Source organism: Bombina bombina, chromosome 9, assembly GCF_027579735.1.
Source record: "Bombina bombina isolate aBomBom1 chromosome 9, aBomBom1.pri, whole genome shotgun sequence".
Taxonomy (NCBI): Eukaryota; Metazoa; Chordata; class Amphibia; order Anura; family Bombinatoridae; genus Bombina; species Bombina bombina.
Window position 1 is genome coordinate 41,819,081 of NC_069507.1, and position 72,089 is coordinate 41,891,169.

General features: G+C 39.6%; 1 protein-coding gene and 1 long non-coding RNA gene across 2 annotated transcripts in view; one reads left to right on the forward strand and one right to left on the reverse strand.

Annotated features, from left to right (window-relative positions):
- LOC128639496 (uncharacterized) overlaps positions 1-324 on the forward strand; it is a 4,478-nt gene extending 4,154 nt beyond the window's left edge. The window contains exon 3 of the long non-coding RNA XR_008399210.1: positions 1-324. This exon is cut by the window's left edge and continues 257 nt beyond it. This is a non-coding gene — a long non-coding RNA (uncharacterized LOC128639496).
- A 25,659-nt stretch (positions 325-25,983) lies between these two features.
- LOC128639847 (glutamate dehydrogenase, mitochondrial) lies at positions 25,984-46,722 on the reverse strand. Its single transcript, XM_053692058.1, has 13 exons — positions 46,208-46,722; positions 39,147-39,227; positions 38,854-38,909; positions 37,970-38,033; positions 37,191-37,285; positions 36,507-36,686; positions 36,248-36,385; positions 30,901-31,038; positions 30,744-30,824; positions 29,601-29,724; positions 29,423-29,514; positions 27,383-27,445; positions 25,984-27,254 (listed from the first exon to the last, which is right to left on the reverse strand). Exons 1-13 carry the CDS (start codon positions 46,596-46,598, stop codon positions 27,135-27,137), a joined length of 1,623 nt encoding a protein of 540 aa, XP_053548033.1. The 5' UTR covers positions 46,599-46,722; the 3' UTR covers positions 25,984-27,134.
- Positions 46,723-72,089: the final 25,367 nt, after the last annotated feature.

Consider the following 72,089-nt stretch of genomic DNA (forward strand, 5'->3'; position numbering starts at 1 on the left):
CCTAAGTTCTAGCTGCTGATTGGTGGCTGAATATATATGCCTATTTTCATTGTCTCACCCATGTGTTCAGTTAGAAACCAGTAGTGCATTGCTGCTACTTCAACAAATGATACCAAGAGAATGAAACACATTTGATAATAGAAGTAAACTTGTATGTTCTATCTAAATCATGAACGAAAAATTGCTGTGTATTTGTTGAGTGTTTCTTAACTACTTGTTAAATATAAATGAATGTATTGATAAAAACAGAAAAACAACCAGCTTTTCTCTTTATGTAGATCAATGTAGTGTGTCACTGAGTAATAAAATGATGCCGTAAATAAACTGTCTAATTAGCTTTATTTTTTTAAAGGACCAGTAACTACATTAAATTTGCATATTCAACAAATGCATGATAAAAAAGACAATACAATAGCACTTAGGGCTCGATTTATCAAGCTGGATTGGACAGGGGAGTACATATGTCCCTGTCCGCCCCAGCTCGCCTCTGGCGTTCAGCGATCTGCTGCCGTAATTTAAGATTGCATGCGAGCGCTATTTTGCTCTTGTGTGCAATCCTGCCCCCTGCCCCCTTACACCACCAATCACATGCAGGCAGGAGCTGTCAATCTCCCTGTCGGATGAGACCGGGGAGATTAAAATTCTCCGCCTAAGAGGTGGAGAAGAGTCAATGAGTCTTATGACTGCTGCTTGATAAATACTGACTGCAGGTTCTCTGCAGTCGTAGGAAGGCGAAGGGCTTGATAAAAACAGACAATTTTCAGTTTTCCACTCGTCCTGTATCATGTTACAGCCATCAGCCAATCACAAATGCATACAGTGGCGTCACTAGGGGGTGCGGGCTGCACCCAGGTGACACCCTCCAGGGGGTGACACCTCCAGAATAAAAAATATATTTTCTTAAATTTTATTGAAACTCAAAGAAATACAATGTAGAGATGCATAGATTTTTTTATTAGAGGGGCCAGCATTTGTGAACATTAGTGGGACTGGGGAAGTTGTAGACACTTAATTTTTTTGCCCCTTGAGCCAGCGCTGCAATTTCTTGCGAAAAGTTGCGCTGCTAGCCTAAACCTGCCTGCCTATCGGTGCTCACTGCTCAGTGACGTGTGGAGCAGTGGAGTCACTCACTGCTGTGCTGTCTCTCTAAACGGAACTGTGAAATCGTGAGGGGGATGCCTGGCATCTGACCGCATGACTGTCTGACACTGTCCCTAAAGTGAAGGAGCACTTATGATGCCCACCAGACCGGTACGGTTACGGTACACTAAGTGCACACTGAAGAGGTAGGAGGGGAGGGCGGGCGGGGGTCTGGGGGTGGGCAGAGTGCAGAGGTGATTGGCCATAAGAAGCGGTAGGCACGCAGCCCGGGGCTGTGCACTGACAGACTTGGAACAGAGTCAGAGAGCAGAATTTTCATAGTTTGCGCGCCTAAACCTTTTCTTCAGTGATTTATTTTTAGAGTGCTCTGTTTATCTTTCATTTGATGCTCTGCTGAGCCAGAGAGCAGCTCTAGGCATGAGCTTTATAATTAATGCAGTGCAGTTTACATATAGTGAGTGTGTGTGTGTGTGTCAGTGTTTTTGTGTGTGTGTCTGAATGTTTTTGTGTGTGTTTCTGAGTGTTTGTGTGTGCATCTGAGTGTGTTTTTAAGTGTGTCTGAGTGTTTGTATGTGTGTGTGCCTGTGTTTTTGTGTTTGTGTGTGTCTGCTTTCTGGGGGGAGGGGGGGTGACACCATAACTTACCGAACCGGGTGACACCAACCCTAGTGACGCCACTGAATGCATATATGTATATTCCGTGAATTCTTGCACATGCTCAGTAGGAGCTGGTGACTCAAAGTATGAATATAAAAAGACTGAGCATTTTGTTACTGGAAGTAAATTGGAAAGTTGTTTAAAATTGCTGCTCTATCTGAATAATGAAAGTTTAATTTTGACTTGAGTGTCCCTTTAAATGCTTACAGGTTATGGGAAGACGGATGTTAAAATAGTTTACTCATCACTTAGTCATCACATACAAATATAATAACAAGGATGGATGTGGCAGTTGGGCAAACAGAGCAATGTGGACCCTACTCAAAAAAGAGTTTGTATTCTACTGAGAAACATTATCTGCACTTCTAGATAAGATAATGTAGCTGGTAGCAGGAAGAAAAAACATAGGTATGAGTATATGTTGTGTTCTTTTCACTTTATCATTTTGAGTTTAAGTGAACAAATAATTTCAAGGAGTGATGAGTTTTAATTTGTAGTAATGGGGATGGTGTTCAATGGATGTTCCAGTAGGAGACATAAGAAGAATCTTGTATGCAGCCAGAGCGCAGCAAATATATTGTATATGATATCATAGGAGTATAAGGAAAAAGATAGTTGTTAAAGGAAAAGGAGCACACACTTTGGTTTTATAGGAGAGAATGAGTTATTGGAGTAATATGTAAGTTATATAAATAAAGGTAATACAATACAAAAAAATCCTTTATTCACTTCGTATGTAAAATTATTTAGGTGCAATGGTGCTGTAGGATTGTCAACATAACCATCTGACGTGTTTTAGCCTTGTGCCGTAATCTTAGCTTGAGTACTGCTTGCAGTCATATGCTAATTGCAGGACTACATATGTGTCATATATTTGATTTGGAGCACACAATGTAAAAAACAATACGTCGGGTGTACCGCATGTGAAGTTAGAGCATATCAGAGAACATTTGTCAGACACAAATTGTACCGATAAGTGCTCTGAGATAGCTAAGCATTTCAGAATTGAGGGGAACACTGCAATATTTAAGGTGGACTAACTTAATAGGTATAAAGTAACAGTTGTATCCTCATTGGATCCTTAAACTACTTATGGGAATATTAGGACACAATTTTTATTCCAAAAATATTAGTATGTGTCATATGACTTTCCAGATTATTTTCATATTTTGCTGCAATATAATGAAGGATTAAATGCTATAAAGGCACAATCAAGAACAGCATGTCTGTTTAATTTTAAGGTGGATTAAACATCAGCAATCCGAATTACTGTACTAAACATTATTCCTAAAAGTTATTTATGTCATATGCTAAGTTGAAACCTAATGGCTTCCTAGTTCGCAGAGTAAAAATCCAATGTCTCCCTTTTAAAACTATTTTTTTTCATATCTCCCCCTCTCTTAAGCAGCCTTATTTTCTCAATTACCATTTATTTAAAGGGACATAAACCCACATTTTTTCTTTCATGATTTAGAAAGAGAATGCAATTTTAAACATCTTTCTAATTTACTTCTATTATCGAATTTGTTTTATTCTCTTGATATTCTTTGCTGAAAAGCATATCTAGATATGCTCAGTGGCTGCTGATTGGTTGCTGCACATAGAAGCCTCATGTGATTGACTCACCCATGTGCATTGCTTTTTCTTCAAATAAGGATACCTAAAAAATGAAGCAAAATAAATAATAGAAGTAAATTGTAATGTTGTTTAAATTTGTATGTTCTATCTGAATCATGAAAGAAATATTTTGGGTTTAGTGGCCCTTTAAGTCTTGTAACATTATAGTCACACGTGAAAGATTCAAACAATGGGGATTAATGTCCAATTTTAAATTCTGTGTGTTTTTTTAGGTGGGGTCACCTTTAGGATTAAGGCCCCAAGACGAAACATGTAAGGATCGACATAGCCTCTTGGTTTCTAATTCATGTGAAATAAAATGTTGTGCTTTTATGAAATAGTAGTGCCGGCTGTTCTCTTACAGTTATATGTGAGGGCACATGTTTTATAACTACATACAATTATCATCTTGCTAGCAAACTTTACATTCTTTTGCAGTCCATAGATACACCCCTTAAAAAGCCACTTACTTGGGTATAGTTTATCTTATCTCTAAATAGGAACATATAAATAAGCTACCAAAAGCAATTAATGTATTGTATGTTGCAGGGTCATGGTTCAGACTCCTGCACAATGCACTTTTGACTCCCTGGGGAAGTGGAAGACAACAGAGAAAGAAGTTACATTAATTAATGAAGTAACACAATTTTTTTTTGGTTATTGGTGAAGAATGGGCACGTCTTGGTGATGCTCTGCTAATGTAAGTGGATTGTACAGTAAATATAACTAGGAAGATGTTTGGAGTAACCTGGATATAAGGAAGAGGTTAGATAAATGTAGTACTGTAACCTTTAACACGCATAAAGTAGGAGATTGAAGAGTGAAAGGTAAGATGGGAGTATTTTATACATCATTAGCAAAAAGACAATGCTTCCTCTGAGTGAGGATGCCACACCATGGCCCCTGATGCTTCCATTGACTGGCATTTGTCATCCCATATTGTCTATTGTGTGTCCACTGCCCCCAACCTTCCCTCTTGGGGTTCCTAGGCAATACTTCTGTCTATATAAGGGATCACCATCATTCCCTATGTGCTTGGTTGATTTGCTACTAGTTGCTCCTCATTCTATAGACTTTTGTCTTGACCTGCAATACCACATCTTGCTGTCCCTGCTGTGCTAAACTGACTACTAGACACCATTCTACTTATCCGAACACACTAGCCATTACTTAAACAGAACACTGGGAATTACTCTACAAATCTGACCACTGGACATTATTCTAATAATCTTGATCTGCTGGCCTTTACTCTGCCAAATCTGACCACTGGACATTATTCTAATAATCTTTATCTGCTGGCCTTTACTCTGCCAAATCTGACCACTGGACAATATTCTAATAATCTTGATCTGCTGGCCTTTACTCTGCCAAATCTGACCACTGGACATTATTCTAATAATCTTTATCTGCTGGCCTTTACTCTGCCAAATCTGACCACTGGACATTATTCTAATAATCTTTATCTGCTGGCCTTTACTCTGCCAAATCTGACCACTGGACATTATTCTAATAATCTTGATCTGCTGGCCTTTACTCTGCTAAACATGACCACTAGCTTTCTAAATTAACATGCTGCCTATTACTCTATTACATCTGATCATTGGTCACAATACAGCAATATTTGACCAGCTACCCTGTTCTATGCTAAGCCTGATAAGATGACCACTGGACATTACGCTACTAAACCTGACCACTATTAAAGGGACATTAAACACTTGACTGTTAAACATACTAAAAACTAACTTCTAAAACTGAGCCCAGTTCTCTTTTCTGGAAGTTCAGCTTACCCCAAACATTTCAAGAACAGTGTTTTCTTATAGTGTACTGATCCAGTGTTTAGTGTGGCTATGTATGGCACCATATTGTAACAGGAGTCATGTGATACACACAGCATATTTACCTATAATGTATGCTAAGAGGATGCGCAGTTGCAGCACTTGCTCACTGTTATGCAGTGCTTGAGCTGCAGTTTATGTGGAGAATCTTTTAATTAATTACAATATTTTATAAACATAATTTTCTATGTAAAGTTTATTGCTCAGTCTTTACCACACTTTTTAAGGTTCATAATCTGTGTCAGTGCATGGCTCCAGGCAGGGTTATACATGAATTCAACAAACTCCGGTCTGAAGAGGGAAAGAGGAAGAGGGAGGGGGGAAAGGGAGGGAGAGAGAGGCTCCATGGAAGAAAACAGGCTGAATAACTCATGCTAAGGCAGCAATTTCTCAAGCTGAGGCAGACAGGGGCCCACATACACGCCCCTGTCCACCGCAGCCCGCCTCTGGCGGGCTGAATTCCCCTGGTGGAATTCAGCATTGCACACAAGCGCTATTTTGTGCTCGCGTGCAATCCCACCCCCCTGCCCCCGCACAGCCAACCACGTGCAGGCAGGAGCTGTCAATCTCCTCAGTAGACCGCAGAGATTGTTTTTCGCTACTTTAGACTGCTGCTTGTTAAATACGGCGTTCAGGTTCTTGTGAGAACCTTCAGCCGTAGGGGCTCAAAGGCTGGCAAAAGCTTTTGATAAATTGACTCCTAAATATATGCAGCATGAGTTCTTCAGCCTGCTCTTCCACAGAACCTTTCTCCCCCCCTCCCTCTACCGGAGATTGCTTAGATTTATAAACCTGCCTGGAGCCGTGCACTGACACAGATTAGAAACCTTAAAACGTCTTGTAAAGACTGAGCAATACACTTTTTACATAGAAAACAATGTTTATAAAATATGGTATTTAAGTAAAAGATTCTCAACATACACTGCAGCACAAGCTCTGCATCTGTGATAAGCATACACTATAGGGAAATATGCCAAGTGTGTCACGTGACTGCATCAAGAGTCATGTGACTGCTGTGCCCCAGTGTAACGTACGTTACAATATGGCACCATGCAGAGGAGACTCAAGCACCTTATTAACACTCTGCTTCCAAACAATTGATTTCAACACTTCGGCGTAAGATGAACAGATAAAATAAGCAGCAGTAATTACCTGACTTTTATTAATAAGAAAAAGATAGTTTTAACATTTTTTTTTCAGGTGTTAAGTGTCCCTTTAACTACACTGCAATATCAGATCTATGCATTAACTCTTTTCAGCTCATATATTTGAAAACCTCCAGTTATACCTCACCTACCAGCTAGACCCTACAATCCTGACCAGCAGCCAAATCTGCTATACCGCGCCCAGCAATCCTGACCAGGAGCCATCTCTACTATACCTCACCTACCAACTAGACCCTACAATCCTGACCAGCAGCAATCGCTGCACTACCTCACCTACCAACTAGACCCTACAATCCTGACCAGGAGCCATCTCTGCTATACCTCACCTACCAGCTAGACCCTACAATCCTGACCAGCAGCAATCGCTGCAATACCTCACCTACCAACTAGACCCTACAATCCTGACCAGCCGCAATCTCTGCTATACCTCACCTACCAACTGGACCATACAATCCTGACCAGCAGCCATCTGTGCTATGCCTCACCTACCATCTAGACCATACAATCCTGACTAGCAGCAATCTCTGCTATACCTTGCCTACCAGCTAGACCCTACAATCCTGACCAGCCGCCGTCTCTGCTATATCTCACCTACCAACTAGACCCTACAATCCTGACCAGTAGCCATCTCTGCTATAGCTCACCTACAAGCAAGACCCTACAATCCTGACCAGCAGCAATATCTGTTATACCTCACCTACCAATTAGACCATACAGTCCTGACCAGCAGCCATCTCTGCTATACCTCACCTACCAGCTAGACCCTACAATCCTCACCAGCAGCCATCTCTGTTATACCTCACCTACCAGCTAGACCCTACAATCATGACAAGCAGCCATCTCTGCTATAGCTCACCCACCAGCTAGACCCTAAAATCCTTATCAGCAGCCATCTGTGCTGTACCATACCTACCAACTAGACCCTACAATCCTGACTAGCAGCCATCTCTGCTATACCTCACCTACCAGCTAAACCCTACAGTCCTGACCAGCAGCCATCTCTGCTATACCTCACCTACCAATTAGACCCTACAGTCCTGACCAGCAGCCATCTCTGCTATACCTCACCTACCAGCTAGACCCTACAATCCTCACCAGCAGCCATCTGTTATACCTCACCTACCAGCTAGACCCTACAATCATGACCAGCAGCAGTCTCTGCAATACCTCACCTATCAGCTAAAACCTACAATCCTAACCAGCAGCCATATGTGTTATACCTCACCTACCAATTAGACCCTACAGTCCTGACCAGAAGCCATCTCTGCTATACCTCAGAAACCAGCTAGACCCTACAATCCTGACCAGCAGCCATCTCTGCTATACCTCACCTACCAGCTAGACCCTAAAATCCTAACCAGCAGCCATATGTGCTATACCTCACCTACCAATTAGACCCTACAGTCCTGACCAGCAGCCGCCATCTCTGCTATACCTCCCCTACCAGCTAGACCCTACAATCCTCACCAGCAGCAGTCTCTGCAATACCTCACCTATCAGCTAGACCCTACAATCCTGACCAGCAGCCATTTCTGCTATACCTCACCTTCCAGCTAGACCCTACAATCCTGACCAGCAGCCATCTCTTCTATACCCAACTACCAGCTAGACCCTACAATCCTGACCAGCAGCCATCTCTGCTATGCCTCACCTACCATCTAGACCATGCAATCCTTACCTACCATCTAGACCCTACAATCCTGACCAGCAGCAATCTCTGCTATACCTCGCCTACCAGCTAGACCCTACAATCCTGACCAGCAGCCATCTGTGCTATAACTCACCTACCAGCTAGACCCTAAAATCCTGATCAGCAGCCATCTCTGCTATACCTCACCTACCAGCTAGACCCTACAATCATGACTAGCAACCATCTCTGCTATGCCTCACCTACCATCTAGACCCTACAATCCTGACCAGCAGCCATCTCTGAAATACCTCACCTAGCAGCTAGACCCAGCAATCCTGACCAGGAGCCATCTCTGCTATACCTCACCTACCAGCTAGACCCTATAATCCTGACCAGCCGCCATCTCTGCTATAGCTCACCTACCAACTAGATCCTATGATTAAGTGCTGCATAGCACAAAACATGTTAGGACTCCGCTTCCCCCTCCGTTTGTGATACTTGCATTGTGTGTTTTACTGTTGCTGTTTACTGCTTTTAAATTGATGGAATACATTTTTTATTTTATCGACAACGATTCTGGAGTGCTGCTTTTTCTCACCACCTACCAACTAGACCCTACAATCCTGACCAGCAGCAATCTCTGCTATACCTAACCTACCAACTAGACCCTACAAACCTGACCAGCAACCTTCTCTACTATACCTCACCTACCAGTTAGACCCTACAATCCTGACCTGCAGCCATCTGTGCTATACCTCACCTACCAGCTAGACCCTACAATCCTGACCAGCAGCAATCTCTCAAAATACACACAAACGAAAGTCCAAGCACCAAAAGACTATCTTTTCCTGCTTTCCAATAAACCTGTGGTCAAGGATATTCCCAATATTTTAGTAATACTCAAATGTGCCTGTGTTAGTTTGCAGCACAATCTTCAATGGAATGCTTGTTATTAGCATCAGACTCAAAAGTGTCAATTTGTTGTGGCATAGAATACAGTCATTAGATGTAAATTACAATCTCTTACCCGCTCTTTGCGGAATGGTTACTGCTTGTGCTGAGTGTTGCGTCCTGTCTGTGTGTCGGTCCACAGGAGCCTCCTCTCCAATTTCGGTTTGTGTACCTTTCACTCTGTATAGGCTATGGGCAAGATTTATCAAAGTGAGAATAAGAAAATTCTCACATTTGTCGTCAAAAAAACCTCACAAATTATATCACCATATTTATGAAAGGTTATGCGCCAATAAAGTCTCAACTTTTCATATGTGCGAACAAATTGACTCATAACATTCGCAAGTCTTAAGTATATGCGAATAAATTGTCTGGAAATGCCTAATTCTTGAATTATTCTCTATTGGCATTTTAAAATGCCTGTATATATTCGCAGTTCTCATATATTTATGAAAAGTGGTGCATGTAATATTCACTGCTTTTAATCTCGCCAATTTGTAGGTTGCGAGGAGTGAAAAATAAAGAGCAATATTGTTGTTTGTCTGGAGGGAAAATGGAAATATTTCTTTTACTTGCTTTATCTAGGGTTAGAAATTGCCCACAACAAGGCGCAGATCCTGAATAATAATAAATATATTATAAAAAAGTAAAATAATTTAAGTGCAATTGAAATAAGTGTATTAAAAAGAACGAAGATGAGCTCCAAAAAACGGGCAACCTTCCTTAATGAAAGAGAGCCAAAGAAGGGGCAAAATAAAACTAACTTTAATATATAAGAAATAGCATTCTTTTAAACAATCACTTGATTAAAACAATAAACCATTTATTGGTGTCTAAAATTAAGATTGATAAATAAAGTGAAAATGACATTTTCGCAAGAAAACTAGGATCAGCCATTCGCTTGACATCGCAAAAAAGTTTTGCCCCAAAAATGTCTCTAGAATTTTGATAAATACTGGCGACATTTTTGAATTCACACATTGCGAACTATAGCGAAAATAATCGCGACTTTTTCGGCGCATTTTTTCGGGGCTTGATAAATTTTGCCCTATGTATAGCCCAGGCTCCCTCCTCGATCACTCCAGTGACGGTTATTTCCGCTTCAGCTCTTTCACCTTGTCCGGTCCATTTCTGCTTGTGCCACAGTGCTTTATGGGAAATCCTGCTTTATACCCAGGATCCGTCGGTATATTCCTTGGTGCCTGTGCTCACTCCAAATCCCCAAATGGTAAACACTATTGCAACAATCTCACGATCAAAAGAGGAGCACTAGGCAGGTTCCGGTAGAATAAAACAACTTTTATTAGCGTTCCAGCTTTCATTAAAAACTTAACAATTGAACATACAACATTGTGACAGTGTAGCACTCTCTTGGTGCTACGCTATCTGTCACAATGTTGTATGTTCAATTGTTAAGTTTTTAATGAAAGCTGGAACGCTAATAAAAGTTGTTTTATTCTACCGGAACCTGCCTAGTGCTCCTCTTTTGATCGTGAGATTGTTGCAATAGTGTTTACCATTTGGGGATTTGGAGTGAGCACAGGCACCAAGGAATATACCGACGGATCCTGGGTATAAAGCAGGATTTCCCATAAAGCACTGTGGCACAAGCAGAAATGTTGTTCAATTGTTAAGTTTTTAATGAAAGCTGGAACGCTAATAAAAGTTATGTTTTATTCTACCGGAACCTGCCTAGTACTCCTCTTTTGATCGTGAGATTGTTGCAATAGTGTTCATCAGCAATCTCTGCAATACCTCACCTACCAGCTAGACCCTACAATCCTGACCAGCAGCCATCTGTGCTTTACCTCACCTACCAGCTAGACCCTACAGTCCTGACCAGCAACCATCTCTGCTATACCTCACCTACCAGCTAGACCCTACAATCCTGACCCTGCAGCCATCTGTGCTATACCTTACCTACCAACAAGACCCTACAATCCTGACCAGCAGCCATCTGTGCTATACCTCACCCACCAGCTAGACCCTACAATCCTGATCAGCAGCCATCTCTGTTATACCTCACCTACCAGCTAAGTCCTACAATCCTGAACAGAAGCCTTCTCTGCTATACCTCACCTATCAATTAGACACTATAATTCTCACCAGCAGCTATCTGTGCTATACCTCACCTATCAACTAGACCCTACAATCCTGAAAAGCAGCCTTCTCTGCTATACTTCACCTACCAATTAGACACTACAATTCTGACCAGCAGCCATCTGTGCTATATCTCACCTACCAGATAGACCGTAAAATCCTGACCAGCAGCCTTCTCGGCTATACGTCACCTACCAGCTAAACCCTACAATCCTGACGAGCAGCCATCTGTGCTATATCTCACCTACCAACTAGACCCTACAATCCTGACCAGTAGCCATCTCTGCTACAGCTCACCTACAAGCAAGACCCTACAATCCTGACGAGCAGCCATCTGTGCTATACCCTGCAATCCTGACCTGGGAGGATGGGGGGGGGAGGAAACAAATTCATCAGGCTACACAGCTCTGACCAACAGCCATCTGCTATACCTCACCTACCAGCTAGACCCTACAATACTAACCAGAAGCCTTCTCTGCTATACCTCCCCAACCAATTAGCCCCTACAATCCTGATCCGCAGCCATCTCTGCTATAGCTCACCTACCAGCTAGACCTACAATCCTGACCAGTAGCCATCTCTGCTATACCTCACCTACAAGCTAGACCCTACAATCTTGACCAGCAGCCATCTGTGCTATACCTCACCTACAACCCTGACCAGCAGCCATTTCTGAAATACCTCACCTAGCAGATAGACCCAGCAATCCTGACCAGGAGCCATCTCTAGTATACCTCACCTACCAGCTAGACCCTATAATCCTGACCAGCAGCAATCTCTGCTATACCTCACCTACCAGCTAGGCCCTACAATACTGACCAGCAGCAATCTCTACTATACCTCACCTACCAGCTAGGCCCTATAATCCTGACCAGCAGCCATCTCTACTATACCTCACCTACCAACTATACCTTACAATCCTGACCAGCAGCCATCTCTACTATACCTCACCTACCAGCTAGACCCTATAATCCTCACCAGCAGCCATCTCTGTTATACTTCACCTACCAGCTAGACCCTACAATCCTGAACAGCAGCCTTCTCTGCTATACCTCACCTACCAATTAGACACTACAATTCTGACCAGCAGCCATCTCTGCTATGCCTCACCTATCGGTTAGACCCTACAATCCTGACCAGCAGCCATCTCTGTTATACTTCACCTACCAGCTAGGCCCTATAATCCTGACCAGCAGCCATCTCTACTATACCTCACCTACCAACTATACCTTACAATCCTGACCAGCAGCCATCTCTACTATACCTCACCTACCAACTATACCTTACAATCCTGAACAGCAGCCTTCTCTGCTATACCTCACCTACCAATTAGACACTACAATTCTGACCAGCAGCCATCTCTGCTATGCCTCACCTATCGGTTAGACCCTACAATCCTGACCAGCAGCCATCTCTGCTATGCCTCACCTATCAGTTAGACCCTACAATCCTGACCAGCAGCAAGCTCTGCTATAGCTAGACCCTACAATCCTGACCAGCCGCCATCTCTGCTATAGCTCACCTACCAGCTAGACCCTACAATCCTGACCAGCAGCAATCTATGCTATACCTCACCTACCAGCTAGATCATACACTCCTGTCCAGCAACCTTCTCTACTATACCTCACCTACCAACAAGACCCTACAATCCTGGCCAGCAGCCATCTGTGCTAGAACTCACCTACCAGCTAGACCCTAAAACCCTGACCAGCAGCCATCTCTGCTATACCTCACCTACCAACTAGACCCTACAATCCTGATCAGTAGCCATCTAAGCTATAGCTCACCTACCAGCTAGACCCTACAATCCTGACCAGTAGCCATCTAAGCTATACCTCACCTACTAGCTAGACCCTACAATCCTGACTAGCAGCCATCTCTGCTATAGGTCACAAACCAAACAGACCCTACAATCCTGACCAGCAGCCACCTGTGCTATACCTCACATGCCAGCTAGACCCTAAAATCTTGACCAGCAGCCTTCTCAGCTATACCTCACCTACCAGCTAGACCTAACAATCCTGACCAGCAGCCATCTGTGCTATACCCTGCAAATCAATCCTGACCTGGGAGGGAAAAATCCATCAGGCTACACTGCTATTTTGGTTGTATGTGGTATAGAGGCGCAGGTATTTTCTTATGCAATGTTCCAGAGTTGCCTGAGAATGAAAGGGCTTTATTTCTATGTGTGTAGATCAACACCACATAATTGATGCAGTATACTTACTCTGAAAAAGTTCAGAGTCTGGCTCCCTCTTATGAGTTAATCTGTGTGATATGTTGAGAATAGAGATTTCCCAAATCCAATGTGGCTGTGGATACAGAATAACGTACTCAAAATACGGTGTGATACTGATGTAAAATGTGCAGTATACTTACTCCGATAAAATCGGAATCCGGCTCCTTGTGCAGCGCTCCCACTGATATGGTAGAAAGAATCCAAAGGACAGCAAACTAAATTCGTAAAACATGTCACTATAGACAAATGGATAAAAGCTCATAATAAAAAGCTCTACGCGTTTCAACGATATTACGTCTTTCTCAAGAGCATCTCATTATTTTACTGCTCTTGAGAAAGACCCTACAATCCTGGCCAGCATCTATTTGTCTATAGTGACATGTTTTAAATAAATTTGTATTTTATACGAATTTTGTTTGCTGTCCTTTGGATTCTTTCTACCATATCAGCGTTTTTATCGGAGTAAGTATACTGCACATTTTACATCAGTATCACACCGTATTTTGAGTACGTTATTCTGTATCCACAGCCACATTGGATTTGGGAAATCTCTATTCTCAACATATCACACAGATTAACTCATAAGAGGGAGCCGGACTCTGCACTTTTTCAAAGTATACTGCATCAATTATGTGGTGTTGATCTACACACATAGAAATAAAGCCCTTTCATTCTCAGGCAACTCTGGAATATTGCATAAGAAAATACCTGCGCCTCTATACATACAACCACAATTTTAAGCAGTCTCATTTTGGGAGAGACTGATAGAAGGCAGCGGTACACACAGAGGGGAGTATTTGTACATAGATATTGTTTGGTAACATCTAGCATATTGTGTATAATTGTTTTTTGTGTACACTGCTATTTTGCAGAACCTTAGCAACTGTAACAAAATTACAGTAGAGAACAAAGAAGCTATAAATACCTACATTATTTGTCATTTGTATAAATTTGAATTCTGTTAAAGAATGAAACAACTTTATGAGGACAATTATGCATTATCTGAGGTATAAAAAAAAAATTGAATGCACAGATTTTCTTTATTACAAGAGTTAACCTTTCAGACACAAAACCTTTAGGATTTGCCGACGTTGACTATTGATTAAAAATAAAAAGGCTCTCAGCATCTGTCCCTTGCCACACCTTGACAATTCTAAAAACACAACATCATTAGTGGCAACACAAAAACAGGGTGGAAAAAAAACAATTAGATCTGACCAAGATTTCAAGGTGTGTCATGAGAACATGTTCAAACAAAACTGCAGGCAAATTAATTAATAAACTTTAGAGAATGTAAATGTTATGAGAGAATACACTGTGCATTCCTAATACTTAGATTAACATGAGTTATTCCATTGCATATTTTGTGCCCACATACTACAGATACCAGGGTGCAGCTGGCATGGGATTTCAGAATATGGACATACATGTTAGAACAACCAGAACATACAAGTGCTATTATGTAATAAACCAAATTCACATTTTAAGGTGGAACATGCCAGACTTGCATTTTTTTCCCTAAAATTATAAAATGTATTAAGAGTGTACTTTATAGGGCTTTTTGTTGTTTGGGTAAAAAGGGAGAGATATTCGTTTCAGTTTTATATTTTTTATTTAATTAGATAAAATTGCACAGGCATGTGTGATAAATGGTCAAATGCTCAAATTAATTATGAGAGTTAAAGATTTAATATTGACATGTATTGGCAAAAGATATGTATTTATTTGTAAAAGATTTTTTACTTCCCCCCCCTTTTCGATGCTGTAATATTATAGATGCATTCTTGTTGTTGAACAATAAAAATACATTTTAAAAAAAAAAAAGTGTACTTTATGCTTAGATTCATAAGAGGAACTCCTAATACTCACTATACATTAGACACATTAACCAGTTGTCTACTATTCATTATAGCGGGGGGGGAATGTATCAAGGTTATCCCCAAATCTGATTCGAGATACTTAAATCATGACTAGTCCTTGTTTACGGTTTCATAAATCAGTTATGGCTTTTTACAAGTTGACTTACATCAAAAACAGACTTAGTGTGGCTATAACAGTGATCAAACCTCTGATGAAGGGTGTGTGCGTATAAATGAAATATCTCAGATTGAGTTAGTGATGCTACATTGTAACACAAGAGTATTGTGCATGCAAATTAAAATGTAACGATAGGCTACAAATTGTGTGCTTAGACCTTTTTTTATCCAATAAGAATCAAATAAGTATCATATTCTGCAGTGCTACGCTGGTGCACCCTTTGTAGCTTGTTGCCAGCTGTTTGCCAGTGACACAATGGTATTTTTCCCTCTTTGGCAGCTAGTAACATGTTAACAGAAGTGATTTGACACCCTTTATTGCTCAGGTCTCCTTTGTTTTATATTTGTACGGCATTTGCTTTAGGAATATGAGTTTCATATTCCGAAAACAGTCAGGGACATAAAAAAAAATCTGCATACTGTCCAGTATTTTTGTTAAGATTTTATGGGACAGCTTGCTAAAATACTAGACACCTGGCAACCTTAGTTGTTAGTACTAGGAGTGGATTTAGATCTGGCTCTGATTAACCAAAGGAACAGATTGCTATATGAGAATTTTCACAAGTGCCTCAGGAGTGTTTATAAACTGCAAAATCCTTCCAATGTTAAAAACAAGATTATAAATTGGTGTATTCATGTACTTTGTTTTGAATGTAGCAATATTAGTCTAATGCCTGTGACAGATGTGTGGAGCATCAGTGCGTTTGTGAAAATGCTCTGATAAAGAATCAGATTGTATTGCACCCTGACACTCTGTGTTGGTGGAAATGTGGAGTGCACGTTTGCGGTGTTTATTGAAAAAGTTGTCTCTATTCAGCCCCTCTAAATGCAAAGCTTTAATGTTATAGGAGAGCAAACAAAAAAATTATAAGTGCCACTACGTGTGACCAGATAATAAAAAATAAAAAAAATGCAGAGTGGCTGCTAACCATATCTGATTATATATGGAGTTTGAGGAAGATATCTATATCGTGTGAAGAAGAAAACAACCTATTTTGTCACAGGAAGCATTCATACTGGATTTCTCTTTTGTTTCGCTTCATCCAACACAAGGCCAGTAGCCCAGGCAAACCCCACTTTAAGCCACATTAACATACGGAATTAAATTGTAAGCGATTTCCCTTCTGTTCTGGCATCTCACGCCTACTCTGATGGCAATGGTTTAAATACACCTAAATGAACTAAAGTCTTGTAGTCATCTCCAGTGAAATTACTGTTTATCTAAATAACAGAATTTATGCTTACCTGATGAATTACTTTCTCCAACGGTGTGTCCGGTCCACGGCATCATCCATTACTTGTGGGAATATTCTCTTCCCCAACAGGAAATGGCAAAGAGCACAGCAAAAGCTGCCCATATAGCCCCTCCTCAGGCTCCGCCCCCCAGTCATTCGACCGACGGTTAGGAGAAAAAAAGGAGAAACTATAGGGTGCAGTGGTGACTGTAGTGTATAGAGAAAGAAATTTTTCAAACCTGATTAAAAAACCAGGGCGGGCCGTGGACCGGACACACCGTTGGAGAAAGTAATTTATCAGGTAAGCATAAATTCTGTTTTCTCCAACATTGGTGTGTCCGGTCCACGGCGTCATCCATTACTTGTGGGAACCAATACCAAAGCTTTAGGACACGGATGAAGGGAGGGAGCAAATCAGGTTACCTAAACGGAAGGCACCACGGCTTGCAAAACCTTTCTCCCAAAAACAGCCTCCGAAGAAGCAAAAGTATCAAATTTGTAGAATTTGGCAAAAGTGGGCAGAGAAGACCAAGTCGCTGCCTTACATATCTGATCAACAGAAGCCTCGTTCTTGAAGGCCCATGTGGAAGCCACAGCCCTAGTGGAGTGAGCTGTGATTCGTTCAGGAGGCTGCCGTCCGGCAGTCTCATAAGCCAATCGGATAATGCTTTTCAGCCAGAAAGAGGTAGCAGTAGCTTTTTGTCCTCTCCTCTTACCAGAGTAAACGACAAACAAAGATGAGGTTTGTCTAAAATCCTTAGTTGCTTCTAAATAGAACTTTAAAGCACGAACTACATCTAAATTGTGCAACAAACGTTCCTTCTTTGAAACTGGATTCGGACACAGAGAAGGAACAACTATTTCCTGGTTAATATTCCTGTTGGAAACAACTTTCGGAAGAAAACCAGGCTTAGTACGCAAAACGACCTTATCTGAATGGAACACCAGATAGGGTGGCTTACACTGCAACACAGATAATTCAGAAACTCTTCTAGCAGAAGAAATAGCAACCAAAAACAGAACTTTCCAAGATAGTAACTTGAGATCTATGGAATGCAAAGGTTCAAACGGAACCCCTTGAAGAACTGAAAGAACTAAATTTAGACTCCAAGGAGGAGTCATGGGTCTGTAAACAGGCTTGATTCTGACCAAAGCCTGTACAAAAGCTTGTACATCTGGCACAGCTGCCAGTCGTTTGTGTAACAAGACAGATAAAGCAGAAATCTGTCCTTTTAGAGAACTCGCTGACAATCTCTTATCCAAACCTTCTTGGAGAAAGGAGAGGATCTTAGGAATTTTAATCTTACTCCAGGAGAATCCCTTGGATTCACACAAACAGATATATTTTTTCCATATTTTATGGTAAATCTTTCTAGTCACAGGTTTTCTGGCTTGGACCAGGAGTATTTATCACTGAATTTGAAAACCCACGCTTGGATAAAATCAAGCGTTCAATTTCCAAGCAGTCAGCTGCAGAGAGACTAGATTTGGATGTTCGAATGGACCTTGTACTAGAAGATCCTGTCTCAAAGGTAGCTTCCATGGTGGAGCCGATGACATATTCACCAGGTCTGCATACCAAGTCCTGCGTGGCCACGCAGGAGCTATCAGAATCACCAAGGCCTGCTCCTGTTTGATCCTGGCTACGAGCCAGGGAAGGAGAGGGAACGGTGGAAACACATAAGCTAGGTTGAACGACCAAGGCGCCACTAATGCATCCACTAGAATCGCCTTGGGATCCCTGGATCTGGACCCATAGCAAGGAACCTTGAAGTTCTGACGAGAGGCCATCAGATCCATGTCTGGAATGCCCCATAATTGAGTCTACTGGGCAAATTCCTCCGGGTGGAGTTCCCACTCCCCCGGATGGAAAGTCTGACGACTCAGATAATCCGCCTCCCAGTTGTCTACCCCTGGGATGTGAATTGCAGATAGATGGCAGGAGTGATCCTCCGCCCATTTGATGATCTTGGATACCTCTCTCATCACCAAGGAACTCTTTGTTCCTCCCTGATGGTTGATGTAAGCTACAGTCGTCATGTTGTCTGACTGGAATCTTATGAATCCGGCCTTCGCTAATTGAGGCCAAGCCCGGAGAGCATTGAATATCGCTCTCAGTTCCAGGATGTTTATCGGGAGAAGAGACTCTTCCCGAGACCATAGACCCTGAGCTTTCAGGGAATCCCAGACCGCGCCCCAGCCTAATAGACTGGCGTCGGTCGTGACAATGACCCACTCTGGTCTGCGGAAACTCATTCCCTGAGACAGGTGATCCTGGGTCAACCACCAACGGAGTGAGTCTCTGGTCATCTGGTCTACTTGAATCTTTGGAGACAAGTCTGCATAGTCCCCATTCCACTGATTGAGCATGCACAGTTGTAATGGTCTTAGATGAATTCAAGCAAAAGGAACTATGTCCATTGCTGCAACGATCAACCCTACTACTTCCATGCACTGAGCTATGGAAGGCTGCAGAATAGAGTGAAGAACTTGACAAGCGTTTAGAAGCTTTGACTTTCTGACTTCTGTCAGGAAGATCTTAATTTCTAAAGAATCTATTATTGTTCCCAAAAAGGGAACTCTTGTTGACGGAGACAGGGAACTCTTTTCTACGTTCACCTTCCACCCGTGAGATCTGAGAAAGGCTAGAACAAATGTCTGTATGAGCCTTTGCCTTGGAAAGAGACGACGCTTGAATTAGAATGTCGCTTAGATAAGGTGCCACTGCAATGCCCCTCGGTCTTAGAACCGCCAGAAGGGACCCTAGCACCTTTGTGAAAATTCTGGGAGCAGTGGCTAAACCGAATGGAAGAGCCACGAACTGATAATGTTTGTCCAGAAAGGCGAACCTTAGGAACTGATGATGATGATGATGATGATCATCTTTGTGGATAGGAATATTTAGGTACGCATCCTTTAAATCCACGGTAGTCATATTGACCCTCCTGGATTGTAGGTAAAATTGTTCGAATGGTTTCCATTTTGAACGATGGAACTCTGAGAAATTTTTAAATCCAGAATTGGTCTGAAAGTTCCCTCTTTTTTGGGAACTACAAACAGGTTTGAGTAAAACCCCTGACCTTATTCCACAGCTGGAACTGAGTGTATCACTCCCATCTTTAACAGGTCTTCTACACAATGTAAGAATGCCTGTCTCTTTATTTGGTTTGAATATAAGTGAGACATGTGGAACCTTCCCCTTGGGGGTAGTTCCTTGAATTCTAGAAGATAACCCTGAGAGACTATTTCTAGTGCCCAGGGATCCGGAACATCTCTTGCCCAAGCCTGAGCAAAGAGAGAGAGTCTGCCCCCTACTAGATCCGGTCCCGGATCGGGGGCTACCCCTTCATGCTGTCTTGGTAGCAGCAGCAGGCTTCTTGGCCTGTTTACCCTTGTTCCAGCCTTGCATTGGTTTCCAAGCTGGTTTAGTCTGGGAAGCATTACCCTCTTGTCTAGAGGCTGCAGAGTTAGAAGCCGGTCCGTTCCTGAAATTGCGAAAGGAACGAAAATTGGACTTATTCTTAGCCTTGAAAGGCCTATCCTGTGGGAGGGCATGGCCCTTTCCCCCAGTGATGTCTGAAATAATTTCTTTCAATTCCGGCCCAAAAAGGGTCTTACCTTTGAAAGGGATACTAAGCAATTTTGTATTGGAAGATACATCCGCCGACCAAGACTTTAGCCAGAGCGCTCTGCGCGCCACAATTGCAAACCCTGAATTTTTTGCCGCTAATCTCGCTAATTGCAAAGCGGCATCTAAAATAAAAGAATTAGCTAACTTAAGTGCGTGAATTCTGTCCATGACTTCCTCATATGGAGTCTCCATGTTAATCGACTTTTCTAGTTCATCGAACCAGAAACACGCCGCCGTAGTGACAGGAATAATGCACGAAATTGGTTGGAGGAGGTAACCTTGCTGCACAAAAATATTTTTAAGCAAACCCTCCAATTTTTTTATCCATAGGATCTTTGAAAGCACAATTGTCCTCAATGGGGATAGTCGTGCGCTTAGCTAGGGTAGAAACTGCCCCTTCAACCTTAGGGACTGTCTGCCATGTGTCCTTCCTTGGGTCGACCATGGGGAACAATTTCTTAAATATAGGAGGTGGGACAAAGGGTATGCCTGGTCTCTCCCACTCCTTATTCACTATGTCCACCACCCTTTTAGGGATCGGGAAGGCATCAGGGTGCACCGGGACCTCTAAGAATTTGTCCATCTTGCACAATTTTTCTGGAATGACCAAAGAGTCACAATCATCCAGAGTAGATAGCACCTCCTTAAGTAATGCGCGGAGATGCTCTAACTTAAATTTAAATGTCACAACGTCAGGTTCTGCCTGTTGAGAGATTCTTCCTGAATCTGAAAGTTCTCCCTCCAACAAACCCTCCCTCACTGCCACTTCTGACTGGTGTGAGGGTATGACAGATAAGCTATCGTCAGCGCCTTCTTGCTCCACTGTATTTAAAACTGAGCAATCACGCTTTCTCTGAAATGCTGGCATTTTGGATAAAATATTAGCTATGGAATTATCCATTACTGCCGTTAATTGTTGCATAGTAACAAGCATTGGTGCGCTAGATGTACTAGGGGTCGCCTGCGCGGGCATAACTGGTGTTGACACAGAAGGAGAGGATGATGAACTATCCCCACTACCTTCATTTGAGGAATCATCTTGGGCAACCTTATTAAATGTGACAGTACTGTCCTTACTTTGTCTGGACGCTATGGCACAATTATCACATACATTTGAAGGGGGGACCACCTTGGCCTCCATACATACAGAACATGTTCTATCTGAAGGTACAGACATGTTAGACAGGCTAATAATGCAAAAAAAAACGTTTTAAAACAAAACCATTACTGTCTCTTTAAATGTTAAACAGAGCACACTTTATTTCTGAATGTGTGAAAAGGTATGAAGGAAATATGCAATCTTTACCAAATTTTCACCACAGTGTCTTAATGCCTTAAAAGTATTGCACCCCAATTTTCAAGCTTTTAACCCCTTAAATGAGGAAAGCGGAGCCGTTTAATCAAATAACAATTTTTAACCCCACTACAGTCCCAGCCAGAGCGTTTGCTGCGACTTCAACTGTCCTTAGGAGTTATACGATACCAAATTAAGCCTTCCAGGAACGTTTTCAATGATCACCAGACCCTCTCACATGCAGCTGCATGCACTGCATCCAAAAGAAACTGCGCAATTATGGCGCGAAAATGAGGCTCTGCCTACTATAGTGAAAGGCCCTTCCTAACTGGAAAGGTGTCTAAACTACTGCCTGGCGCCTAAAAACGTTCCCCCACAATAAGTTTTATAACTCACCTCTAGATTTCATTAAAAAAAAAAACTTAAATAAAGCAATCGATTTAGCCCATAAGAGTGTCAACCAGTGTATAGCCCATAATAAGCCTTCATTCTGTTAAGAGTCTAAGAAAATTGCTTACCGATCGCCAAGAGGGAAAATGACGGTCTTCTAGCATTACACAGTCTTGTTAGAAAATGGACTAGTCATACCTTGAGCAGAAAAGTCTGCTAACTGTTCCCCCCAACTGAAGTTCTCTGGGCTCAACAGTCCTGCGTGGGAACAGCAATTGATTTTAGTTACTGCTGCTAAAATCATACTCCCCTTTTAAACAGAACTCTTCATCCCTTTCTGTTTTAGAGTAAATAGTACAAACCGGCACTATTTTAAAATAAACTCTTGATAGCAGAATAAAAAACTACAATTAAACACCACATACTCTTCACCATCTCCGTGGAGATGCTACTCGTTCAGAGCGGCAAAGAGAATGACTGGGGGGGCGGAGCCTGAGGAGGGGCTATATGGGCAGCTTTTGCTGTGCTCTTTGCCATTTCCTGTTGGGGAAGAGAATATTCCCACAAGTAATGGATGACGCCGTGGACCGGACACACCAATGTTGGAGAAAACAGGACAACATCAGAACAAAACACTTTTTACCAGTGAAAAGACCATTTCCCACAATGGTGAAATCACAGTTCTGATTAGGGTTGCATCGATACCGATACTAGTATCGGTATCGATACCAAGTATTTGCATGAGTACTTGTACTCGTGCAAATGTACCGATACTTAAACCGATACCTCCACTTCCTACCCATATGCTATCTTGTGGAGTTTTTTTTCAAACTGCATGTTCCCATTTATTTAATTTTAAACTGGAGTGGAGACTAAACTAAAAATGGTTTACTACTGTTCTGCCAATACAAATTGCTGTTATTTGTATTATTGTAGGAGAGATCACTGTACTTCGTTCAGACAAACCCCTGAAGTACTGGGCAGTTAAACAGATTTCCAGCTCTGGCTAAAATGGCCCAAAAATATCTTTCTGCCCTATGCAGTAGTGTGGAAAGTGAAAGACTGTTCAACTTAGAGTCAAACCTCCATACAAATGTCAGATTGATGTTATATAACAGCCCTACAACCCAATTGCATCACCCCTTTAAATTTAATATTTTATTGTAATATTTTTTTATTTATAAACGTGTTCAGTGAACTTTGTGACAAATAAAACGGTTTTATTATTTCATAATGTCTTTTGAATTACAGTCCTCTATAATTATAAAGAAGCAATCTTAAATAATTATTATTATTACTGTATTGTGCTTGGTAAAATGTCACATGACATTAAAAAAAAAAGTATCGGTAATTGGTATCGGCGAGTATTTGAAAACAAGTATCGGTACTTGTACTCGGTCATAAAAAAAATGGTATCGGTGCAACCCTAGTTCTGATATTTCCTACAACAGTATATTTTTAAATATTTCAATGTTATTTTTTTTCTCCATTACAGTAGTTTTAGACTTTGTTAAAGGGAAAACAAAACCCAACACTTCTCTCTAAATTTTCATAGAGCATACAATGATAAACAACTTTACAATTTACTTCTATTATCAAATTTGCTTCATTCTTTGGTATCATTTGTTGAAGGAGCAGCAATGCAGTACTGGGAGCTAATTAAACACATTGGGTGTACCAATGAGAAGAGACATATGTGTAGGCACCAATCACCAACTAGCTGCCAGTACCGCTTTGTGCTCCTGAGCCTACCTAGGAATACACAAAATGATACTACAAAAAAAAGTCAAAATAGAGCAAGCAATTTAGCAGCTTTCCAGTTTAAGTAGTGAAAGTAATTTTGACTTTACTGCCCCTTTAAATATGGACACTTGCCAATCAATAAAAGCAAAATGAGATGCCATTAATGCACAAAAAAGAAAGTTAATTCTCTTGTAGAAAGACAATTCTTACTTCAGTCATTACTGAAAGGATGGCGGAAAAAAAAACTCCACCCCACTACCACGAAAGTTCTGTCCTTAAGAGAAATGAAGAATTTTTTTTTTTTTTTTTTTAAAGCCATGATTTAGACAGAGCATGCAATTTTAAACAACTTTTCAATGTACTTCTATTATCTAATTTGCTCCATTCTCAATATTCTTTTTTGAAAAGCATATCTAAATAGGCTCAGTAGCTGCACATAAATCCATTGTGTGATTTTCTCACCCATGTGCATCGATATTTCTTCAACAAAGGATATCTAAAGAACAAAGCAAATTAGATACTAGAATTGGAATGTTTATAAAATTGTATTCTCTATTTGAATCATGAAAGAAAAAAAAATTGGGGTTCATGGGCCTTTAACATGATTAAGGGTTTGTGACCCGAAACCCTATTTTTTTCTGCTCTTGCAGCTTCTGAAATGTGGTGAGTTTTTTGCAGTGACTTAGTGTGCACAAATTTACACTGGTGCCGAGCTGGACTTTTTTACTTCTGTAAATAAGAGTGAGGAAATCCAGAGTATCGTTCTGTACTACAACCAGGAAGCAAGAGAGTAGCATTTTGTAAGATGGTAAAATTGAAACACACAAATAAAAAAAATTAAAAAAAAAATTAAAAACAAGACAGTCTACACCAGATTTTTATGGTTTAAAAAGAATCCCTAGTTTTGCATAACCACTATTAAAAAGGGCCATGATACCCAAATGTTGAAACACTTGAAAGTGATGCAGCATAGCTGTAAAAAGCTGACTAGAAAATATCACCTGAACATCGCTATGTAAAAAAAGATAGATATTTTACCTTAAAAAAGTTCCTCAGTAGCCACATTCCTCTGTAAAGGACTTCTAAGCAGCAAATCAGTATGTCTGTCCCGGGACAGCTAAGGGAGTGAGCTTCGTGCACACTCATCTTATTTCCCTATTCAGTTGAAGGAAGTTTACTATGAAATCTCATGAGTTAAGCCAAATTTCATGAGATCACAGTAAAAGTTCATGACCTTAGCACTGTTGATGTTGATTGGCTGCTGTACATTTCTTTTTTTACCTGCAGCTGGGCTGCAACAGATTATAACTTTATACACAGAACTTACTCTGCTGAGCTGAGGAAGTGGAGGTAAAATATCTTCCTTTATACATAGAGATGCTCAGGTGACATTTTCCGGTCAGCTTTTTACAGTTATACTGCATCAGTTTCAAGTGATTTAGCACATGAGTATTATGTCCCTTTAATACACTTTTTACCTCTGTAATTACCTTGTATCTAAGCCTCTGCTGACTGCCCTCTTATTTCAGTTCCTTTGACAGACTTGCATTTTAACCAATCACAGTGCTGACTCCTAGTTAACTCCATGTATGTAAGCACAATGTTGCTATCTATATATGGCACACATTAACTAATGCCCTATAGTGGTGAAAAACTGTCAAAATGTATTCAGATAAGAAGCGGCCTTCAAGGGCTAAGAAATTAGCATAAGTTTATTTTTGGCTAGAATGTCCCTTTAAATAATTAGGTACAAGAATAATGATGATATTGCAGTGACTATTTCTCTTAAACATGATCCCTACAAGTCATTTTCACAAGGCACTAATTTGACTATTCATTTTCACGCAATTAAATACTATTGCAGAAAATTTATGTTATTAGACGTAGGTTCCAATCATCATTAAAGTGATTGTAAACTTAAACGAATTAAAGGCCAGTATTAAATAACTTTATTATTTATTTATAAATTACCTTTGTGTCAAGGTAAACTCAATGCCGATCCTCCGCACACACCTACTGCTTTATTAGCATATTGATGAATCAGGTTTCCTCCAATCCTTGTGTTGCCCTACGAGTTGGATGCCAAAGGGGGCACACAATGATTGGAGGCAGCCAGATTTGTCATCTATCTGCAGGTGGAGGATCAACGTTACATAATGCAAAAGGTAAGTATTTATAAAAAAATAAAGGCATCATTGTAAACTTTAAATAATTAAAGTGCCCCCATTTGTTAAGAATATTATTTAATATGGGCCTTTAATTTGTTAAAGTTTACAATCACTTTAAAAGCTATAACTTTTAAACTATTAGATTAATCTACGTGAATAGAAAAAAAAAATAAAAATCAAGTTTACACCATTTTTGGAAAGGATGATGTTTAATAACAGTTTTGATAAATGTCTTAAGGTCATGCAGTTACAAAGTTAAGAAGCAGAAGACCAACGTAACAAGTCAGTTTGCTAAACCTTTTGAAACTAGTGGCAGATTGCTGTAGGATTAGTTTAAAACAATCCTGAATTACTAGTTGCTTATATTGAGTGGTTGCAGATGCCAACATAATTATGTAAAGAATAAAATGAGACATACAAGTTTATAAATGGAAAATAAAATTCAGGATTATATACTACCTTGGCCATTTTAAGTAAAAGGCCTCAAAATATATAAAAAAAAAAAAAAAAAAAAAAAAAAAAAAAACACATTAACAAAAAGGGGAGAAAAACAAACATTAACAAAAAACATGCCTTATGACTGATGTGTAGATACAGTTCTGTACAACATTATTTTTTAAAAATGCTTCTATGTATTCCAGCTTTGTTCATTTGCATATACTAGTGAAATAAAATTCTAGATGTTATAATTTTTACTTTTGAAATATGAATACACCATATTTCATTTCAGCAGCAAGTCAAGGGATAAAGCCTGCAGACGTTATATGTGCAAAAAGTCATAGTAAGACTTTCCTGAAAAACTCCAAGGCCGGTTATGTTTAACGCAACAAATATACAGGCTGCAATGGTTTTCCTAAAGTAAATACCAGCTCTAATTGTGAATTGTAGAAGACTTTATTCAATGTCCGTCTAAATTGTAAATATCCAAAATGTAGTAAAAATAAAATCCCACACCTAGGAAGATTATGCAGCAAGCCAAACTAAACAAAAAAGTCTCCAGGCCAGTTAGAACAATGACATGTAACCATGTCACATACTACTGCATATCAACCTTGTGGCGTTGCAAAAATAAACTTTATAGTTATGTAACTGGCTATAATAAAAAAACAATTTGATGGGTCAATAGTCAGCTAAGCTTAGCTTGCTATCCTTATGCTTTAGGCTACGAGTTTTAGCCTAAACCAATAGCACAACATTTAATTGACTAAAGACACGGACGGAAGTTTTTAAAATGTAGTTTCCTCATACTGAGGCATAAAGGAAGAGAAAGAAGTCTTGTGGTTATATGTAAACGTATTTTTTTTTTGTTTAATAGGATGGCAGCCATTTAAATGCTCTCGTCTATGTAAAAGTCAACCCAGCTTCGTTGTACACCTTGAATACTTTCTCTATGGCATTGACATAGGCGGCAGTTCTCAAGTCCAATCCCAAATTGTATTTCATAGCAGTGCGCATAATTTGCTGTGGAGGGGGGGAAATATTTAAAAAAAAAAAAAAGTGTAAGTTTCATAAATCAATGAAATTACTTTTCAAAATTTACATTATATACACAAAGTTCTTTAATCCAAACTTGTAAACTGTATACATACCCTTGCAGATCTCTCCATAGTGTATGCCAAGCCAGAATGTACAATATCCTTCTCAGACGCACCCTGAGAAGCAAGGTCATAACTTTAATAAATGCAACATACTCAACCAATAAAGTTTTAAAATGGTGGTACAGTACACTAAGGTATTTAAGATGCAATTTGATTTAAAGAGACATGAAACCCAAACATTCTCATGATTCAGATAGAGAATACAATTTTAAACAACTTTCCAGTTTACTTCTATTTAATTTGCCTCCTCTTGTTATCCTTTGCTGAAAGGTTTATCTAGGCAAGCTCAGGAGCAGCAGAGCACCTAGGTTCTAGTTGTTGATTGGCTGAATATATATATATAGTGATTGGCTCACCCATGTGTTCAGTTAGAAACCATTAGTGCGATGCTGCTCCTTCAACAAATGATACCAAGAGAATGAAACTGATTAGATAATAGAAGTATATTAGAAAGTTGTTTAAAAATGTATTCTCTATCTGAATCATGAAAGAAAATGTGGGATTCATGTACCTTTATCTAGTACTCAGAGATAAGATTAAACAGTTTCTCTAGCAGTTCTAAGGCATCAAGCTAGACAGACCTTCCTGTAGTGAACCCAGCCTCCCTTGTAGGGCAGTGACAGGAAGTTATAGACACTGAACAAATAAAGTGTAAAGAAAAAAAAAAGAAGAGAAAGTGTAAAATCTTTTAAAAATAATGAATACATATAGCAATTATTTCTAGCAAAAACAAAAACCATTAACCAGTGTCTTATAATTACAAGAGTGAAAGACTGTTTCATAGTCCTTTAATGTCCTGTCAAGAGCTCAGACAGGATGCATTGTCTACTACTTTGCCAAGTGCAATGTCAAAAACAGAAAGTAGCTTGTAAATAATGTAAAATGGGTAAAACAATCCTTCCCTTTAGATAACATTGCCTCTCCCAGTCTCTCAAGACTAATTGAATAAAAGGTTGATGCTGAGCTTGAGCCGTAATTTCCTCTGAACCGATTGATATAAATTTACAAATATTGGATAAGGACTCCCTGTATTTCCATCTATTGGGTACACTGGGATCTACATACTATAGTGGATCTCTTTCAGTCTAAAGAGGCTGCATACTTACATTGGAACCCCTTCGGATCCTATTCTAGGAAAGAGTAAACACCTTTTACCCGGTTAACTTTCCACTTGGCTACAAGACTGCACCAACACAGTTTACACATATTTGGGCCTTATGGTTTAAAGCTCTCTGGACTGGCATATTATCCAAGTCTCACCAGCACTGAGGTCACTTAAGGAATTGAAGACAAATTTTAGTTTGAAAGCTTTTTATCTAGCTATACTAGGTTTTGGATGAGGAGGAGACATACATTACAATATAATGCTCAAAACAAGGAAATATATTGCAGGATTTTCGCCCATGCAAGCAAGTTTTTGATCAGGTCCTTTGAAATATCCAGGAGCTTCCGCTAAGCAGTGCATAATAGTTTTTTTTTTTTGTTTTGTTTTTTAAATTCACCATTAGTGTTTCTTCTATTCAGCTAGTTTATTTACGTCCTCCTGGAGATACATCCTACAGAACTGTACACTATAGTAAGGTTGTACTATTAATCTCTAAAGTATATAAACAGCCTCACGTATGTCAATACATCTTCCTATTACCTATAGAACTAAACTCAACTTAAAGTATGATCGGCTGTATTGTTTAGCTGACTACAAAATGCCTAAAAAAAAAACAAAACAAAAAAACGGATTTACTGTGTATCCTAGTCACCGTTCACACCAAATGCTTCCACCTCCTTGGCCAATTTTGATAGCCTGCCTATGACCAGGATCAAGCAACTCCCTCACTTTCTGCATACATCACCCCACTCGTCTGTCTAGAGCACTAGTCTATTCTAATCTAGAGGACACATTCATTCCATTGTAGCAGTTATCAATTAGCCTTCGATGTTAAAGTGAAAGTCCAACATCTCTCCTTAATTAAAGATTAAAAACAGCATTTCTCGTTTTTGCTAGATGCTCCCAAAACATTCAGATATACTTACTGATATTCTAGCTTGGAATTCTGCTGTTGGCACAACCGGTATAGTTCCTCCATGTTTGCCAAATTTTCTTTCTAAGCTTTCCTGGACAGACACTAAAAGAAAAATAGAACATTAGAAACAAAACCGATCACACAGTAGCAAATAAATAAGGGATTAAGGTCCTATATCAAATACATACTAAGCAAGTGATAGTTGGAGTCCCGTTCATATTTGAACGTTAATCTTCCATAGCTGACATGATTGAGATTTTTCAGCCACTCAAAATATGATACTGTTACACCACCAGCATTTAGGTACAAATCCTGGGAAGACATTTAAATACAAATTAGTGAGGTGACTACATTGCATTTGGCCAATTATAATCAATACACATTTAACGTTACCAACTCTTCCACTTGGCATTTAGCTGTGTGCATGTCATTGACTGCCAGACTTTTTGTATGTTGTCATAACTTTTGTAATTTTAACTATGGGTTTTTGCAACCAAGCTTGTCTGGGGTTAAGAGTTACTGAAAGCAAATGCAGCCGTCTGAGTTTTCCCAGCATACCACTTCTGTGTTTGTCTTTTGTACTTTTCCTAGAAGCATACAATTTGTTTAGTTGCTATCTAGCATTTGCTGATTTAGGTTAGAAAGCAATACACCTTGAAAACGTTCTAGGCCAATCACCATTTGGCCAAATGGTGTAACTAATGCTTTCAGTTTGTTAGCCGTGTGTCTAGTCACTCATGCAGACACTACAGCCCAGGAAACCACCACTTTGTTACACATGCAGATCTTCTGTACAGCCCCATTATAATGTGAAGATTCTCTGGTACATGGTATCTTCCTGACAAACTAGTGATCAGTTAGCTTGCACTAAGTGCATTATCTGGTGTCCGAGGGAAAAAGATAAAGTTTCTGTATTTATTTAAAACCATTTTCAGCTCGTCTTAGAACAGCAACAGACATTAGGAGTTAAGTCTAGAATATGTATTACAAGATCTGCAACAACCAACTGACCACAAACTCCACTGGCTAATCTAGAATATCTTTCAGATACTGGATAAGTTTTGCCCAGATTGTTATTCAGGCCTAGAAAACATTTAATATATCTTAGTGTGCTATCCTGCAACAGGACAAGCTGCAATGTGCTTGTGAAGGTAGAAAGCATTTATTAAAAAAAAAAAAAAAAAAAATTATATATATAACTTTAAGACAACTGAAATAATTTATTCTTTGTGGATAACCCAATATCATGAAATGGTGTGGATCTATATTTAGATCAGTCAGGCAATATGTAAAAGCACGTGGCTGCAAACAGAGCCACACCACATACTTACAGGAATAACCATTATATTTCTCTCAAGGAAAATTTTGTCAGCTTCTGGAGTTGTAGGCCCATTTGCACCTTCTGCTATAATCTGAAAAGGAATGATCAGAATCAGTTAAACTTACTTTGTTTTTTATTTTTAAGGTTTATTAAAACAAAAAACTAACCTTGGCTTTTATCCTGTGTGCATTGGACTTTGTCAGTTGTTTCTCACTGGCAGCAGGAATAAGAATGTCACAGTCTGCTTCCAGGATGCTTCCATCATATGGCTGAGCTTTTGGGAACCCAACAATAGTTCCATGTTGCTTTTTGTGGGAAAGGGGCGGGGGAATAAAAAAAAAAAAATATATAAAAATAAACTGGTCTGTTTTATTTTCTTAAGTCTAAATCATAAATTAATTTCATGGTGGTGAGAGTCAACAATCCATTACTCATGGGAATTACTCTTCTCTACCACTAGGAGGAGGCAAAGATTCCCAAACACATACTTCAGTCTAACATATAGCCAAGCAAGTGAGGTAAGAATAAGGAATCTGAGCCAAAAAAGGAGCAGGGAGAAAAGGATGTGCTGAAGATCTAACCCCAAAAACCAAAACGATGGGGTCTGGTGGACTCGCCACCATGAAAGAAATTAATTTCAGGTAAGCATAAAGGTTTTCTTTCATACAGATAGTCCACCATGTATTACTCATGGGAATACCCAAGCAGTGGAGTCCACGAGTAATAACTTAAAAATGTTTCACTGAGAAAATAAATCCACAACCCATGCACTTAACAGGCATAACCGTTAAACTGAGGAAGCTGCCTGAAGAACCTTTCTACCAAAGGCTGCTTCAGAAGAAGCAAAAATAAAAATAATTGTATAATTTAGTAACCAATTTAGACCAAGTAGATGCCTTGCAATTTTGATCAACTGAAGCCTCATTAGTAAAATCCTAAGTGGCAACTGACCTTGTAGAATGAGCAGTAATCAATTTGCGGTGGAGGCTGACCTGCCTCCAAATAAGCTCTGTGAATCAAAAGTTTTAACCAATAGGATAAAGAAATAGCAGAGGCCTTCTGACCTTTTCAAGGCCCAGAAAAAAAAAAAAAAAAAAAAGCACACTAGAAGATGGTTTCAAATTCTTAGTAGCATCAACATATTTCAATGCTCTAACATCCAGGGAATGCAAAGATCTTTCAGAAGAATTCATAGGATTAAGACACAATGAAGGAACAACAATCTCTCTGCCAATGTTATGACGAAACAACCTTATGCAAATTAAAAATCAAAGGGAGCCCCTCAAGAAAGAGCAGACAATTAAGAAACACTTCTAACAGAATATTAAGCCAAAAGAAATAACTCTTTCCAAGAAAGTATTTTAAATGTCCAATTTATGCAGGTTCAAAAGGAGGAGCCTGATTACAAATCTTTCTGTGGAACAAAACTGAAAGCTGAAATCTGCAGGGCAGATAGAACCTTATCTAGGAAATTTTGCAAAAACTGAAAAATCATAGGAATCCTGAAAGAATTGTGAAAAAAATAAAAAAAAATATAAAGTTGGTTGGTGTGAAATTCTTCTAAAGGAAAAGACTGAGCTTGAACGAAGATATTATTCCAGGTAAGGAAATACTGCAATACCCTCTAATTACAAATAAGAACGGCACCCAGAACCTTGGTAAATTCTCTTGGAGCTGTTGCCAGACCAAATGGAAGAGCAACAAACTGAAAATGCTTGTTGAGAAAAGCTAACCACAGAAACTGGTAATGTTCTCTGAATTAGAACATTAAAGGTAAGCATCCTTTAAATATTGTGGACATAAACTGACCTTGCCAAACAAAAGGCAGAATAGTCCCAAGTTTCCGTTTTGAAAGCTGGAATTCTTACTAATTTGTTCAGAGTTTTTTAGAAACAGAACTGGTCTGAAAATGCCTTCCTTTGGAACAATGAAGAGATTTCCCATCCCCTGTTACTGCAAAGACAGATTGAAGAAAAGCTTGAGCTTTTACAGAAAAAAAAAAAAAAAACCTTCCTCTGGGAGGCCTTGTTCTGAAACCAATTTGATATCCCTGAAAACATTCTGAACCCAGGGATCTGGAACAGACTGAAACCAAGCCTCCTGAAAAAACGCAAGGATTTACTATTGTAACAAATAAAGGGCACTTTCATTCATGTAAAAAGCTCCTTTATTTGATTCAACCGATCGCCGCTCTTAGCTCCTACAGCAGAGCACGGCAAAACATTTTTTGGCTAAGAGGTGATGTTTTCACCTCTTAGCCAATAGCCGTGCGGTAAATCTGGCTCCCATGGGCGCCAAGCCAAATTTACCGCATGGCTATTGGCCAAGAGGTAAAATCATCATCTTAGCCAAATAATTTTTTAGCCGTTGGCTGCTGAAGCAGCTAAAAACAGCGATCGATTTAATCAAATAAAAGAGCTTTCTACATGAAGTATCTTATACTTCATGAATGAAAGTGCCCTTTGTTTCAATAGAAAATCCTAGTGTTTGTAAAACGCTAGGACTTATTTTCACTTTAATATCTACTCCCTACCAGAACTTCTGGGTTAGGGGCTGCACCTTCATACAGTTTTAGAAGTAGGGAAGGATTTCTTACCCTGCTTTGACTTGTTCCAGTTAGCATTAGGTCTCCAGACTGAACAAGAGGAACCTTGCTTTTGAAGTCAGTTTTTCTGATGAAAGGAATAAAAACAATTAGAAGCTTTGAATTTTCCTTTAGACTCTGTCTTGAGTGGGGGGGGGGGGGGGAACCCCACACACCTTTACCTCCAGTAATAGTAGAAATAGAATCTAAAAATCAGACCTAAATAACTGCTTTCCCTGAAAAAGACATTCTAGCTTTAGACAGCATATCAGGATATAAGCCACAAGGCGCTTCTGGCAAGAATTGCCGAAGACATGCTTTTGACATTACTCTTCATAATATCAAACACAGCATCACATTGGGTTTGCACTCTGAAACAAACCCAATGGATTTTTACAGGGTAATCAGAAATCTGCTCTGAAAGACTAAAACAATCAGTAGGTAAAAGCAGCAGCCACATCAGCAATAGAAATAGCTGGTCTGAGAATATAACCAGCATGTATAAATGCCCGTCTATGAAAGATTCTAACTTTCTGTCTAAAGGGTCCTTAAAAGTACTGACTTCTAAAAGAATAGTGGTACGTTTAGCCAGAGTGGAACAATTTCCCATAACTAGATTAGCGGTAGGTTAGGGATAGATAAAAGACACTGCACATCTTTTTAAACCTTGCAGAAGGAGTAAGATTCTCCTGGCTTAAAGACCATTCCCTAGCAATCATGTCAGACAGCATCAGGCACAAGGAAAATAATAATTAAGACCTCTTTTAAAGGAGAATGAAATTAAACAATTCATGTTTAACTTCAGATGAGGAATCCTCATCCCCAGAGGAAACTTTACCATCTGAAGATACAGCACCCCTGAGCTCAGGGCACACAGTACTTTTAGAATGTAAAATCTGAACTGACCTTTTATGCTTATTTGAAGGCGGGAGAGCAGTCAACACTTTAGAGCCTTGATAAAAAGTTTATATGGCAGGAGGCACAACTTCAGCATTAACTTGTAATGAACAAAGGGTAGATGCATTAGTACCCGAAGAAACTGCATTAGATTGGATGACCTTACCACCTAAAATGCAATATGTCCAAGACTGGGCTCTTTCTAATCCCCCCTCTAATTCTACCCCTGTTTCTAACTTTTCAATCACTGTTGGTGAAACCATTATCTCCCCAAGTCCGCTGCCTAGGAGTTACACTTGACTCCAATCTTTCATTCATACCCCACATCCAATTGCTCTCTTCATCCCGTTGCAACCACCTACACAATATCTACAAATTTTGTCAGTTTCTGAGTGCTGAAACTACTAAACGGCTAATCCACTCCCTGGTAATTTCCCGAATTGACTACTGTAATAACCTACTAACTGGCCTCCCTCTCTTCCGTCTCTCCCCTCTTCAATCCATCCTAAATGCCTCTGCTAGGCTAATCCACCTCTCGACGCACTGTATCTGCTGCACATCTGAAAGGTGCTTCACTGGCTCCCCATTTCACAGCAGAAATAAATTCAAAATTCTCACCCTGACCTATAAAGCCCTTACTAACTCAGTCCCCGCCCCCTACCTATCCTCACTAATAGCTACCCTCATCTAACTCCACAGCAACATTCCCACCTTTGCAGTCCCCACCTCCTACCCATCTAGATTGTATGTTTCCCACAGGAACAGGGCCCTCAATTTGCCCTGTGTTAAAAACTTTGTCTATTGTACTGTACTTTCATCTTTGTACCCATGGACAATGTCTATTGTACTGTACTTTCATCTTTGTACCCATGGACAGCGCTGCAGAATCTGTTGGCGCTTAATAAAATAGATTTTTTTAGTGCTTACAGACCAGACATGAGCCACATAAATTAGGGCACTTCAGCTTTCTTACAAATAAGTACACCTAATAATGGCAGAAAGGTATACAGGATAGATTTAGGGACAGATTCCTGCTGCTTCACTATAGCATACGTCAAAGAAATGAAATAAACACTATAAAACCCCTTTAAAGAAGCTTGAGCAATGGAAACCATTTATACCCACTTAGCTTTGACAGGAACAATGCATGCTAAGCCGAGGGGGAAAAAAAACAAACAAAAAAAAACAGAACACATTACATCTGAACACGTGCCAAACTGACAGTTTTAATGAGGTTGTTCGTGTCAAAAACCTAACGCGCGCATAGCCAAGCATTTATGCGCTAACCCAATGTGAGTACACCAATGCGCAGGAAAATTAAAAAAGGAAAATGCGAAAAAACCTGCATCTCCTAAAGAGACTAAGGGATGTGCACTAACCTGATGGCATGCAAGAACAGGCCGATTTGCGATAAACGAAAGAAAAAAAAAAAAAAAAAAAAAAACACACCACGCAAGGGAATAGTGAAAGATCTGTCCCACGACTATATATAGATAAGATTTTAAACAAAAAAAAAAAAAATTAGATTATATATCTCTACAGATGTAAAAAAAAAAATAAAAAAAAAAATCATATACACTAATAGACACTCGTCCACTAGCAATCAAGTAGCAGACGCCAAACCAGTACTGAAACATCAGCAGAGGTTATAGGAGTATATTGTAAATCTATTAAAGGAGGCAGAAGACACGTACCTGCGACCAATTAAGAGGTTTTATGAAAGATTTCCCATGAGGTGAAACTAAATACCCCAACTACATCCTTCTGACAAGCACTGTACTCCGAGGGGAAACTGGGCATCAGACTGATAACCCCTTTCTCGTAAGAATAGAATGCACATCTTCAACCACCTCCAGCAGAGGCAAAGTAAAGACTGAGGTACATCTAAGGGGTTTTATAGAGCTCTTGGGGTTTGGGAATTGTTGCCTCCTCCTAGTGGTAGAGAAGAGTGATTGTGGACTCTCACCACCTGAATGAAAATAAAATATCAACTTCAGAAAGTCAGAAAGGGGGTCTAATTTTGAAGCACTTACCAGTTTGTAATCTTCAAGTTCTTTCGGGTCAATACCATTAGGGTTCCAGATTGTGCCATCAATTTCACCAATGCCAACACATTTGGCACCAAAACGGTGGAGATACCTCATGGAGTGCAAACCCACATTACCAAATCCCTGCCAAAAACATGATTTATGGTCAATAACCCTTAATGGGGGAAGAAAAAAAAAACAAAAAAAAACACACACCTCAAAAAGTAACCAATACCCAACAAACTGCTACAGCAAAACTGGTTACCTGTATTACAAAGGTCTTGTCACCAAAGCCAGGAGTCATTCCCAACTGGCTCATGTACGAAGCTTCATTAATAAAATTCTCAATGCCATGGAAGACTCCTCGACCAGTGGCTGATATACGTCCATGAATACCTCCTTGGCTTATTGGCTTCCCAGTCACACAAGCATGAGCATTGATATCCTGCAAAAGCAATCAGATATAGAAACTCTATACAGTAACATCTACACAAAACCAGACATTTTACTATGATTCACAATTTTGTTTTTCTCTTCACGATTCAGAGCATGCACACAAAAAACAAACAAAAAAAACAAAAAAATCACAAACTTCTTGACAATTTACTTAATTTGCTTTGTCGTCGGTATCTATTGATAAAGCATGCTTAGGCAGGATTAGTAGCAGCAGAGTACGATTAGTGACAGCAAATATTCCTTGCCATTGGCTCACTCAGTGTACAGCTGGCACCCAGTAGCAAATCACTGCTCCTTCATCAAAAATATACTAAGAATGAAGCAAATTGATAGCATATTTTTCTTAAAACAACTTTCCATTTTATTTCTATCTGAATCATGAAAGAAATAAAGTAGTGTTTCATGCCCCTTTAACTGCAATGCCAGATATCAGCTGTGGTGTGAAGTATTAAACACACAGAACAAATTATGCAAATCTACAGGGAATGCTTACTGTGTGTCCAATGGTATTGGCATAAGTATCTGCAATCCAGGACATCTCTCGTTCTCCAGTGCTCATGTCTGGTGCAGGGACATCAATACCAGGGCCTAGAAAACAAAGTGTTGGTTGATCATGTAGTAAAATATTACTTTATTCATCAAAGAAGCTTGTTTAACTTCTCATCACTTATTGTAGCTGAACACCTGTTGTGTCCGTATTCACTACAGTAATAGGTGAAGAAACATCTGTAAACCATGGGAAATAAAGTCCATGTAAAGTGTCTTATTGAGGTAGACTACAAAAAGCAAAGTTATCATAGGTTTTACTGAAAAAGGGATTAACAAAAAAACACAACATAGGACACTATTTAAAATACGCTAATTTAAAGGAATATTTGAATTCATTAGCGCATGTAAGTTTTGCACTACTGACAATAGAACTCTAACCCTAGCAAAAGGGTTTACGCACAGTCTCTGGAGTCATAAGCATTAGAGCTCCCAAGCTGAATTCGGCCAGTGATTGGTGGGGTAGTACATCTGCCTCAGGGTCAGCAGTTTTCTGCAGCTCTTTAGCCAGATTGTGTGTGTTTAACCCGATTTGAAGAGGTTAAACACAGAATTCCAGTGAAGGGCAAAAAGGATGCGCTTTAATTAGAAAAAGTAATTTCTGCACTACAGAGTTACCTTTAACAATTATCAAAACAGATTCATTTAGGACAACATGGCACATTAATATTTAGCCAAAATGTTGTTAAATGCTCTTTACATTCACATTAAGTAATGAAATCTTACCGATGAATCCTTTCTTTGCTAGTTCTATGGTAAATCTTCTAGTTATTTTCTCTAATTCAGCATCCTAATTTATAAGAGGGGAAAGAAAGTCTAAAAAATGCTGCACATACAGAAGAAAAGATTATGCTTATTACCAATTTACCAAACAGTATAATAACACATCACATGTTTTCATATCTGGGACAGCACACTTTCATTTAGTCACAGTCCAGAGTTCTTGACATCAATATTCTCCAATCAAAACTCAGAAGCCTTGAGAAAGGCCCATGCTGGGGCCAAAATGTTGGAACTCTAATAAAAGTTGTGTGATTCCACAACATGACTCCTGAGTTTTGATTGGAGAAATAAAATTCACATACATCCGTCTAGTTTCTACACTAGAGACACTGCCAATAAAATGTTAGAAAATAGCTCTCAAATATAAACGTACATACAATGTTGTCTCATACACGAGAAATAGTTTTTAACCCACTGAAAGTACATAAAAAATAAATTATATACTTTCATTTTGTCCCTTTTCTTGTAATTTAAATTGAAAAATTGTTTTAATTTCTGAGTGCCATGTTGTAACCTAGGTCTTCACTATCCATTTCTTCTATTGATAACCATTAAGAGCTTGCAAAGAAGGCTGTCTGTAAACCTTGCTAGTCATTTTAATTACACACAGCCTTGTGGCTCTCATTATCCATAGCAGACAAACAAAAACAACAAAAATACACACCCACAGGTTTAAATGTGGCAGTGTCCATTACACATATATCTTCAATGGTTAAACCATTTAACCAACACACACCTTCACTGTGCTTTTTTATATATAATTTACTTAAACATATCTAGCATGTGTTTAGTGATTAATACCATTATTAAATTAATACAACACTTACTGAATAATTCCTTGTGTTAATTTTTACACCAGCTTTGGCTCCACCAAAAGGCACATCTGAAAAGCCAATTTTAACAGGTAGGTTAAAGGAGAAAAATTGCATCAAATCTCAAAAAACAAAAAAAAAAAAAAAATAAAAACCCTTCAAAGAGATAAGCTTATGATAAATTCAGAAAATTTTAGCTGAAGTCAGACAAACATAAAAATAAATGTAATCTAAAAGCTAACTGAAGTTAAAAGTAATATATACCCCACCCCAGTGCTAATGGAAGGGGGGGGGGGGGACGTACTTACCTACTACTGCACATTTATAAGTCATCAAAGATGCCAATGCTTTGACTTCATCAACACTAACATCTGTGCTGTAACGAATACCTAAAATATTAAAAGGAGAAAAACAAAATCAATTTCCCTTCTTTTAAAACCACAAGTCTTCAACCCCATGAACTTTTTTTTTTTTATACAATTTTAAAATAAAGTTTGAATCCCATAAAAAAAAAACAACAAAAACACACACTGGTGTGTAGGGGGAAAGTGAAATTTAGTAGTTCTTTGCTCCTAAAAGGTTTGCTTAAAGCAAGGCCAGACAAGTTTACTAATAATTCTAGCTTTGTCTCTTAAAAGGCTTTTTTAGTTGAATTTACATGCTTTAATTCTTTAGAGCATGTCTTTCTTTTACAACTAGCAACTCTGCACCTCCAAAGTACCTCTAGTGAGCTTCAAATAACGGACTGGGTCAAAAGCAGTTTATACCTGGGACCAGCAGTGCTTTAACGTTCCATTTCAGTACTTTAGCTATGTACTTAACTCAATTGCAGGGGGGGGGAGTTAAAGTGCTATTTTTAAAATTGCATGTTCTAGCAAATTTGAACTTGTCATTTTTCAACTATAATGGCACTAACTTCTTAAATAAGTCTACACTTTTACATTAGGTCTTTGGCTTCTTAGTATTTTCATAGAGCATCCATAAACAAACAAAAATAAAAAATAGAAAGGCCAAAAATATGCAACTTGGCAGTTTTGTAGAATATTGTATGTGTTTTACATACACACTATTTTATAGTTTAGATGTCTATATAAACTTTACAAATACAGCACAAAAGTAATTTGCAGCACTACAAAAAGACATGCAACATAAAAGGTTTCTTTCTATAGTACTGTATGACTCACTGCTTGTTCGTTTTTCGACACTAAGAGTTTCCACTGGACCATACCCAAAAGGCATTTTTTTCCTGAAAGCAGACAAATAACCACTCCCTGAGTACAAGCGGAAACCTAACTAGAAACAGCCTTGCTTAAAAAAAAAAAAAAAAGTAAGTAATCTAAAAATTGTTCAGGCTCCATTTTACTTGAAGAGGAAAATCTAGCAATAGTGTTTTATATGAACACATCTAGTTTTATTTTACTTGAGATATTGCTCTTTACAAATTAAAGGTTTATTGCAACCAAGTCTATAAACATACATACACACAACCTGCAAAAGGCTCAGATGCGTAGCATTTTTTAGCAATTAAATATTTTTCAATTAAGGTAGGTTGAGTTTTTTTTTTTAGACAATGCTATTGCACACTTACTAGACTACAGTATAGTGTAAAAACTTATTTTTTATAGATTGTTGATTTTTACTATATTATCTTTATAACTTCACTTTGTGCAGGGGCAATTGAGTATCATAATCAAACCAGGTGATTAGTAAATAGCACCCCCTAGAGTTGTACCAGTTATTTTAGTTAATAACAGTTGGTATGACATATGCACTGGGGAACAAAAAAAAAAAACAAAAAAAAAAAAAAAACTCAACTGCTATATTCGCTTTGAGGTGGTCTGAACCAAACCCGTAATATCTCCTAGGGTACGTACAGTATCCCACAATAGTGTATACACCCCTCACATTTTGGTAAATAATTATATCTTTTCATGTGACAACACTAAAGAAATGACACTTTGCTACAATGTAAAGCAGTGAGTGTACAGCCTGTATAACAGTGTAAACTTGCTGTCCCTTCAAAATAAATCACAGACATTAAGGTCTAAACCGTTGGCAACAAAAGTGAGTACACCCCTAAGTGGAAATGTCCAAATTGGGCCCAATTAGCAATTTTCTCGCCTGGGTGTCATGTGACTCGTTAGTGTTACAAGCTCTCAGGTGTGAAATTTTGTGTTATCACTCACTCTCTCATACTGGTCACTGGAAGTTCAACATGGCACCTCATGGCAAAGAACTCTGGGGATCTGAAAAAAGAATAGTTGCTCTACATAAAGATAGCATAGGCCAGTGTTTTTCAACCAGTGTGCCGTGAGAGATCCTCAGGTGTGCCGCGGCAGACTAACAGTGCGGGGGTGTCCCTCTCTCAAATTTTGAAATATTGGGATGTATGCGACAGGCTCATCAGGCATCATTTACAACCATGACATTGACATTCACAGACAATTATTATGATTGTTTGTGAATGAATGTCAATATGTCATGTATAGTTTGTAGGAGGCATGGCAGAGAATATGAATATATATATATATATATATATATATATATATATATATATATATATATATATATATATATATATATATATATATATATATATATATATATATATATATATATATATATATATATATATATATATATACACATACACACACCTCCTGTATTAGGCTACAATGTGTATTATTTTGTAAAATTTTGGGATGGTGGTGTGCCACAGGATTTTTTTAATGTACAAAAGTGTGCCACGGCAAAAAAAAAAAAGTTGCAAAACACTGGCCTAGGCTATAAGAAGATTGCCAAGACCCTGAAACTGATCTGCAGCACGGTGGGCAAGACCATACAGCGGTTTCCCTGGACAGGTTCCACTCAAAACAGGCCTCGCCATGGTCGACCAAAGAAGTTTAGTGCACATGCTCAGCGTAATATCCAGCGGTTGCCTTTGAGAAATAGACATATGAGTGCTGCAGAGGTTAAAGGGGTGGGGTGTCAGCTTATCAGTGCTCAGACCATACACCACACACTGCATCAAATTGGTCTGCATGGCTGTCGTCCTAGAAGGAAGCCTCTCCTAAAGATGATGCACAAGAAAGCCCACAAACAGTTTGCTGAAGACAAGCAGACTAAGAACATGGATTACTGGAACCATGCCCTGTGGTCCGATGAGAACAGCAAACTTAATTGGTTCAGATGGTGTCAAGTGTGTGGCGGCAACCAGGTGAAGAGTACAAAGACAAGTGTGTCTTGCCTACAGTCAAGCATGGTGGTGGGTGTGTCATGGTCTTGGCCTGCATGACTGCTGCCAGCACTGGGGAGCTACAGCTCATTGAGGGAACCATGAATGCTAACATGTACTTTGACATACTGAAGCAGAGCATGATTCCCCTCCCTTCGGAGACTTGGCCACAGGGCAGTATTCCAACATGATAACGACCCCAAACACACCTCCAAGACAACTACTGCATTGCTAGAGAAGTTGAGGGTAAAGGTAATGGACTGGTCAAGCACGTCTCCAGACCTAAACCCTATTGAGCATCCTCAAACGGAAGGTGGGGGAGCATAAGGTCCGTGATTTCGTCATGGAGTGGAAGAGAACTCCAGTGGCAACCTATAAAGCCCTGGTGAACTCCATGCCCAAGAGGGTTAAAGGCGGTGCTGGAAAATAATGGTGGCCACACAAAATATTGATACTTTGGGCACAATTTGGACATTTCCACTTAGGGGTGTTTTGTTGCCAATGTTTTAGACATTAATGGATGTGTGTCGAGTTATTTTGAGGGGACAGCAAATTTACACTGTTACACAGGCTGTACACTACTACTTTACATTGTAGCAAAGTGTAATTTCTTCAGTGTTATCACATGAAAAGATAAAATATTTACAAAAATGTGAGGGGTGTACTCACTTTTGTGGGATACTGTATGTGTGTAATTTAGCAAAATGTATAAAATGATAATTTGTGCAATATATTAAAAAGGCCCCATGGAGAGCACTTGGCAAATGACCTATTGTAATGGGTATATTTGCAGTATTTTATCCCCGGGTCTAAGCATTTGGCTCTTTTCGGAGCCTTATTTATTAATTTAATAGTCTGTTCATGTGGGTGGGCAAATATGCCCACAACTCTAAAGCCATCTAGGGAGGGACACACACTTTTGGTATCCTTTGCTGAAAAAGCATAACTAGCTAGGCTCAAGAACTGGGAGCTAGCTGTTTATTGGCAGCTGTACAAATATATCTTATAATTGGGTTACTGATTTGTTCAGCTAGCTCACAGCAGTGCATTGCTGTTTCCACAATAAAGGACACCAAGAGAATGAAGCAAATTTAATAGAAGTAAATGGGGGGGGGGGGGGGAAGAGTGGGTTTCATATCCCTTTAGGCTTCTAAAGTATTGATCTGCAGCTCCAATGTGTTAAGCCACTACTGAGCTCGAGTATTTTGTTACTGCGCTACAACTTCCAGAGGACTGTAACCTCTGCAAAGGTGGTTAAACCATAGTTAAGTCAGCTCCAGATAGGCAAAGCTGAACCAAACAAGGACAGAATCAGCAGCCATGTTCAGCACATGATTGGCAGATTATTGCCTTTAAGGAGTTTACTTTAGCATATTTGACACCAAACAATGATATCCAATAGCATGTCTAAATTGTGCATCAGAAGAATGAGGGCCTGGTGATCTAAGGCTCACTGGTCTGGCAAGATTGTATGAGATGCCTCGTCAGTAGTGCCAAGTGCCTTAAAGCAGGGGGCCAACAAATCTGTTTAAATTTCAGAAGCCAGTAAGAATATTTAGGAGCCAGACCGTAGTATTTGTATATCGATATATGGAGAATAACCCTAAAAGTTATGAGACAGGGGGAAAATTCTAGGAGCCAGTGGCTCCCTGGCTCCTGGGTTTGTCGAGCCCTGCCTTAAATAGTATAAAGGCAGCCGATAGCTTGAGACATTTCTCTCAATATGCAGTGTTCAGAATGTGACAGACATCTACATCACAATACAACTACTGAAACCATGACAGACATATGCAAGTTTTTAAAGAGAATAACATTCAGATCGGTCAATTCTAAGGTTCCTCTACAGAGCAATTACATAAGAGCTCAAATCAAATAATACACTCATTATGCTTCAGTTAAAAGGGACACTGAAAGCAAATTTTTTATTTTGTGATTCAGATAGAGCATGCAATTTTAAGCAACTTTCTAATTTACTGCTATTAGCAAATGTTCTTCATTCTCTTGGTATCTTTATTTGAAAGTTTAGATGCCAGCCCATTTAGTGATCAACCTGGGTTGTTCTTGCTGATTAGTGGATACATTCATCCACCAACAAACAAGTGCTGTCCAAGGTTCTGGACTCTCTTTTTCAAATAAAGATAGCAAGAGAACAAAGAAAAAATTAGGAGTAAATTAGAAAGTTGTATGCTCTATCTGAATCACGAAAGAAAAAATTGGGTTCAGTGTCCCTTTAAGAAGAGTTCAATGTCAAGTTGGGTAAAGGAATAACAAAAAAAGTAGAAATTGAACTACTGGCATGCAATGCCCCTAGGAATTAATGTAGCTTGAACTAGCACGCTAGTTGTTAATTTATCTGATGCTTCAATAAATTAGTTATTCTTATCCAATGTGATAGCAGAACACTTTTATAGAGTTAAAAAGGGACAGTGAAGTCAAATTAAAATGTTCCTTATACAGGTAAAACTTGTTATTTTAAACAACTTTCCAATTTACTTCTATTCTCACTTTGTTCTCTTGGTATCCTTTAAGGGTAAACCAAGGTAGGCTGATAGTGTGCACATCTTTAACAGTCTATGGCAGAAGTGTTTGCAACTATGTATAAATTGCTATATGGTTGCAAACTGCTACCACATAACTAAAGACACATGCACACTCCTCAGCCCATAGCTTTATTCTTCAAAGAATACAAACAGAACTAAGCAAAACTGATAAAATAAGTACATTGGGAAATTGTTCAATAATGTAATGTTCTATAGTATCCAGTCAATTTAAGTTTAATTTTGGCTTTACTATCCCTTTTAATGACATTGAACACCAAAGTAACATGTACAACACCTAGTGGGCTACTGCTTTACAGATTAGAGTTAGGATAACCTCTCAGGAGGGATGTTAAAGATATATTACAATATAGGTTAATAGTATTAACTGCTCACCTTTACTACAATACATGTGATGCCCTGAAAGGCAGACTGGCAAGCTGACAGGTCCGTCTCTTATGTCTAGATTTGTAGTGTGTAGATTAGGTGGTTCATATTCTCAGCTTTTATTTAATGAACCTGAATATCAAGTCCATGTACCAATCGAATTAGGTCACGAATATACAATCTCTAAATAGACATGGTCTGGTATTGGCATGCTGTTCAGTGTTGCTATCCTTTGACACTAGAGCAAACTTCAGCTTGGCAAGAAAGGATCACCCTATCTACTATATACTGTACTGTTATAACCCATAAGCAAGACCTCGTCTGAATGGGATTTTGAATTAGATATTTATTGGTGAATAAATCGGTCTTTAAAAAAAATTTGTAATAGATTGATTCTCTAAAGAGAAAATGGGAGGGAAAAAATAAATAGACAAATGAGCAAATGACCCTATTTACAGTTAAGGACCTCATTAGCCTTTCTTGAAATCCAGCAACACATGCTCACAAGACCCCTAGGCTACTAGAGAAGTATCCAGTATCTTAACCCAATGGCTGACATAGATGTCCTTGTATTCCTGCCATTACCATCATGGGAAGGTCTCTACCCAGGGCTAGACTTACATTTTCTGCACAGATTGCATGGGTGCATGATACAGTGTGCACAAGCACACTCACTAGCAGTAGTACGCAAAGTTACTGTAGGCCATGTGCACATAACCAGATTCAGGCACCAGCATTTGTATCTGCCCAATACACGGTTAGAAAACAATTTCAATTGCTGGTGTATATCTAGATATTCTTTGTAGAGCAACATGCACAAAAGCTCTAACTGAAAACTGATAGCTTTCCTTAAAAGTATTTTGCTAATACAAAGTATATAGCAAAAAAACAGTTCTATACAAAAGTGAAATGCACAGATGTTCGTTTCAGTTCTGGCTGGATTGTCCCTTTAAGTGTCATCTGCATACATAAATATGCTCCAGGTTGCACCATAAATAGAACATTAACAGCTCCACCTCAATTGTAGCCTAGTGACAGGTCTACTACTGACCATGCTTCCCTCTCTTTAAGCTACCTCTGGCTACATAAAGACGACCCCTGTAACATGAAAACCCCAGTAACCCTTGTCATGCTATAGACCCTAATTACACCGCCAGCCCCTCTGTATGCGCCCCCCTAGGCACCTGCCTAGTGCCCAGCTCTGTCTCACCTCCCTTGCAGGGAGTCCGGTGCTGGCTGTGCTGCGCCCTGTAGCCCTCGATGACCTCCCACTCGCCGTTGTCCCGCTTGATGGGAAAGCTGACGCTCAGGACGTGGTTGCAGGGCTTGATGATACGCAGGATACCCCTCACCCGGTGCCGCTTCTGCTCCTCGGTCTCTCGGGTCTTTAAGTCCTCCACCAGCTTGTCCTCCACGATACCTGCGCCTCTGTCGAAGAAGCCCTCCACCATCTTGAAGAAGTTGGGGTCATCTTCGGTATCTACGGCCTGACTGTAGCGGCGGAGAAAGCCGGTTGTGGCCGCTGGTAGGGCGGCGTCTGAGGCGCTGGACGCCAGGGCACCACCGCCCCGGGATACCAACTCTCCCAGGTATCGATACATGACTGGCACTGACTTGAGGTGACCGAGGCCGCGCAAACACTGACAGCGCGAGGACCCGCCAGGAGAAGGGAGACCCAGAAGCTGCCTTTATATGGAGCTCACGGCCTCTGGAGGGCACGGGGGCGGCACCCAGGCAGCAGCGGCGACTGTCAGCTGAAAGAGCGCGCAAGTGCGCATGCCCGTCACCCAGCACTATGGGTGTACATGTATAAAATAAAAAAGGGGTGCCGCCCATGGGGTGTGAGGGAACTCGAAGAAAGAAAACACCTCATAGAAAATGGAATAACCGAATGTTTTTCTCATGTTACAGTGAACATCATAAACTATTTACTGTTGACTAGAAAATCATGTACAATCATAAATTTCACCCATAATGCCACTTTAAATGACAAAACCTAGGAAATAAATGCAGTTCCTTACCGTTGTGATAATGCAGAAGAGGCATTTAACAAAAGGGACAATTTATTTACATACATAATGGGAAGGATGAATTATTTATGCTTTGGATAATTCTTTTAGGATCATTTTAAAATGATGGTAAACTTTCCCTATTGTATAAACAAATCTGGAATGTTAGATATATTTTAGATAGAGTTTAATTAATCAGTTATAATGAAGATGCGCTTTAACTTACATTTTAATGTAGCACTGAAATACAAATACCCAGCGCTCCACTGCCACCGGCCATGTCAATCAAAAGTAATTTTTTGTGAGCTAATGGTTTGAACTGTTCTCCAATCGGTGCTCTAGCCATACGACACTCACACTTTTTTATTTTATTTTTTTGTGTGGCTAGAGCACCAATTAGAGAACAGTTCAAACCATTTAGCTCACACTCACACACAAATTACTTTTTAAATGGGCGGCCTGAGCAAAGGGAATTTCATCACTACATTAAAAACTAAATTAAAGCCTATCTTCATTACAACTGATTAATTAAACTCCATCTAAAATATCACTAACATTCCGGATCTGTTTATACAAAAAGGAAAATTTACCATTACTTTAAAGCAGTAAAATTGCCGCCACACACTGTGACCCTGTGAAATATGTTTCTGCTAGAAAGAGAGAGAGGGTTAAAGTTATGGTAAACTCTCCCCTTTTTAAAAACAGATCTGGAATGTAAGCGCTATTTTAGATGGAGTTTAATTCATTAGCTGTAATGAAGATGCAGTATAACATGCTTTTTAACATAGATATGAAATTCAAATACTGCATGCTCCTCCGCCCACTTCAAAAGTAACATTTTCTGTGAGCACACAGATTGAATTGTTGTCCAATCAGCGCTCTCCCCATCTGGCACTTTTGTTGTAGCTAGAGCATTGATTGGAGAGTAATTCAATCATTTAGCTGACAGGAAAATTGACTTTTGAAGTGGGTGGTGTAACGTGGGGTATTTGAATTTCATATCTATATTAATTTAAGTTCTAGCACATCTTCATTACAGCTAATGAATAAAACTCCATCTAAAATAGAGCTTACATTCCAGATCTGATTTTAAAAAGGGGAGAGTTTACCATCACTTTAATATAGAGACACACTCTGCTGAGAATGATCAGCTGGGAACATCATTTCTTTGCTTGTTCCAGAGATTGAGTGCCACTGAGAGTGCAGTATTGATTAGCTCACTATGCCTTTCATTGAGAATAAATATTCTGTAGTATACCAGTCTGAACCTGCCAAAAAGACAGCCCAGCTCAGAAATACCAGGCAATTCTCCCCTGAATGAGAGAAAGCAAGAATCTGTCAGTGAGGTGCAACTGAACCCATCTTGTGTGTGTGAGCAATAAGCCCACATCTGGTTTCCTCTTTTTCAGCTGATGTTCATTCTCATTTGATATTTGGTTCTCATACATTTTGCAATACAGTGACCATACTGCCCATTTCTGTGCTAAGACTTTTTTTGCCAGCAGCACCTATGTCATCACAAATCAGCAGTGGAGTGGTGACATTGAGGTATTAGTGAGAGTTAGCGGTTTAGAAATAGTTCTCTAAAGATTTTTTGTTATTTATTGTTTTATTAAATGATTGAGAATTTCTTAGCTATCATTTAGTTATGGTTTTTCAATGCTCGTCATGTTTATCAAAAAGCCTTTATTTTAAAAGTTTTCCTATATATCTGATTGCAAATTATTTAAAAAAAAAATAGCAATCAGACTATAAAATAGAGGAAAACTTAAATGCAATTGTAGCAATAGCATATACTTGTAATAGCAAAAGAATAAAAATTGTAAATTAAAAGTTGTTTGGAGCCAGGCCCCCATCCTCGTGTATACATTTGTATGATCAAGTCCAATATCTGTATTGTAACACAATTTGTAAATATAATGTAATATGTACATACATAATCATGTATTCAGCTCTTGGGAGTACAGTGGAACGTTACAAATAAAGGATAAAAGAGTTTACAATAAAACAGATAAATGCTGACTCAAAGTCTTAGCATCACAGCATGTGAATCTTTATATTTCTGGAAATGTTTAACCACATGTTTAAGATAAACTGGTTGTACATTGTTTAACTATTCCAAATGTTGTATAATGTGATATTAAATATATATCCGAGTTAAGTACCCTGCCATAACATATATTAGGATTTGAGCCATGTGGAATTAGCTTTGTCACTGATTCCAGCAGGGCAGGCTGAGGCATCCCCATACCATATTGTATGCAGAAATATCATCTGGGGGTGTGAGGGGGGTGTGATAGTCATATGACTGCCAAATTACCAATAGGATCTTCTTATCCCTAAGTCGGAAGAAGGAGCAGTGTTCTCTGTATGTGACAAAGACAGTATAAGGGGGAGGGGGTAAGGAATAAAGACTTATTATTATTAGTTTTTTTTTATATATATATATATATATACATACATTTACATATTCATTCTTTTTTTAATAAAACATACTTATACTGTACTAAAAAAAATTAGTAATAAAAAATATTGCAAATAAAAATAATGAATTTTGTAAAAATATTACAAAAAGACGAGCTTCTATTTTTTTTATATAGAGCAATTAATTGTTGAATTGGCTGTAGGTCACTTTGATTATACACATGATATATAGTGATAAATACATTTTTTAGCTAAAAATTACATATACAATTCATTGCTATTAATGACTTTCCTTAAACTGTATATACTACACACATTTACAAGGTTTGGTACAAATGCACATTATTTTATTTTATTATAAGGTCTTACAGACCACACAAATTAATCTTTGTTAGTGGATGTCGTTCTCAGGTCTAAGCAATTTTTTTTTTTTTTAAATATTAAAAATAAAACTTACTGCAACAAGTTAAAAAAAAAAGTTATTTTTTTTTGAAGAAGAAAATGGAACTCGATCGGTTGAAGAATGGAATGTTGCTTAGCCAGTTAGAAATTGTAATCTCTAACAGTTAGTGATGCAATTTCCTATTTGTTTCCCATTTTTCAGTTCCCTATCTTTCAAGGCAAATATTACATTACTGCTCACTGCTGTTGGTAAGAGTGTACATAACCATATCTATTTTTCATTATTCACATTTATTTTCTGGTTCACATACCTTGATTTGTTGCCAAAACAGGCCAGTATTGTAGATAAATTAAATTTACAGCTTGATATTACAAAATTGTTATGTAACTAATAACAACACTTTATAATAGAACAGCAAAAAATAAAATTATACAATTTCACCTATGATTGTAATAAGATATATCAAAGAAAATCACAGTAAACCTTTTGCTCAGCATTGTTTCTGTACTGTATCACAATAGATCACCTATACTCAAAGTCTGCAACATTAAATACTCTAAGACAGGGTTCTTCAAACTTTTTACGCCAAGACCCAGTGCCATGATACCACATACCTTCACAACCCTATTTTTATGCTTGGACTGAAAATTTCTAAAATATACAACAAAATAGCTGCATTTTTTGGCAAAGTGAGTATAATTCTCACACTCTCATATAACACACACATAAAACACAGTCATATAGCACCCCCACACTCGCATATAAACACACCGCACACACTCACAATACACACTCTCATACAACACACTCATATAACACACACAACAAACACCACCCACACACTCTCATACAACACACACACACACATCACACACTCTCATTCAATACCCACAATCTCATTCAATATACACGCTCTCATTAAATACACACAAACTCTCATACAACACACACCACACCCACTCCAATACAACACACACACCAAATACACTCTCATACAACACACACACTCTCATACAACACATACAGACACTCTCATATTACACATACAATACACACGACACTCTTCTACAACACACGCCACCCATTCTCATATAGCACACACACACACAACCCACATTCTCATATAACACACACTCATGTCCCGACCCAGTAAACATGGTGTTGCGACCCAGTAATGGGTCCTGACCCATGGTTTGAAGAACCCTGCTCTAAGATATATATACCCCTTTTTCTTTAAAGATAAATAAAACCAAAAGCACACAAAGACTTGTCTTAATAATTAAAAATGGTCATTAAAGGGGCAGTCTACTCCACAATTTTTATTGCTTAAAAAGATAGATAATTCCTTTATTACCCTTTCCCCAGTTTTGCATAATCAACACTGTTATACTAATGTATTTTTTACCTCTGTGATTATCTTGTATCTAAGCCTCTGCAGGCTGCCCTCTTATTTCAGTTCTTTTGACAGACTTGCATTTTAACCAATCTGTGCTGACTCCTAGCTAACTCCACTAGAGTGAGCACAAAGTTATCTATATGGCACACATGAACTAATGTGGTCTAGCTATGAACAACTTTAAAAAACGACTGAGATAAGAGGAGGCCTTCAAGGGCTTAGAAATTATCATATGAGTCTATCTAGGTTTAGCTTTTAACAAAGAATACCAAGGCCTCTAGTTATGAAAGTCTGGCGGACCTGATCCAACAGTGCGGATCAGGTCCGCCAGACCTCGCTGAATACGGAAAGCAATACGCTCGCCGTATTCATCATTGCCCCAGCAGCTCACAAGAGCTGCTGGTGCAACGCCGCCCCCTGCAGACTCACGGCCAATAGGCCGCCAGCAGGGGGGTGTCAATCAACCCGATCATACTCGATTGGGTTGTATTGTGGCGATGTCTGTCCGCCTGCTCAGAGCAGACGGACAGGTTATGGAGCAGCGGTCTTTGTGACCGCTGCTTCATAACTGCTGTTTCTGGCGAGTCTGATGACTTGCCAGAAACACGGGGCATCAAGCTCCATTCGGAGCTTGATACATATGCCCCCAAGGGAACAAAGCAAACTTGATGATAAACGTAGACTGTCCCTTTAAATATGTTCAATGTGTTTTGTACCTGTATCTGCAACAGAATGTAAGGACATATGTTATATAGATTATGTTAAATTGTATTATTATTATTATTCTTTATTTATAAAGCGCCAACAGATTCTGCAGCGCTGCCCATGGGTACAAGGATAACAGTACAGTGGAGAAACAATACGATAACTTAAGACACAAAATTTTACAGACAAATACAGGGGGAATTGAGGGCCCTGTTCCCTTGGGAACTTACAATCTAGATGGGTAGGAGGATTGGAAACAGGAGGTGGGGACTGCAGAGGTGAGAATGATATTAGTGAGGAGATAGAGGGCAACTGTTAGTTAATTGAAGTTAGTTTGTTAATAAGTCGTGTGATAAGCTTCCCTGAACAGAAAGGTCTTTAGGGAACGTTTAAAGGAGGAGAGGTTAGGGGCAAGTCTGACATCGCGAGGAAGTGCGTTCCAGAGGGTTGGTGCCGCACGAGAGAAGTCCTGTAGTCTAGAATGAGAGGAGGTGATGGTAGAGGACGCAAGAAGCAGGTCGTTGTTGGATCTTAGGGGACGGGCAGGAGTATATTTGTTGATGAGTGAGGACAGGTAGAGTGGGGCAGCATTGGTGAGGGCTTTGTAGGTCAGGGTAAGAATTTTGAATTTAACTCTGTTGTGAATGGGGAGCCAGTGAAGGGACTCACAGAGAGGCGCAGCAGAAAAAGAGCGTCGAGAGAGGTGGATTAGTCTGGCAGATGCATTTAGGACGGATTGGAGGGGAGAGAGGCGGGAGAGAGGGAAGCCAGTTAGTTGTATTAATTAATAATTTTAGTTTTCTTACTTTCCAATACACCCTCACAGAAAACTACTAAGGGACATACTAGAAACACTGTTATATTATAATCTAAAATGTTTAAAGGGCCATTATAGTACAAACATTACATGCTCTCCTTTGTTAGAACATGTCATTTTTGCAAGTCTGTGCGTTTAATCACCAGAAAGGAGTTAAACACATAGTTAAAGGGATATTTATCCTTTTTTTTTTACATTATTGTGCAGTATGTGCACAATTTATAAGGGTAAAACCATTATCTGCTTCATCCAGTGGGGTAATGCACTGTAATAAATGATGCTGTCAATCATTTGTGAATTGATAACAACCATAGTTGCCAACATTTAAAAAAAAATTCCAGGAACACTTTGCAGCAGAGCAAGCAAGCGGATTACTGGAGTATTGACAACCTACTGTTCAACTGCTTCGCCCACTCAGTTCTGCAATCAAAACACACCCATTTGATAGTAATAGTATAATTTAGACTTATCCATAGTTTATTATACAGATTACAGCACCAATCTCTTACGCCTACCCAGTCTCTGGAACACATTCTGGGCATATGGTTATTTTTATAACACAGCATCAAAATTAGAAAGACAAATAATATGTGAACCCATTCAATAATAATAACAATATTCCATTAGGAATGAATTATATTTAAATAATACACTATATCTATTTATCATCTATCTATCTGTATATGTGTATGTGTATATATATATATATATATATATATATATATATATATATATATATACAGTATATGCAAACAACAAATATTGTGCAAAGGAGATTTTCAGGGACATTTTCAGGGACAAAAAAATCCAGGGACATACAACAAAATCCAGGGACTGTCCCTGGAAATCAGGGACTGTTGGCAACTATTAACAACCTGTAATGCAGTTTAAAAAAAATGCAGCAGCTAAAAAGCTAGCTATGGAACCGTGAGCTTTTTGGGGAGAAAAATGTATTAAAGATTAGTTTATAAATGAACTACCCTTATTAATTGTGTACATACTGTATAATAATGCAAAAAAAAGTTTGCTGTCCCTTTAAAGTATCACTTGGGATTTGCAGAGAGCTTGTTCATGAGTGTCCCAATCAGTTATCTGTGGCTCCAGAGCGGTACTATAACTTTGTGCTTAACCCCTGCAAAGTGGTTAAAGAGACCGTCAATTTATCAAAGTGCGAGCGGACATGATACAATGTAGCGTATCATGTCCGCCGCACATCGATAAATGCAGACAGCATACGCTGTCTGCATTTATCATTGCACAAGCAGTTCTTGTGAACTGCTTGTGCAATGCCGCCCCCTGCAGATCCGCTAGCAGGGGGTGTCAATCAGCCCGATCGTATAGGATCGGGCGGATTGAAGACCGCAGCCTCAGAAGCAGCGGACAAGTTATGGAGCAGCGGTCTTTAGATCGCTGCTTCATAACTACTGTTTCTGGTGAGCCCAGGAAGCAGGGGCATCACGCTGCATTCAGAGCTTGATAATTCGTCCCCTTAGAATTGCAGGGTTGTTAGTGCTAAAATTACACACAAACAAATTAGAGCATATATCTTTACACTATAATTGCTTTTTAATTATCTGTAGCAAGTGCAACAGAAAACAAAAACTTTGTAATATACTTTTATTATTTATGTCGACCCTTTTTCATGTAAATTAACACTTACAATTGTGGATTTTCCAATTATGACAATTGGAAATTCAGCTGCAGACTTCACAAGTCAAAGCCTGCCACATATCTGTCTCTAATTGGCCTTAGCAGAGATGATAAGATATAGAATTGGAAAAAAGTTTATATTTTATTATAAAAAGGACAGTGGCAAGTCTTGTGTACTCCAGTAACACGTTTGCAAGACAAGTGGTGATAGTGATGATGGATACTTATCTCAAACAAGGTATTAATTTGTTCTGAAAACTAATCCTGTAGCATCATTCTGAGCACATTGGGCCAGATTATGAGTGGAGCACTAATTAACTCTCCCGCTAGTGCATCTATTGCGATAGAAGTAAGCTTTTTGCGCGTGTTAGGTTGCGCTCGTATTATGAGTTGAAAGTAAACTGTTTTGGCTTGTGCTCAAACCCGAAGCGCACAAAAGCCAAACTTACAATATTTATTGCTTGTTTACGTATTCCCTCATAGGAGTCAATAAAGCAAAAAAAAGTGGAAAAAAACTAACATCCCACTCTCGTGCAAACCTGATCGCATATTCTAATGTGCGCTAACCCAACATGAAAATATGGAATATTTCACATTCCAATGTTCTTCACATAACATAATATGTTCTATTTCTTCATAAATAAATATTTCTACATATATCTGATGGGTTTTTTTTGTACAATATATATCTATACCTATATATATATATATATATATATATATATATATATATATATATACTGTATATATATATATATATATATATAATTATATATAGGTATAGATTTAATATACAGATATATATAGGCACATCTATTTATAAATACATAAAACATATTCTGCTATGTGCAGAACAGCAGAACATTAGAATTACAAATATTTGCAGAAAATACATAGTTAAAACCTTTATTAAAAATTAATGTTGCATGAATATGCTTTTTCATGTTTTCATCTACTTAACGGCAAATGGCTCCACATACATATATACACATATAAATACATATGTATACAGCACATCTCTCTCTCTCTCTCTCTCTCTCTCTCTCTCTCTCTATATATATATATATATATATATATATATATATATATAGTATTAGAAGAAAGAAAAACGAGGAACTGCAAACTCTATTCCAAAGTGGTTAATTTAATGAACAGGCAAGTAAAAGACACACAGTGTGCAGGGCTGGATCTGACGCGTTTCCCGCATGCTCACATGCGCTTCATCAGAGATCATATATATATACTGTATATACACTGTATATACATACATATTCATATTTAGACATGTGTATGTATGTGTCTCTATGTTAAAGCACTTTGCCACCCTTTTTTTTTTCTAACACTCTCTCTCCCCCCTTCACCTCCTCTCAAAAAAAGTCTCATTACTGCAAATCTGTATCTCATGTCACTCTCCCTCTTGCTTATATTAACTGCTGGTGACATCTCCCCTAATCCTGGTCCTCAACAACTTCCCTGCCGTGCACATCCATGCGTACCGTTCCATAGACTCAGAAAACAAAACTCTTGTAACCTTACTCACATTCCTCTCGCATCTAAAGCCACTACCCCTTTCACTTGTGCACTCTGGAACTCTCGCTCTGTTTGCAACAAGCTCACTTATATACATGACCTCTTTATCTCCCGCTCCCTCAACCTTCTGGCCCTCTCCCCTAGACACAGCATCCACTACTGCATTTTCCTCATTGGAAACCCACATGATTCGCTTATTCTCTCCCCTCTCTATACGTGTTGCAGTCATATACCGACCCCCTGGTTCCTCAACTCAATTTCTAGATCACTTGGCTGCCTGGCTACCTTTTTTTTTTTTTTCCTCAGACACCCCTGCCCTCATTCTTGGTGACTTCAACACCCCTCTTGACAATCCCACTGCCTCCTCAGCAAAACAACTTCTGCAACTCACTTCCTCTTTCGGTTTGTCGCAATGGACTGACTCTCCCACTCACAAAGACGGTCACTCCCTTGACCTGATCTTTAGCTATCGATGCACTATTTCAAACTTTACAAACTCCCCTTTTCCTCTTTCTGACCACCATCTCCTCACTTGCAACATATCATCCCTCCCTACAACTCTCCCTCTTTCTACTCCTCACACCAAACTTCACAGAAGCATTATGTCATTAGATCAGCAACAGCTTGCTAATTCCCTCGAATTTCTCCTCTCATCCATCTCCTCCTTTTCCTGCCATGACCAATCTATCTTTCCACTATAATTCCACCCTTGCATCCGTCCTTGACAGTCTGTCCCCTCTTACCATAGCTTGGAAATCACACACTCATCCTCAGCCCTGGCATACTCCTCTAACACGGTACCTACGCAGATGTTCCCGTACTGCTGAGCGGCACTGGAGAAAATATCGGAGTTCAGCTGATTTTCTTCATTACAAATTAATCTTGAACTCCTACTATTCTGCCCTTAATCTATATAAGCAACATTACTTCTCTACTCTTATCTCTACTCTTTCTTCAAACCCAAAACGTCTGTTCTCTACTTTCAATACTCTTCTCTGCCCACCCCCACCTCCTAATACAACTTCTCTGTCAGCTCAAGACTTTGCCAGCCACTTCAATAACAAAATTGACTCCATCAGAAACAAAATCAGCTCTCAACAAACTTCCATTCTCTCACCCCTCATACGCTCGCAATCAACCACAACCCGCATAGCCAATCACATTGTCTGATTTGGATAGAATTTATTTGCATATTATGGTGGAAAATAAGTATTTGGTCACCTACAAGCAAGCAAGATTTCTGACTCTCACAGACCTGTATCTTCTTTAAGAGGCTCATCTGTCCTCCACTCATTACCTGTATTAATGGCACCTGTTTGAACTTGTTATCAGTATAAAAGACACCTGTCCACAACCTCAAACAGTCACACTCCAAACTCCACTATGGTTAAGACCAAAGAGCTGTCGAAGGACACCAGAAACAAAATTGTAGACCTGCACCAGGCTGGGAAGACTGAATCTGCAATAGGCAAGCAGCTTGGTGTGAAGAAATCAACTGTGGGAGCAATAATTAGAAAATGAAAGACATACAAGACCACTGATAATCTCTCTTGATCTGGGGCTCCACGCAAGATCTCACCCCGTGGGGTCAAAATGATCACAAGAACGGTGAGCAAACATCCCAGAACCACACAGGGGGACCTAGTGAATGACCTGCAGAGAGCTGGGACCAACGTAACAAAGGCTACCATCAGTAACACACTACACCGCCAGGGACTCAGATCCTGCAGTGTCAGACATGTCCCCCTGCTTAAGCCAGTACATCCCCGGGCCCATCTGAAGTATGCTAGAGAGCATTTGGATGATCCAGAAGCGGATTGGGAGAATGTCATATGGTCAGATGAAACCAAAGTAGAACTGTTTGGTAGAAACACAACTCGTCGTGTTTGCAAGTTCTCCCACTTAAGAAGATGAGAGAGGCCTGTAATTTTCATCATAGGTATACCTCAACTATGAGAGACATAATGTGGAAACAAATCCAGACAATCACATTGTCTGATTTGGAAAGAATTTATTTGCAAATTATGGTGGAAAATAAGTATTTGGTCAATATCAAAAGTTAATCTCAATACTTTGTTATATATCCTTTGTTGGCAATGACAGAGGTCAAACATTTTCTGTAAGTCTTCACAAGGTTGTCACACACTGTTGCTGGTATGTTGGCCCATTCCTGCATGCAGATCTCCTCTAGAGCAGTGATGTTTTGTTGCTGTCGCTTGGCAACACGGACTTTCAACTCCCTCCAAAGGTTTTTTTTGGGGTTGAGATCTGGAGACTGGCTAGGCCACTCAAGGACCTTGAAATGCTTCTTACGAAGCCACTCCTTCATTGCCCAGGCGGTGTGTTTGGGATCATTGTCATGCTGAAAGACCCAGCCACGTTTCATCTTCAATGCCCTTGCTGATGGAAGGAGGTTTGCACTCAAAATCTCACGATACATGGCCCCATTCATTCTTTCATGTACATGGATCAGTCATCCTGTTCCCTTTACAGATAAACAGCCCCAAAGCATGATGTTGCCACCCCCATGCTTCACAGTAGGTATGGTGTTCTTTGGTTGCAACTCAGCATTCTCTCTCCTCCAAACACGACGAGTTGTGTTTCTAACAAACAGTTCTACTTTGGTTTCATCTGACCATATGACATTCTCCCAATCTGCTTCTGGATCATCCAAATGCTCTCTAGCATACTTCAGACGAGCCCGGGTATGTACTGGCTTAAGCAGGGGGACACGTCTGGCACTGCAGGATCTGAGTCCCTGGTGGCGTAGTGTGTTACTGATGGTAGCCTTTGTTACGTTGGTCCCAGCTCTCTGCAGGTCATTCACTAGGTCCCCCTGTGTGGTTCTGGGATGTTTGCTCACCGTTCTTGTGATCATTTTGACCCCACGGGGTGAGATCTTGCGTGGAGCCCCAGATCAAGAGAGATTATCAGTGGTCTTGTATGTCTTTCATTTTCTAATTATTGCTCCCACAGTTGATTTCTTCACACCAAGCTGCTTGCCTATTGCAGATTCAGTCTTCCCAGCCTGGTGCAGGTCTACAATTTATTTTCTGGTGTCCTTCGACAGCTCTTTGGTCTTCACCATAGTGGAGTTTAGAGTGTGACTGTTTGAGGTTGTGGACAGGTGTCTTTTATACTGATAACAAGTTCAAACAGGTGCCATTAATACAGGTAATGAGTGGAGGACAGATGAGCCTCTTAAAGAAGAAGATACAGGTCTGTGAGAGCCAGAAATCTTGCTTGTTTGTAGGTGACCAAATACTTATTTTCCACCATAATATGCAAATAAATTCTATCCAAATCAGACTCTCTTAGTGGAGGTATACCTATGATGAAATTACAGGCCTCTCTCATCTTCTTAAGTGGGAGAACTTGCACAATTGGTGGCTGGCTAAATACTTTTTTGCCCACTGTAGCTCTTTCGCCCTGTTACTGAGGAAGAAGTTTCTGCACTTATACTGTGCTCTCACCTCACTACCTGTCCCCTTGACCCTATCTCCTTACAGCTACAAAACAGCTATGAAACATGCACTGGTCACACCTTTCCTCAAAAAACCTTCTCTTGATCCAACCTCCCCATCCAACTACCGCCCTATTTCCCTACTCCCTCTTGCCTCAAAGCTTCTAGAAAAGCTATTATATGCACGCCTATCCAATTTCCTTACATTAAACTCCCTCCTTGACCCACTGCAATTTGGATTTCGTCCCCATCACTCCACAGAGACAGCAATCGTTAAGGTTACCAACTACCTACTTACAGCTAAATCCAAAGGCCACTTCTCTCTGCTTATCCTCCTTGATCTGTCCGCAGCCTTTGATACTGTTGACCACCCTCTTTTGCTCCAAACCCTTCAATCCTTTGGCATTTGTAACACAGCCCTCTTGTGGTTCTCTTCCTACCTGTCAAACCGTACCTTTAGTGTAGCCTTCTCTGGAGCCTCCTCTGCCCCATCACCACTTTCTGTCGGGGTACCGTAAGGCTCTGTTCTCGGTCCCCTTCTCTTCTCAATCTACACATCATCATTAGGTTCCCTAATAAAGTCCCATGGGTTCCAATATCATTTGTATGCCGACCACACCCAAATCTACTTCTCTGCACCAGACCTATCCCTGTCCTTGCTAACCCATGCCACTAACTGTCTTTCTCACATCTCTTCCTGGATGTCCTCTCACTAACTCAAGCTAAATCTCTCCAAAACTGAGCTCCCTATTTCCCCCTTTCTTCCAAAATCTCCACCCCAATCTCTCTATAACTGTTGAGAACTCCATCATTACCCCTACCCCGCATGCCCGATGTCTTGGGGTCACATTTGATTCAGATCTTTCTTTCACTCCTCACATTCAGTCCTTGGCTAAATCCTGCCGCTTCCACCTTAAAAACATCTCTAAAATTAGACATTTCCTTACACAAGACACAACCAAGATTTTAATTCACTCTCTCATCCTTTCCCGCCTCGATTACTGCAACTCTGTCCTCTCTGGTTTCCCCAGCTGCCGCCTAGTTCCTTTACAATCATCTGCCAGACTCATCTTCCTTACACGTCGCTCTTCATCTGCTGCACCTCTCTACCAATCCCTTCACTGGCTTCCTCTTGCCTCTAGGATTAAACACAAAATCCTCACTCTGACATACAAAGCTCTCAACTGCACTGCTCTTCCCTATGTCTCAGACCTTGTCTCCAGATACTCTCCCTCCTGTCCCCTTTGCTCTACTCATGACCTCCTACACTCCTCCTCTCTTGTTACCTTCTCACACTCCTGTTTACAGGACTGGCTCCCATCTTCTGGAACTCTCTGCCTTGCTTCACAAGACTCTCCCCTAGCTTTGAAAGCTTCAAGTGCTCCCTAAAGACTCTACTGTTCAGGGATGCATACAACCTACACTAATCTTTCTTTATACCAGTTCCTCTCCTCCATTGCTAACCCCTTGAACCCCTTTAGCATGTAAGCTTAAGAGTCCAGCTGTTTGTAAATCACCTTCTTAAGAGCTGACTACAACAGTGCGACTCTCGACAGGTCCCTCTACCAGTTTGTTCCCTATAAATGTTTTGTTGTACTCTGCCTATGTTTATAGTGCTGCCATCTTTGTGAGTATAATTTGGTATTCACATAGTTTATGTTTGCCCATACTGTATCACACAAGGAGGCGCCCTTGTCTTTGTGATCCTTTTGCACAGAGAAAGTTCCTATCCTGATTGGTTTTGTGACAAGGAGCTGACTTCAGAATTCAAGTGTGATTCCCATACCTGTGCCACTCAAGAGGATTAATACATATCTGGAGGGACTGTTCACCTTTGGGACTATTTGGATATCCGAATCCCACACAGATAAGAACTATTAAGATACATTTCTAATTGTATTATTCTCTTCACTTTGAACATTTCGCCTATATATATCATATTTTTTTTTTTTAATTTTATTTATTACCAACATTGAGCACATCTATACATTCCGTACAAGGTTCTACCATGCAGGGTGATTGAAGCAAGTCGTTACAGCAGATAAATGTGACAGAGATTTTCCAAGTGATTCACAATACAGTTGTGCAATTAATTAGATATGATTTATGCACTCACTATTGGGGTTTTTACTTTTTATTATAACTATAACTAAACACAACATTCAAACAAGACTAAACTATTAAAGAAAATAAAAATAAACTAAACTAAACTCAGCGGGGGCTAAAGGCAGTACATCCGGTATGGCATTTGTACTATTTCCGTATGTTCAATTTTACACAGAGATATCAGTGATTAATAAAGGCAGGAAAATAAAGCTGTATAGGCGTTACGTTAAACTGTATACTCAAAAAGATGGGTCTAGTGCGCCGGAGAGTTATAGGCGAGTATATATACAGAACTGTGTCTCACAGGGAACTAGCAATAATGAATTGAGGTGGGAAATGACTGTTACAGTTCTCAGACATTCCAGAGTAAACTGCAGATTTCGCATGCTGTATGGCCTTTTTATTTCCTCAGCCGAGTTCGCCAACTACCCGCCATCATCTGTAACAGAGATATCATATAATGCCCCTGCCTAACTAAATTAAAAATCAAAATAAAACGTAGCTACACTACACTTAAATTGTGAGAACAAACCTTACCCTTCTTACCTAATATTGTCTAGACAATACTATGTCTACTGATTAAGGTTATAAAGCATAAAACAGATTGATAACATTGCAGTACATCAAAAAGCAGCAGGCAGAGAGTAGGGAAAATTATGGTCTCTACCTTTTGGTAAATTGAAATTATGACTTAGTACACACATCAAAAAAAACATTTATTCTAAGAGGTCTATGATGCGGGCATATTGTCAACACTGTTGCCCTGTCTAGCCTTAGCTGCGTAGGGAGTATATTTTCTGTAAGTAGTGGGTGTCGTACGTATTATGGTCTGAGTGGCTATAGGCTATGTCCCATAGAAAGCAGCTATGTGTAGTTCACATCATGTATAACAGGACAGGGTGGTGAGCTTAGCCATACTGAATAGACATCTGATTTGGCAGAAAGCAAAAACTAATCTACATCCATCATAATAACAACCCTATGTGGCTTCAATGCAAGATCAAACTCTGGGTAGCTTCTCTGTGTTTCATGGCCCCAAGTTAAAACATATATTAAAATCTCCTGTATGTTTATGTCATGTCATAGGCTAATTCATCTCCCACTAACGTTAAGAAATATATGAAAGCCAGCAAAAATCTTACAAGTGGTAGTTAAAGCAGCCACAGTGGCGTCACTAGGGGGGGCGGGCCGCACCCGGGTGACACCCTCCAGGGGGTGACACCAAAAAAAAAAAAAAATTTTTTTTTTTTTTACATTTTATTGAAATTCAAAGAAATACAATTTTGAGATGCATAGATTATTTTATTAAAGCCTGGCATTTGTGAACATTAGTGGGACTGGGGAAGTTGTAGACACACAATTTTTTTGCCCCTTGAGCCAGTGCTGCAATTTCAACAAATAGTTTTCCCGGCTGCTTTTGCTTGTTTGTACTTTGCTCCTCCCCTGCCCAATTTCACTATGAATGTTGTGGGTGTGCCGTGGGGCTTGCAAAGTTGCGCTGCTAGCCTAAACCTGCCTGCCTATCTGTGCTCACTGCTCAGTGACATGTGGAGCAGTGGAATCACTCACTGCTGTGCTGTCTCTCTAAACGGGAACTGGCAAATCATGAGGGGGGTGCCTGGCACCTGACCGCATGACTGTTTGACACTGTCTCTAAAGTGAAGGAGCCACGTATGATGCCCACCAGATTTTTACAGTAACGGTACACTAAGTGCACACTGAACAGGTAGGAGGGCGGGTGGGGGTCTGGGGGTGGGCAGAGTGCAGAGGTGATTGGCCATAAGAAGCGGTAGGCACGCGGCCCGGGGCTGTGCACTGACAGACTTGGAACAGGGTCAGAGAGCAGAATTTTCATAGTTTGCGCACCTATACCTTTTCTTCAGTGATTTATTTTAGAGTGCTCTGTTTATCTTTCATTTGATGCTCTGCTGAGCCAGGGAGCAGCTCTAGGCATGAGCTTTATAATTAATGCAGTGCAGTTTACATATTTTGTATGTGTGTGTCTGTGTTTTTGTGTGTGTGTTTTTGTGTGTGTGTCTGAGTGTGTTTCCAAGTGTTTGTGTGTGCATCTGAGTATGTTTTTAAGTGTGTCTGAGTGTTTGTATGTGTGTTTGCCTGTGTTTTTGTGTGTGTCTGCTTTCTGGGGGGGGTGACACCATGACTTAACGCACCGGGTGACACCAACCCTAGTGACGCCACTGAGCAGCCATATGGGAAGCACTGGCCAATTTAAGGTAGAAGGCTCAAATTAGTAATGTGCAAATTGGGATCGAGAGGCAATAAGACTCTTAGCCGATATATATCAGAATGTAAGTCAGCCAACCCCTATAGCTAGCCAAGTCCTGAAGCAGATCAGACTAGATGTCCATTCCCGTGTGATAAGTTGACAAAAATTCAAACATTCAAACAAGACTGCACAGAAAGGTTGACATTTCAAACATGCAAAAGTCCAAAGGGTTCATGCCATGGAGTTTCAGCCCGGCAACAAATGCATTAGCCTGCAAAAACAGATCACCCAATTCCAGCACGAACCATGCCTAAGCAGCCGTACCTCCAGGGATCAAAGCGTCTCTCAGGGGGTCGGCAACAGTGCGGTTCGTGAACATCCAGCTGCTCTCTATTTATCGCTGCCACAACCCTGTCCGCATGTCCGTCAGATTTAAACTTGTTGATGGAACACGTGGGAATGCTTTTAAATCCATATGTGCATGATAGGTCTACCGCCAACTCCATTTCAGAGGCAAGCTGTAGCTGAGTCCGGTAGATTGTGATCTCTAATGGCTGGTAGGAAGAATGATTGCTGGAGTCGTGCTGCAGCTCAGAGTCAAACCTTGCGGTGTACATCGCCCCCTTTTCAACTATAGGGGGTCCTGCTTCACTGCTAATCTTGAATGAGTAAGCTACACCTGCTGACAGCAGTGGTTGTTCCTTCAATCCCTCTTTGTGTCTCAGATGCGCCTCAGGAGTCATGCAGGCATGATTACAGAAGGATTCTGTGGGAAGGCTGCGCCATTTTGGACCCGCATGCGGGAGATCCACGACCTGAGTTTCGGCCAGTAAGATTTGCAGGGTAGATTCCAGCTTATTTAACGCAGGTAGAAGCAAACCCTGTATGGCAGCTAAAATGTCTTTATTTTGAGAACCTGTTGCGGCAGGGTAGATTCCCATGCTTGTTCCATTTCTTTCCGCTGTGTTGTATACAATGCGTATCACAGCTTTCTCCTCTTCAATACTTTCCCGTTGTTCCGGGGGCCAAGAGTTGTAATGCTTGATCCTTATAAATGCCCGAACAGCTGAAACTGCTAAGGGCTAGCAGGATGGCGGAGATTTAATCCTAGAATAGGAAGAAATAACTTGGTCTCAAGCAGAGCAGTTCCTACTTGCGACCATCTTGCTAAGCCTCCCACCGGAAGTCCTATATATATCATATTTTATGAGAGCCCATGTGCTATTGCATTTTATATAACCTGATTTTTATATTTTAGTGCATATTTGTTATTTATTAGTTCTAGGGTCATAGAATTCTTGCTGATGTAATATTATTATCTATATTGCTATTTTATAGGTTCTTTTTAGATTTGTACCTACATTATTTATTTATTCTAGCGCCCCCTAGAGTTACCTTTGTTTTGTGTAACAGGTGTTTCTAGCGTAAATCATGATTGTTCTTAAGCTATCAGGTTTACTTTCAACTCATAATACGAACATTAAGCCTGATGAGCGCAAACACCTGCAATATACCCCTTATTACTCACACACAAATGTTTGCGCTCCACTCATTTTCTAGACCATTATCTTTTGTCTGGCCATCTAATTCCAATTAATTCTAAGGACTTGGATGATGTAGCTACTGATTTATATTTAAAGTGACATCAGATAGGTTGAGATCTGTGCATATCCTAAAAGGGCTAATTAATTAAAAATAGTTTGCATAAAAAAGATTGTTTAAAAATTGCTGGCAAGTTTTTTAAAATAATTTTAAAAAATAAGCAAAATGAATTACATAGCTAAGCTGCCTAGAGAAGCCAACTCCCCCCCCCCCCCCCCTTATCAGTGTTTAGACACAGGCATTGTATTTCAACTGAGTTCACAGCTTCTAGGCATGCTCCAGCAGATAATCCCTATTCATTTTTGCATTCTACCAAACAACAATAGATATAGATACAGCCATAGAAGGAAATGTGTGGGGGGAGTTAGAGCTTTACAATTCAGAAACTAAAAAGAAAGGGTTAACGTTGAAGCACTGCAGTATAAATTTGCAGGTAGTACATATTATTATATTTTGTCTCTATCCCAATTTGTTTTATGTCCCTTTAAAGCACAAAAAACAATTCCCAGGTGGTAGAATTTTTCTCTTTATAAATATATTTTAATTTCTGCCCTGCTTTATTTTATTGACCATATAAAAGGATAAAATATAAATTAGGAGGCTTTGGTATTCTATAATTTGTTGATAGTCATCTGATTTGTTCATTCATGAGTACATTGTCTTTCTGTACAGATACTTATTAGTGTCTGAAATCTCTTATTACAAATGGTTATTCGATGAGCATTTGTTGAAAGTGGTTGCTAGATTGTGAGAGCAGATTTAATGGTACCCACTTGTATGCCACCATGGAGATTCACATTAGATAAATGCGACAAATATCCAGACAGATTAACCTTTTTCATCCCATCAGACTACTGAGACATGTTTAGAAATAATTGCACTTGGAAAAGACAAGTTTATATACTATTTGTATGAAGCTTTGTCTACTAAGGTTTCTTGCAATACTATACAGAAACAGGGGCCCCTTCCTTTGCACTGCGCTGTGCCCCCATCTTCTAGGTTTTTTTGGGGGGGGGTTGCTACTGGGATGACGTTTGCAGAGTTTGCTGTGATCACAGTAGTATCATATTATGTAACTTCACTTATGTAAATAAATAGTCCACACTCACTAGGCTGACCATATTGCCGCTTTAAGAAGGAACACATATGAAAAATATATATGTGAGGGATCTTATACAAAACCATTTCTTTAAACAGCCCTGAAAACAGCCCTGACATATGTATTTTTCATATGTGTCCCTTTTTAAAGCGGCCATATCGTCAGCCTAACACTCACACATCTTATTAATACATTGGGGCCTATTTATCATATGTCTGTCGGACCTGATCCGACAGTGCGGATCAGGTCCAACAGACATCGCTGAATGCGGAGAGCAATACGCTTTCCGTATTCAGCATTGCACCAGCAGCTCTTGTGAGCTGCTGGTACAACGCCGCTCCCTGCAGACTCGCGGCCAATCGGTCGCCAGCAGGGGGTGTCAATCAACCCGATCGTACTCGATCGGGTTGATTTCCGGCGATTGCTGTCCGCCTCATCAGAGCAGGCGGACAGGATCTAAAAACCGATGCTCCATAACTTGTATTTCTGAAGACTCGCCAGAAACAAGGCGCTTGATAAATGGGCCCCGTGGCCTACTCAAGCGACCTACACTGCCTGCTTTAATAAATAAATAATTAATTCAAACTACTTTGTTAAAAAAGATGGTCTGTTCAAGATCAGTTTAAATGGATATTAAACATTGCAATATTACTACTCGTTTATAACTCGTCTCTTATCTGGCCACATCGCAGATATGATATTAATAAGCTTTTCAGTTACAAAATTGTGGCACACATTACTTTATGAAGACCGTGGGCCTGATTATCTAAAAGTCCCTGGGCTTGCAAGATTAACAAAGGAATCTTGTCATTACTATGAAGCTCCAGTTCTAAAGGCAGTTTTTACCTTGTATCTTACAAATCGGTGTTCCCTACACTTAGGAATAGAAAGGTCAAATGGTTTTAATTTTGAACACACTCATATTTCCAATATACTTCCAAAAATGCTTCTAGTAAAAATGTTTACTGGTTTTCAGCAGCATACGCAAATATGCCTTGAGGACCCGTGCACTAGTATTTGAACACAACGTATGATACAAATTAAAGGGACACTAAACCCAAATTTTTTTCTTTCACGATTCAGATAAAGCAGGCAATTTCTTTCATGTAATTAGCAAGAGTCCATGAGCTAGTGACGTATGGGATATACATTCCTACCAGGAGGGGCAAAGTTTCCCAAACCTCAAAATGCCTATAAATACACCCCTCACCACACCCACAATTCAGTTTTACAAACTTTGCCTCCTATGGAGGTGGTGAAGTAAGTTTGTGCTAGATTCTACGTTGATATGCGCTCCGCAGCAAGTTGGAGCCCGGTTTTCCTCTCAGCGTGCAGTGAATGTCAGAGGGATGTGAGGAGAGTATTGCCTATTTTGAATACAGTGATCTCCTTCTACGGGGTCTATTTCATAGGTTCTCTGTTATCGGTCGTAGAGATTCATCTCTTACCTCCCTTTTCAGATCGACGGTATACTCTTATTTATATACCATTACCTCTGCTGCTTTTCGTTTCAGTACTGGTTTGGCTTTCTACAAACATGTAGATGAGTGTCCTGGGGTAAGTAAGTCTTATTTTCTGTGACACTCTAAGCTATGGTTGGGCACTTTGTTTATAAAGTTCTAAATATATGTATTCAAACATTTATTTGCCTTGACTCAGGATGTTCAACATTCCTTATTTTCAGACAGTCAGTTTCATATTTGGGATAATGCATTTGATTCAATCATTTTTTCTTACCTTAAAAAATTTGACTCTTTTTTTCCCTGTGGGCTGAAAATGCATCATTTTATTGCGTCATTCTTGGCGCGGACTTTTTTGGCGCAAAAAATCTTTTCATTTTCCGGCGTCATACGTGTCGCCGGAAGTTGCGTCATTTTTTTTTTACGTCTTTTTGCGCCAAAAATTTTCCGGGTCCCTGATGTGACGTCATTTTTGGCGCCAAAAAGCATTTAGGCGCCAAATAATGTGGGCGTCTTATTTGGCGCTAAAAAATATGGGCGTCGCTTTTGTCTCCACATTATTTCAGTCTCATTTTTTCTTTGCTTCTGGTTGCTTGAAGCTTGTTTATTGGCATTTTTTCCCATTCCTGAAACTGTCATTTAAGGAATTTGATCAATTTTGCTTTATATGTTGTTTTTTCTCTTACATATTGCAAGATGTCTCACGTTGCATCCGAGTCAGAAGATACTTCAGGAAAATCGCTGTCTAGTGCTGGAACTACCAAAGCTAAGTGTATCTGCTGTAAACTTTTGGTAGCTATTCCTCCGGCTGTTGTTTGTATTAATTGTCATGACAAACTTGTTAATGCAGATAATATTTCCTTTAGTAATGTACCATTGCCTGTTGCAGTTCCTTCAACATCTAAGGTGCAGAATGTTCCTGATAACATAAGAGATTTTGTTTCTGAATCCATCAAGAAGGCTATGTCTGTTATTTCTCCTTCTAGTAAACATAAAAAATCTTTTAAAACTTCTCTCTCTACAGATGAATTTTTAAATGAACATCATCATTCTGATTCTGATGACTCTTCTGGTTCAGAGGATTCTGTCTCAGAGATTGATGCTGATAAATCTTCATATTTATTTAAAATGGAATTTATTCGTTCTTTACTTAAAGAAGTACTAATTGCTTTAGAAATAGAGGATTCTGGTCCTCTTGATACTAATTCTAAACGTTTAGATAAGGTCTTTAAATCTCCTGTGGTTATTCCAGAAGTTTTTCCTGTTCCTAATGCTATTTCTGAAGTAATTTCCAGAGAATGGGATAAATTGGGTAATTAATTTACTCCTTCTAAACGTTTTAAGCAATTATATCCTGTGCCGTCTGATAGATTAGAATTTTGGGACAAGATCCCTAAGGTTGATGGGGCTATTTCTACCCTTGCTAAACGTACTACTATTCCTACGTCAGATGGTACTTCGTTTAAGGATCCTTTAGATAGGAAAATTGAATCCTTTCTAAGAAAAGCTTATCTGTGTTCAGGTAATCTTCTTAGACCTGCTATATCATTGGCTGATGTTGCTGCAGCTTCAACTTTTTGGTTGGAGACTTTAGCGCAACAAGTAACAGATCATGATTCTCATAATATTATTACTCTTCTTCAACATGCTAATAATTTTATCTGTGATGCCATTTTTGATATTATCAGAGTTGATGTCAGGTTTATGTCTCTAGCTATTTTAGCTAGAAGAGCTTTATGGCTTAAAACTTGGAATGCTGATATGGCTTCTAAATCAACTCTACTTTCCATTTCTTTCCAGGGTAACAAATTATTTGGTTCTCAGTTGGATTCTATTATCTCAACTGTTACTGGTGGGAAAGGAACTTTTTTACCACAGGATAGAAAATCTAAGGGTAAAAACAGGGCTAATAATCGTTTTCGTTCCTTTCGTTTCAACAAAGAACAAAAGCCTGATCCTTCATCCTCAGGAGCAGTTTCAGTTTGGAAACCATCTCCAGTCTGGAATAAATCCAAGCCTTCTAGAAAGGCAAAGCCAGCTTCTAAGTCCACATGAAGGTGCGGCCCTCATTCCAGCTCAGCTGGTAGGGGGCAGGTTACGTTTTTTCAAAGAAATTTGGATCAATTCTGTTCACAATCTTTGGATTCAGAACATTGTTTCAGAAGGGTACAGAATTGGTTTCAAGATGAGACCTCCTGCAAAGAGATTTTTTCTTTCCCGTGTCCCAGTAAATCCAGTGAAAGCTCAAGCATTTCTGAATTGTGTTTCAGATCTAGAGTTGGATGGAGTAATTATGCCAGTTCCAGTTCTGGAACAGGGGATGGGGTTTTATTCAAATCTCTTCATTGTACCAAAGAAGGAGAATTCCTTCAGACCAGTTCTGGATCTAAAAATATTGAATCGTTATGTAAGGATACCAACGTTCAAAATGGTAACTGTAAGGACTATCTTGCCTTTTGTTCAGCAAGGGCATTATATGTCCACAATAGATTTACAGGATGCATATCTGCATATTCCGATTCATCCAGATCATTATCAGTTCCTGAGATTCTCTTTTCTGGACAAGCATTACCAGTTTGTGGCTCTGCCGTTTGGCCTAGCTACAGCTCCAAGAATTTCTCGGTGCCCTTCTGTCTGTAATCAGAGAACAGGGTATTGTGGTATTTCCTTATTTGGACGATATCTTGGTACTTGCTCAGTCTTTACATTTAGCAGAATCTCATACGAATCGACTTGTGTTGTTTCTTCAAGATCATGGTTGGAGGATCAATTCACCAAAAAGTTCATTAATTCCTCAGACAAGGGTAACCTTTCTGGGTTTCCAGATAGATTCAGTGTCCATGACTCTGTCTTTAACAGACAAGAGACGTCTAAAATTGATTTCAGCTTGTCGAAACCTTCAGTCACAATCATTCCCTTCGGTAGCCTTATGCATGGAAATTCTAAGTCTTATGACTGCTGCATCGGACGCGATCCCCTTTGCTCGTTTTCACATGCGACCTCTTCAGCTCTGTATGCTGAATCAATGGTGCAAGGATTACACAAAGATATCTCAATTAATATCTTTAAAACCGATTGTACAACACTCTCTAACGTGGTGGACAGATCACCATCGTTTAATTCAGGGGGCTTCTTTTGTGCTTCCGACCTGGACTGTAATTTCAACAGATGCAAGTCTCACAGGTTGGGGAGCTGTGTGGGGATCTCTGACGGCACAAGGAGTTTGGGAATCTCAGGAGGTGAGATTACCGATCAATATTTTGGAACTCCGTGCAATTTTCAGAGCTCTTCAGTCTTGGCCTCTTCTAAAGAGAGAATCGTTCATTTGTTTTCAGACAGACAATGTCACAACTGTGGCATACATCAATCATCAAGGAGGGACTCACAGTCCTCTGGCTATGAAAGAAGTATCTCGAATTTTGGTTTGGGTGGAATCCAGCTCCTGTCTAATCTCTGCGGTTCATATCCCAGGTATAGACAATTGGGAAGCGGATTATCTCAGTCGCCAAACGTTGCATCCGGGCGAATGGTCTCTTCACCCAGAGGTATTTCTTCAGATTGTTCAAATGTGGGAGCTTCCAGAGATAGATCTGATGGCGTCTCATCTAAACAAGAAACTTCCCAGGTATCTGTCCAGATCCCGGGATCCTCAGGCGGAAGCAGTGGATGCATTATCACTTCCTTGGAAGTATCATCCTGCCTATATCTTTCCGCCTCTAGTTCTTCTTCCAAGAGTAATCTCCAAGATTCTGAAGGAATGCTCGTTTGTTCTGCTGGTAGCTCCGGCATGGCCTCACAGGTTTTGGTATGCGGATCTTGTCCGGATGGCCTCTTGCCATCCGTGGACTCTTCCGCTACGACCAGACCTTCTGTCGCAAGGTCCTTTTTTCCATCAGGATCTCAAATCCTTAAATTTAAAGGTATGGAGATTGAACGCTTGATTCTTGGTCAAAGAGGTTTCTCTGACTCTGTGATTAATACTATGTTACAGGCTCATAAATCTGTATCCAGAGAGATATATTATAGAGTCTGGAAGACTTATATTTCTTGGTGTCTTTCTCATCATTTTTCTTGGCATTCTTTTAGAATTCCGAGAATTTTACAGTTTCTTCAGGATGGTTTAGATAAAGGTTTATCCGCAAGTTCTTTGAAAGGACAAATCTCTGCTCTTTCTGTTCTTTTTCACAGAAAGATTGCTAAT

Bases quoted from the DNA above. Each gene is read 5' to 3' on its own strand.
- LOC128639847 (XM_053692058.1), bottom strand. From the start codon at position 46,598: ATGTATCGATACCTGGGAGAGTTGGTATCCCGGGGCGGTGGTGCCCTG. The intron at 31,039-36,247 runs GTAAGTGCTTCA...TCCCACAAAAAG, and splicing joins AACTTGAAGATTACAAACTG to CAACATGGAACTATTGTTGG. The intron at 29,725-30,743 runs GTAAGTATGTGG...ATGTCTTCCCAG, and splicing joins GAAATATAATGGTTATTCCT to GATTTGTACCTAAATGCTGG.